Genomic DNA, 72,089 nt, shown 5'->3' with positions numbered 1-72,089 from the left:
AGAGCCACTGACAGAGGCTGAGTCTTCAGCCCAACTGGGAACAGTCAACCCGGTGGGGGGAGAAAGCAGAGAAAGCACGGTCGGGAGCAGAGTCAGCCCGACCGTGAACAGAGAAGCGGAGATAAACCGAATTCCGCCCGGGGCTTTAAAAAAGGGCACACAGCACCGGAAGCGAGGAAAAAGACGGAAGTTAACTTGCGGCTAAAAACTTGAACAGTATAATCTAAGAGACTGTCTTAAAAACTGTTGCGATTGCATGCAGGACTGATTATCTACAGCACCCGATTGGCAGCCAGTTTTTCACCTGCTAAAAGACTAAACTGTTAAATACCTTAAAACCTACAACATCCAAATGCCTTCAAAGTAATGGCTGAAGCAATAAATCAAGGGAAACTGTCAATTAATTGCTGAATCTGCCAAAATAAAAGGAGAAAAAAAAATGGAAAATAAGTGGTTTGGTCATTGAGTGAAATCCAGTTCATCATCTCGGGGTGGATGAATCAGATCCCTTTGAAGCGGGGAATCTGCACAAAAACATTAGAAGACTTGACAGGCACAGAGCAGAGAAACTGGTGTAAATAGAAGCCTGAGGGGGGGGGGGGGGGGGGGAGATGGGCTTTTATTGCAATGATATTACTGACCTGTTAGCTTAACATCAGTTGAATGAATCACTGGATCACTATGTAGGAAGCTTGCAGGATTGCCTAAATGGGTGTCAAATCCATGTTGGCATAAGGTCACCATCTTGAAGTCATGACCCTTATGAATTCCTATCAGATAATCAACTGAGCAGGAGGAAGAAGATGTATAGGAATGGCACCCCTTTTAGGACTAGTAAAAAACAATACGCTTGGACAAATCAATAGCAGGCAAGGTAAATGCAATGCGAGCATTTATTTCGAGAGGACTAGAATATAAAAACAGGAATCTACTGCAAAGGCTTTATAAGTTACTGGTCAGACCACATTTATTGCGGAGTATTGTGATTATTTTGGGCCCCATAACTGAGGAAGGATTTGTTGGCATTGGAGAGGGAAGAGTTTTACAAAAATAATTCCAGGAATGATTGGGTTAACATATGATGAGCGTTTGACGGCATGGGCCTGTACTCGCTGGAGTTTAGAAGGATGTGGAGGGGACCTCATTGAAACTTACCGAATAGTGAAAGGCTTGGATAGAGTGTGTGGGTGGAGAAGATGTTTCCACTGGTGGGAGAGTCTAGGATCAGGGAGGGGCCTTAGCCTCAGAATAAACAAAAGTGCCTTTAGAAAGGAGTTGAGGAGGAATTTATTTTGTCAGAGGGTGGTGAATCTATGGAATTCATTGCCACAAGGCTGTGGAGACCATGTCAATGGATATTTTTAAGGCAGATATTGACAGATTCTTGATTAGTAAGGATGTCAGGGGTTATGGGGAGATGGCAGGTGAATGGGGTTGAGAGGGAAAGATAGATCTGCCACAATTGAATGGTGGAGTAGACTTGATGGGCCGAATGGACTAATTCTGCTCCTGTCACTTATGAATTTATGAAGCCAGGCAACATCAGTGGATGGAAAGCGACAGATGATGTTTTGGGTCGGGTATCTTTCTTCAGACTGTCTCTTTTATGATCAGGCTGCCCATGAGTGATACACCTGGTTCCTTTCAAGATAAAAGCCATCACCAAAAAAAACCCATATTGAATCGGTGATAATTCAAACCGCTCCACACACGTAACTGACTCTGTGGGCAAAGAGAAAACAGTAAGTGTAGTGAGCCAACTTTCTATCACACTCATCTGTTTCTGTACACTTCTGAATTATTCATAACATCTTAGTTTGATCAGCTTGGTCTATTTCCACTGTAATTTTTTTAAATCTCAGTAAATGCTTTGCAATATTGTCAATTGCAAAAAGAAAAATCCTTTCATGAACTTAAATTCCTTATGCCCAGAATTATCTTTGCTGCTTGCCTCCATATCTACCAAGGCCGCAATATTGTTACTTTAGGCACTTGGAGTGTGTTTGTTACTGGAGATGGGGTCTTGCTGACATACCAAACTTTAGCTGCACAATAGGGCTTCAAAACAGGAAAGATAGACGATACATAAGTAATCTTATCGGCACACCCATAGTATCATCCTGCCTGGAAGAAAAACCTCATTGAGACCACAGCAATCTCAAACAGGAAATATGTTTGCTTGAAATTTATAAATTAATATAGAAAGTACAAAAAATGTGGTGGTGGGTGGTGGGAGGTCCACATGCTGGGTTGTACTGTTTTTACAGCAATGGAATAAGTTTTATACTTTTGGTCTGGATTGACTGCCTAACTGTCTCCTTTTGTGTTTCAAGAACACCTACTCTGGGAGACGGCAGATGCAGACGATATCTTCTAAGTGAGTGCCAATTTCCATTCAGTGTACAGAACCACAGACAATAACACAAGAATAATAAATGAGCTTCCCAGGGTGGGTACCCACTGATCTGATGCTTAAGAATTGTCCTACTTTTATTAGACTTCTAAACAAACCCCCACAACATTCATAAGAACCCCTCATCAACCCTATCTACACTTGATGTTACCTCAAGAGAGAAGCCAACATAACCAAGGACTATTTTCACCCTGGAAGTATATCACCTGTTATACTTGTGTATGGCTTGCTTGTATTCATATACAGGCATTCCCTGACTTGCATAATAGGTGCCTTTCATAAACTCGATCATACGTAAGCAATTCATTAACCCTACTGCTTTATTTCCAAGTTGTGTGTCTCGGTAGCCGTTGTATGCGGCAGCTGTTCTCATGGATGCTCCCACATGGTTCCTCATCATGGAGCTCATGTGGTTTCCACATCATAGAGCTCTCATGTGGTCTCCACGTCGGAGCTCCCGCACGGTCTCCATGGTCTGTCGACAATGTCCAGCTGAACTTGCCAGAGTAATTGTCTTAACTCATTATGAAACAGTCTGTGGCAGTATAAATTCACATTTGACACTTTGCACTTAGTTTTGTAAATTTAGGCTTTGCTACAGCTCTTGGACAGTTGACTGCAGCTATACCTGTCACCTGCGGGGACAAAATTCTCTGGCATTGTTGGCTATTTTTATCAGCAAACTAATTGTTTAGCTAGGTTTGCATAGCAGGATTTGCACGCTCCACAGCATTAAATGAATTTATTTATCAGCAGGTTCACACATAGAGATAAAACATGGTCTACAATGGCCCATAAAGTGCATTAATGTTTAAATTTAGGATTTAATCAAGAATAAATTGCTTTCTTTATATATAATAACGTTTCAGCTGGCTTCTACTTTCTCATTGCAAACACAACGTAAGATTTGATAATTTTTGTTTCTTTATCCATACAGTGTCTGCTGCACATTATAGTACAGACACAATCCAAATAGTAAATTTGTGCTATTATTTGTTTCGAACTTGCGTAACCCCTGACTTGTGCAAGGGTTCACAAGATGTTACCCTTATTGAATTTGTGGAGCGTCTGAATAGTACAATCTGATGTGCCAGCACACAAACAAACACTTTTCAATGTTCCTTTGAACATGTGATAATAATAAACAATACAAACCAGACTTTAGTGCAATTACAATAGACATTTTTTAGATTTAGCATTCATTTCAAACCAACCATGTACTTTACTAAATTTCTAGAGTGTACATTTCATGTTTCTTTGGAATTATTCCGATATAAATAAACAAACCTATTCCTCTTAACCTGATCAATGTGTATTGATTGGGTGGGAAACCGAGTGTAATAGAAGGAGAAAATAATATATATATATACTAGAATTCATCTGGGAAAGATATCCAGCATGATATTTATTATTTAATATTAGAGGCAATTCTTATCAATATGCTCACCATTTGTACACAGTAGTGAATGAGATGGGTAATACTGTGATATAGCCAATATTATCAAATGGGAGCATAATGAGCGTAACATTTTCCTTTAGTCTGCATGCGTGATGAAAGCTAATGTTATCACCAATGTCTCGTCAAGTCACCAACAAGCCTTTCTGTAGTTTAACAATACTGTGTGTAAGAACAAGGGAGTGGACGGGGAGGGAGGGAAGAACAAAGAAGGACCCGGCATGGGGGGGGAGACCACCTGCCGTGAGGGAGGGGAGAACAAAGGAGGACCCTGTGTGGGCGAGGGGGAGGATATGAGGAGGGGGAGCAGAACAAAGGAGGACTTGGGGCGAGATACTTGGTAACTTTGTCGGCGCCATATCTGTTGAGACATTTTGCATACTTGGGTATTTCAAAATTTCACTGTGACTCATCAGATGTGACAATAAAGCATTCATTCATTCATTCATTCATTCATTCATTATCTCTTGGCCAAGTTAACTGGGAATCAGCAGAAATGCCTAATATTTTGAGGAAACACTTTTAATACTCTGGGAGTATGAAGAAGGGTCTCGATCCAAAATGTCACCCATTCCATCTCTCCAGAGAATGCTGCCTGTCCCACTGAGTTACTCCAGCATTCTGTGTCTATCTTTAGTACTTTTGGAGTTGCTGGAAATTATCTAGTTTATATTGTTCTTATATAATGAACACACTCATTTTTTTTCCTCAATCTTGTCAATCTTGTTTTAAAATGGCAGGCACAACAGAATATATTGCTGATGCAGCATCATAGATTCTGTAGAATATAACGTTCATGTAATGGGAAATAGAGGCTTTGTGCGTATTGCAGCTGTAACTTGACGGTTTGGTAGACAGAAACTCAACCACAAATGCAAGGCTGTGTCAACTCCTTAAGATGGTTATCTAAGACACGAGATGAAAGAAAGGTTCAAAAACTTTGTTAATGTCATTAAAAAGAAGTGATCTAAAGGTAGAGTTCAAATGAGAATGAGATGAAAGTGCGGCATTGGCAAAGGCTGGAAGGATTGGTAGCAGTAGATTAGGCATCTGTCAGATAGCCTGTCTGATGTACCTATCAATACTTCCTCCTCCTCACTCTTCCTTCAACCACTCCTCACACTGCCTTGTGAGAAATGACTCGGCCGTGCTGGGACTTAAGGCAAGTAGCAATGATGCTGGAGCCCTGAGGTGTGACCCAGCAGCCCTTCCTCTCAGTTATTCTGATGGAATGGCTAATTACTGTAGTTTTACTTTCTGACTGCTTGAAAAGCATTTGACAACGTTCCACAAATGGGCTGTAGAAATCCAATCCTAGAGATGGGACTCGACCGGCGTCGGGCAGAGCCATTGTGGTAGGTGACTCCATTGCCCGAGGAACAGACAGGGGATTCTGTGGCGGCAGACGAGATGCGAGGATGGTCTGTTGCCTCCCTGGTGCCAGGGTTCAAGATGTCACGAGCCGAATTCAGAACATTCTCGAGTGGGAAGGTGAACAGCCGGCAGTAGTTGTGCACGTGGGCACAAATGACATCGGGAAGAAGCGGAAGGAGGTTCTCCAACGTGAGTTCGGAGAGTTAGGAAGAAGACTGAAAAGCAGGACTTCTAGGGTGGTTATCTCTGGATTGCTTCCAGTACCTCGTGCTAGTGAGGACAGGACCAGGGAGATAGTGGATCTGAATGTGTGGCTGAGGGGCTGGTGCAGGGAGCAAGGATTTAGAGTTGTAGACCACTGGGATCTCTTCTGGGATAGGGGTGACCTGTACAAAAGGGATGGGTTACTCCTTAACTGGAGGAGGACCAACGTTCTGGCAGGCAGGTTTGCTTGTGCTACACGTGTGGGTTTAAACTAAATAGTGGGGGGGAGAAAATGACAAATTGGGGGTGTAAAGATGGCGTTGAAGGGGAAGTGAGTACAGGAAAAATTACAAAAGATTCTCGAATTAATGGGAAGGAAAGTTTGAGAAGGGATAAAAGAGTAAGGTCAGGGCCAATTGCGAGCGGTGCGAGGGGGGAGGTGAATATGGAGGTCAGAGTGTTGTATATGAATGTGCGAAGTATAGGAAATAAAGTGGGTGAGCTTGCGGCTCAGTTAGAAATTGGCAAGTATGATGTTGTGGGAATTACAGAGACATGGGTGCAAGAGGACCAGGGCTGGGAACTGAATATTCAAGGGTATACCTCCTATCGAAAAGACAGAGGTGGGCAGAGGGAGTGGGGTAGCTCTGTTGGTGAGGAATGAAATTCAGTCCCTTGTAAGGGGTGATATTGAAACATGTGGAGTCAGTATGGATAGAACTAAGGAATTGTAAGGGTAAACATACCTTAATGGGACTTATCTACAGGCCCCCAAACAGAAGCCTGGATATAAGGTGCAAGTTGAATCAGGAGTTAAAATTGGCATGTAGTTAATACAGAAGGTGCAGGATCAAAGAGGAAGAAAGATTCCAAGGGGAGTAAGGAGCGACCGTGGCTCACAAGGGACGTCGGGACAGTATAAAAATAAAAGAGAAGAAGTACAATGTAGCAAAGAAGAGGATTGGGTAATGTTTAAAGAGCAACAGAAGTTAACTAAAAAGACAATATGGGGGAAAAAGATGAGGTACGAAGGTAAGCTAGCCAAGAATATAAAGGAGGATAGTAAAAGCTTCTTTAGGTATGTGAAGAGGAAAAAAAAGAGAGTTAAGACCAAAGTTGGACCCTTGAAGACTGGAAAAGGTGAATTTATTATGGGGAACAAGGAAATGGCAGATGAGTTGAACAGGTACTTTGGATCCGTCTTCACTAAGGAGGACACAAACAATCTTCCTGATATAGTAGTGGCCATCTGGGGTGACGGAGGAACTGAAAGAAATCAACATTAGGCAGGAAATGGTGTTGGGTAGACTGATGGGACTGAAGGCTGATAAATCCCCAGGGCCTGATGGTCTGCATTCCAGGGTACTTAAGGAAATGGGTCGAGAAATCGTCGATGCATTGATAGTCAAGATGGTGGCAGCAGCCTCTACAGTCCGTCTGTCTTTTTTTAAATTTTTGACCTATTGAGTGTATAGTTTGGATGTAGTTTATATATTGTTTTTAGCGGTGGATATGTGGGGGGGGCGGGAACATTTAAACCTCTTCCCTGTACAGGGGACCTGACTTTTTCCCTATCGGGTCTCCGTTGTCGTTGGGGCTTAGCACCGTGGAGTGGCCTCAAACCGGAACGACCTGGGGGCTCCAGTCGTGGAGCCTGCGGACTCACCATCGTGGAGCTGGCCGGCTTTGGAGCGTTGAGACCTGTGGTGGCGCGCGGCTGCGACCCGACTACGGAGCTTCGGAGGCGCCAGCCACGGGCCCGGTGGACGGTGACATCGGGAGCTCGCGGGCCCCTGGTGGGAGACCGCTTTTCGGAGCTCCCGCAATGGCAACATCTCCCGCCTGAATTGCGAGGTTGAAAACGACCTGGAGCGGGGCCTTACAATGCCCGGTTGTATGACTGCAAAAAACAAATTTCGTTTGAACTTCATTTGAGGTTCAAATGACAATAAACACTATTGTATTGTATTGTGATAATTTTCCAATGTTCTATAGATTCAGGATCAGTTCCTGTGTATTGGAGATTAGCTAATGTTATCCCACTTTTTAAGAAAGGCGGGAGAGAGAAAACAGGGAATTATAGACCAGTTAGCTTCACATCGGTGTTGGGGAAGATGCTGGAGCCAATTATAAAAGATAGCAGTAACAGGATCGGTCCGAGTCAGCATGGATTTGCGAAGGGGCAATCATGCTTGACTAATCTTCTGGAATTTTTTGAGGATGTAACTCGGAAAATGGACAAGAGAGAGCCAGTGGGTGTTGTGTACCTGGACTTTCAGAAAGCATTTGATAAGGTCCCACAAAGGAGATTAGTGTGCAAAATTAAGGCACATGGTATTGGGGGTAGAGTGCTGACATGGATAAAAAAAATGGTTGGCAGACAGGAAACAAAGAGTAGGGATTAACGGGTCCCTTTCAGAATGGCAGGCAGTAACTAGTGGGGTACCGCAAGGCTCGGTGCTGGGACCGCAGTTATTTACAATATAGTCAATGATTTCGATGAAGGGATTCAAAGTAACATTAGCAATTTGCAGATGACACAAAGCTGGGTAGCAGTGTGAACTGAGGAGGATGCTATGGGAATGCAGGGTGACTTGGACAGGTTGGGGGAGTGGGCAGATGCATGGCAGATGCAGTTTAATGTGGATAAATGTGAGGTTATCCACTTTGGTATCAAAAACAGGAAGGCAGATTACTATCTATATGGTGTCAAGTTGGGAAAAGGGGAAGTGCAACGGGATCTGGGGGGTCCTTGTTCATCAGTCTATGAAAGTAACATGTGGTACAGCAGGCAGTGAAGAAAGTGAATGGCATGTTGGCCTTTATAGCAAGAGGAGTTGAGTATAGGAGCAAAGAGGTATTTCTGCAGTTGTACAGGGCCCTAGTGAGACTACACCTGGAGTATTGTGTACAGATTCGATCCCCTAATTTGAGAAAGGACATTCTTGCTATTGAGGGAGTGCAGCGTAGGTTTACAATGTTAATTCCCGGGATGGCGGGACTGTCATATGCTGAGAGAATGGAGTGGCTGAGCGTGTACACTCTTGAGTTTAGAAGGATGAGAGTTAATCTTATTGAAACATATAAGATTGTTAAGGGTTTGGACATGCTAGAGGCAGGAAACATGTTCCCGATGTTGGGGGAGTCCAGAACCAGGGTCCACAGTTTAAGAATAAGGGGTAAGCCATTTAGAACAGAGACGAGGAAGTACTTTTTCTCACAGAGAGTTGTGAGTGTGGAATTCTCTGCCTCAGAGGGCAGTGGAGGCCGGTTCTCTGGATACCTTCAAGAGAGAGCTAGATAGGATTCTTAAAGATAGCGGAGTCAGGGGATATGTGGAGAAGGCAGGAACGGGGTACTGATTGGGGATGATCAGCCATGATCAAATTGAATGGTGCTGGCTTGAAGGGCCGAATGGCCTACTCCTACACCTATTGTCTATTGTTTATTGTCTATTGTTTAATCCTCATTGAATTGAAGGTTAGTTGTTGACCCATATGGAATTAGAGACAGATTAAGAAGAGTTGCATCTGCTTAAAATAGCAGGATGCAACTAACAGTGTCTCCATAGATCAAGTCTGGTCACAACTTTTCACAATATATAGAAGCAAATGGCAATGGAAATGAACTGCCTTATAATTAATCATCGAAGTTCAGCAGCCCAGCATTCCTTTGGTAAATATGCTGATGAAATGATTCACTGAGGTCTGATGGTAGTGGTGAAATGTGAATGGTGGTTGTTGGAGGTTGCAGAGTTCTGGTTGATGCGGTGCATGGAGTTGGCGGAGGTGACCGCGGGAGGCTATACAGCAGCCGGCCGGGTGAATGGATCAAGTACAGCCTGCTGCAGGTACATGGATCAGAGTGGATGGAACCACTGGCATCACACTGTGCCAGGCCGACCCCCGACTTCATCGATCCAATGCCGCCAGGAAACCGGGCGGAACAGTGAGAATATAGGAACTTACATATCAAGTTAAGCGAAAATCTGACTTTTCAAGGTTTAGACTGAGCCACTGGGACAAGTCCGTGACTATCAGTGCCTCCTCTTCAAGGCCAAGCATGAGATTGCTAGCATCTTCTCTTGATGCAAGAGTGAACTGTGGGGACTAGCCTGAGATCGCCACTCCTCCTCCATCAAGACTGACTTAGCTACCAGGATAACCTCAAGACAACTAGCCCCTTTTTCGAGGTCAAGTCAGATCCACTGGGACAAGCCTTAGATCTCCAGCGCCTCTTCATGTGCACACATGTGCACACACTAACAACAAGGGACTGCGCCCCCTGCGGATCCAGACCTTCTCATCTCTATTGTCATTCACTGTAAATAAACCACATGGCGTGAGAGCACCCTTCTGCAAGTGTGTCAGCATAGTCATTGTCAACCCAGCACCACCCACAAGGCCACATTATGCAACAAAATGATGATAGGTTAATTGAAAATCGCCAATCTTTGGCACTATTTAAGCACTGGATACAGGACCTCGGTAGGCAGATGGAGATGAGATACCAATCAGCCACTACCTGGTTGAGTAATGATGCAGGTTCAAGATGCTGCAAAGGATAAAAATATGCTCTTTTTAACTGTCTTCAGCTGAATTCTCGGGGTGGGAGATTGCAACCTCCACATGGTCCACCCTGTTTTGACGAATGCAACCAACCTGGCGAGCACAATCGAATAGAACAAGTTGTCCAACAACTTTAGGCTGTGCACGCCATACACAAGAAGAAGAACGGAATTCTTCCCAGAAAATATGCCAAGACCAGTAATGAGCAGCTGCAAAACCGTGGCTGTTACTTGGACATTTAGAAATGCAGTCAGTGAGAATTCAATAGACTGGCCACAGAAGCCATAACAATTCATGGAGATTTGAAAGATTGATTTTTAAAATGCACAAGTCAAGGATCACAGTTCCCTCCCAAGAAAAAACTGCATATCAAAAGTAACAAACAACTTAAATGCTAAGCATTTAAAAAAAAAATTAGTAAGCCCTTAAGAATTTGGGTATGGCAGCATTGTGATGAAGTTGCTGGATCCACACCATAACTCTAGACAATTGATCCAGAGACGTTAGTGCAGATCCCATGAGAAAAGTTGGGGAATTTAAAGTCAAGGAATTAATTAAACCTGGAGTTGCCAGGACAACAAACCACAAAGCTGATTGATTATTCTAAAGCCCGTTGCTAATGTTCTTCAGGAAAGCAAAGTAGCTCTTCATACGCAGCCGAGTCTGAATGTCCAGATCCTCCTACATGATTAAATCTTAACTGCCTCCTCACTTTAAGGAAGATTAGAGATGTAGGATTAATGCAAGATAGACACAAAATACTGGAGTAACTCAGGTAGCATCGCTGGAGAGGAGGAATGGGTGATGTTTCCATTCGTCACCCATTCCTTCTCTCCAGAGATGCTGCCTGTCCCGCTGAGTTACTCCAGCATTTTGTGTCTATCTTAGGTTTAAACCAGCATCTGCAGTTCCTACCTACACATTAGCATAAATGCAAGTATTGCCAATACCAAAGCGGAGATTGATAGGCTCTTGATTAGTAAAGGTATCGAAGGTTATGAAGAGAAGGCAGGAGATTGATCATCCAAGTTCAAATGGTGGTGTAGACTCGATGGGCTGAATGGCCTAATTCTGCTCCTCTGTCTTCTGGTCTTATAGTACCATGAACAGATAAATAAAACACCATGGAGAAAAAAGATTTGCATCTCAAATAAATTTAATGATGGAAAGTGTTAAGATTGTTGCATCAGCATTTTCACAACAGAGTATTTAATAAATAGGCTTTGTTTTATTTACATACATTTCTCACTTGGTACAATCTTCCAAGGTTTGATGAAATGCCAGGACTGGTGGGTTGTGAAAAGTCATTCGTATCTAATAACTTCCAAGCAGAGCAAAGTGCTTCATGTAAGACTCAGGGAACTGAAATGTGCGCCATTAGTCTTCAGATCCGTCCTTTTCCAAAAACAAGGATCTCTAGATCTGGACCTCTCACATTTTCATAAACTTGTGAACCAATTTCAATATGTACTTTTATTAAAGTGAACATGTTATTATCTGGTCATGGGATATCTCCTTATTAATCAAACTCACTGAATAGATTGCCGATGTCCATGAACAGATCATTCTGTTGCAGTGTCTAAAGTTTAATCATATTGTGACCCATGCCACAAATAATGTGTTGAAGTAATTATCACAATTAACATGTGCTTTTAAGAATGACTAGTTTAGTTTAGAGATACAGTGCGGAAACAGGCCCTTCGGCTCACCGAAGTCCGCACCGACCAACGATCCCCGCACATTAACCCTATCCTACACACACTAGGGACAATTTACATTTATACCAAGCCAATTAACCTACAAACCTGTGCATCTTTGGAAAGTGGGAGGAAACCAAAGATCTCGGAGAAAACCCACGCAGGTCATGGGGAGAATGTACAAACTCCATACAGACAGAACCCCTAGTCGGGATCGAACCCGGGTCTTTGACGCTATAAGGCAGCAATTCTACCGCTGCACCACCATGCCACCCAGTGCAATCAGAAGCATTTTTTATATATTTTTAATTTATAAATATTAATTAGCAATGCAATATAAGTTCTTGCTGTTGTACTATGAGACATTTCAATTACAACAGAACAGCAAAAGTGCAGTCACACAGTTGTTAACAGTGATGATGACTTTTTTCTGACATGGGTTCTCTGCAGGAACCCACAGTACCAGAGCGGCAGTTTAGAAAAGTGCAAGTTGTGCCCAACCTTTTGAGCATTGGCCAGTTCAAGGACTTTGTGTGCATGAATTTCCAATGTACGCTGATGGTGGCTGAGGGTCATGTCATATCTTTAGTTTAGTTTAGAGATACAGCGTGGAAACAGGTTCTTCAGCCCACCAAGACCACACCGACTAGTGATCCCCGCACACTAACACTATCCTACACACACTAGGGACAATTTTACATTTATGCCAAGCCAATTAACCTGCAAAAATGTACGTCTGGAATGTGGGTGGAAACCGAAGATCTCGGAGAAAACCTACACAGGTTATGGGGAGAACGTATAAACTCCAGACAGACAAGCAACCATAGTCACTGGCGCTGTAAGACAGTAGCTCTTAGGTCTATGTAGGTCTGTGCTGGGTAGGATGTACCCACCTGTCCTCAAGTATTTTTCCCAAGTATGTTTAGGAACAGCAAATGCTCAGGAAATTCCTTAGCGGGAGCTCCACACTGCTGCAGGATTTTGTATAAACAGTATTGGGTTTTTATTATTTTGCGAAGGGAATTGCTGCAATCCATGGAATATCCAGAACATTTCTTAATTAATTAAGTCTATTTTGTGGATGAGTACTTATATCATTATTTACTTCTTAATACATCTTGATACATTACGATGTATCTTTGTTATGATATTATTCCTATGCTTTCTCCTTGAAGCTTGAGGTGAAATGTAAACATGGCTTTGTTGGGCATGCCAATGAATACATTTTTATAGAAGAACTACAGCTATTCTCAGAAACAGGATCCAGGCCCACTATAAAATAGCCTAACTGCAAACTGCATTAAAAGACACAGCGTGCTGAAGTAACTAAAAAAAAACAACACAAAAGTGTTGTTTCGTAGAGTTACTCCAGCACTTAGTGGCCATTTTTGTAAACTGGCATCTACAGTTCCTTGTTTTTACGATAAACTGCATTAATTGACGATTCAATAACACGGTTATTTAGTCACATCCTTTTTTTAAAAAAAGTGTGAGCACCTGAGATATCAATGTTGAAATTCAGAGCACCATCTTACAGCTTACAAAGTGCATGTACATGCCCAGTATTACTCTATAAATCATCTGAATGTGCTATGGCATTGTAAAGTAACAAATATCCACTACAAACTAATAGGCTCTCAGATTAACAGAAGAATATTTTAAATATTTCAGAGTGCTACATAAAAATGCCATTCATGTTTGGAGGCACTAGAAATATGTACAGTGTTATCAATGGGGATTTTAATCCAGCACCCATTCTCTGAGATCATGACCAACACAAGCAAAGTTTAGAATACAATCAGCGCCAAAGAAGGGGAAGGTTGGTGGTGGTAGAGCTGGCACGTCTGGTTGTTGTTCCATCTGGCTGCGAGTGAATGATGTTTCAATCAGATCATCTTGAAGCTGTACTGAAGAATCCAGCATGAAATTCCTGTATCTTCTCAATTCTCCCTCATCCCTCCAGGATCACCACATTCGGATGGATGCTTCAACATGAAATACTAAATCGGTTTTTCGTTCCGCAAATGTTGCCTGATCTGTCGACTTATTCCAGTATTTTTTATTTCGGATTAAATGGCCTAGGTTTTTTTTTTTCACCCAGTGGTCATAGACCTACTTTTGGCCTAAGTTGTGATATTGAGTAAAAGAGAATATAAATGTAGGTACACAAAAATGCTGGAGAAACTCAGCGGGTGCAGCAGCATCTATGGAGCGAAGGAAATAGGTGACGTTTCGGGCCGAAACCCTTCTTCAGACGTAGGTGATGTGATTATGTAATGTGATGTCTAAGACCTCACAAAGCTAGGCAGTCAACAAAGCAAACGCTGAAATCAATGGTGATTTTCTCCACACCTGCAGTTTGCTATTCAGGGGCAAATATAATCGTTGCATAGTATGAATCATCAGAGGCAACAGAAGTTGTTAGATTCTGTCTGATATTTTTCCCAGGGACCTGTAGTACAGCATAGTCAATGGAGAACACCGTGGAGATACGATCATTTGGCTTCTGAAATAGAATTGAAAGAAATTGAATGTGAATAAGTATTGTGGTTAATGTGTGCATTGCATCAGAAGTTTGCAGTTCTATTTCAATTGTTTGCAAATACTGTTCGACTGAAAAGTGTTCTCTGACCGCCTCCGCTTAGTCTGTCTAGGCCTACGTGATCTTCTGGTTGCTAAACACTTTAACTCCCTCCTCCCATTCCCACACTGACCTTTCTGCTCTGGGCCTCCTCCACTGTCAGAGTGAGGCCCAGCGCAAATTGGAGGAACATCACCTCATATTTTGCTTGGGCAGCTTACAACCCAGCGGTATGAATATTGATTTCTCAAACTTCAAATAATCCTTGCTTTCCTTCTCTCTCCATCCCTCTTCCACCTGATTCATTTTACTAGTGGTACACCTTCCCTTCAGCCAACAATGAACCACTCTATATTTATTTCATCATCGCTTGCTTTGATCTATCATTTTCACTCCTTACATTCTCTTTGTACCCATCCATTTCTCCAATGTCAGGTCCTGAGTAGTCTCCTCACATCACTTATCTCTGCAAATAACTGATCAGTAATTGGCAAGAAAATGGGCTGGAAAGAACCAAGGTGATCCATGCATCTCCTGTGACTTTCTCACCCTTTATCTTACACAGAAGAACCAATGGTTCAAGAAGAGAACTGGTCACTGTTCCATAAAGATAGTTATGGATAGGCAATCAATGATGACCTTCCCAGTTACACTCACACCCTACAAAAACTAGCATGAATAAACTTGCACAGCTTTAATCCAAAATAAATGAAAACAATAGTTCAAAGCGTTCAGCTGGTCAGGAATAATTATCTTCTTTTTCTCCACATGTGATGGTTGGCTTGTTGAATATTTCCAGCATATTCTCCTTTCATGACTGCTTTATATTTGGATAAAGACCTGGGTAGAAAATGGTGCAGTGCAGAATCTGAACCTGCCCAACAAAATGTCGGCTTACTCTGACATTAATGTGTATGTTTCCAAGGTCGGCTGCAGTTATCAGGACCATTGCTGACCAGATTAAGGTGATTGACAGAAACATAAAGAGAGAAGCTTTCTAATTGCTGTGCCTGGAGGAATGTGAAAGTGAACATACAGGTGAATATACAGATGAATGTGTAGGTGAACGTACAGGTGAACATACAGGTGAACATACAGGCGAACATGCAGGAGAATGTGCAGGTAAATGCAGGTGAGCATTCAGGTAAACGTACAGGAGAACACACATGTGAACGTACAGGTGAATGTGCAGGTGAACGTACAGGTGAACGTACAGGTGAATGTCCAGGTGACATACAGGTGAATGTATAGATGGACGTACAGGTGAATGTCCAGATGAACGTACACGTGGATGTATAGCCTCTCCATTCATCTGTGCAACAATGGAAGTTGTGCAGCATGAAGCAAAGTGGAGGAGTAAAACACATCACTGCTGTTTTTCATGGAAAATCACTGGAGTTTGAGGAAGGAGATGTCTGTAGCAACATTGCCAACTCCCCTTGTCTGACAACCCAATTCTGTGAAATATATATCAGATCAGAGAAAATAAGAATGACACACAGTCGTTTTGCTACCTACAACTTCCTCTGTACAAAATACTTGAAATACTTAACATCACAGGTGATGAAGGTCATTCAGCTCCTTCTGATATTTTTTAATTAATTTTTCAGTTTCTGGGCATAGCTAGCAATGTCAGCATTGGTTGCCCGTGAGAATATAATGGTGGGCTGTCTTCCTGAACTGCTGAAGTTGTTTCAAATCAAGATTGTGTGCAGGTTCCCTCCCTCTCTCCCACTGACCTACACAATCAGCTGAGGTGTATTTACCTGACACTCGGCATCTGCTGTTGGGGGACTGGGATTAGGATCTGAAATGACAAAGAGAGATGTCAAAATTCTGATTTGAAAGCTGGGTATTGCACTAACCATCTCCAACCATTATCCAGTGGCAGAGCATTTGTAGAAATCTGTAAAAATGAAGCCATTAACGCATGTAAACTGACTTCTATCCCATCCAATTTCTGTCGGTTTAATAACTGGTGACCTTTAATGCCAACTCCTTATTCCTATATTTGCCACAGGTCAGTTTGTATATAACATTGCTGATCAGGCATTGGACATATTTTTGAACAAGTTATTTGCATAGTTTGCCGAGTATTGGTGAAACTGAACAAAGAAATGATGGGTTAGTGCTGAGGTCAGCTCCCCTGGCCTGTTAGAATGAATAATGTGAAGTGTTGTTACATCTTTAAATCAGGAAAAAGGCAGCTGAAGTGGAACTAACACACAAGTAGTTATTGAGGTTTATGAAGAACGAAATTACCTTTTTGTTATTGACTTACTACAAGCTAATATCTCATTTCAGAAAGAATCTAATCATTATTTACTCTCATTGTCTAAGGGATTCAGAATATATTAACCTAAAAATGATGCGGAGGCAATACATTTTTTCAGGTGCATGATACCAATGAGTGGTGCTATTTAGATTGTCTGTATATATTTAACGTGTTTACGCTGTGTATGAAAGCCTGATCAATGAGATAGTCATTTCAAACAGTTAATGACTGAGATACATTAACCACTGTCTATTTTTATATTTTTATCAGGCTAATTTTCTCAATCAACTAAAATATCAAATTTTGCTCCATTAGTTCAGTACTTGTGCAGAAACTGGTTTTGTGAATGACAATTAATTGATCGGATGTGGGTAAGACAGTCCAGGCCAGCATTCACTGTCCATCCCTTTATGCCCATCAAACTGTGTCTTCTCAGACTATTTCAGAGGGGTGTTCAGTCTCAGTTGCAATGCTGGGGGTTTTGACCATGTACAGAACAGACCAGGAGAGATAAAAACCAGTTAAACAGATGCGCCTTTGTTGCAATCCAGTACCTTTTGTTCTATAATTATCATATTCATAAGTTTACGTTATAGGAACAGAATTAGGTCATAAGGTCATAAGTGATACGAGTAGAATTAGACCATTTGGCCCAACAAGTTTACTCCGCCATTCAATCATGGTTGATCTATCTTTTCCTCTCCACCCCAATCTCCTGCCTTCTCCCCATAAACCCTTCACCCTTACTGATCAAGGATTTGTCAATGTCTGCCTTAAAAATCCATCTATCCAGTTCCCCCATTATCAATTCATTTGTGTTCGTCATCCAGAAACCTGGTTTCAGTAACAAAGTTACTGTATACAAATCATCAAATTCATTGATGTATTTTTGGGAAAGCACTTATCCTCTTTACTTATTCTCACCTTATTGTAACTCCATTCCCAAACTAGCGTGGGTGATTGCCTTCAGAAGTATCCCAGCAAGGCACTTGTTATAGTGGTATCTGTTTACAGCATGTGGGATTGACTAATAAACACTGACTTTGCCATCAATGCATGGATAATGGTGAACAATGGAACTGCATTCGGTCATAACAGCTTGGTTATTTTGTCACATAGAAAACATATCTCATTTCATTTTAATCTGACTACACTGAAATAATTTGATTCTGAGGAAATTATAGTTTCAGCTTCTTGCGGCTTTTAGTTTATCTTTAGCGATTTTATGGTTTAAAAAAAAATCCTTTTCTACATCTCTCCTGATGGAACGCTTCATTTTGTTCATGGTCGATGCCAATCTCATCTGATTGCAAGGTCAGCCCAGGCTAATTTTCATTCTCCTCACAAAGAAAAGTCTGCCTTCCTTCTTTCTTTCTTTGTTCCTTCTTTGGTTTTTACCTGCTGTGGTAGATCCATCAACAGTGGAAAGTACTGGGGCTGGATTATCTTACCATTTTCACATATGAATAGTTCTGGTCAAATGTGTTTAATTTGTGGTCTCTGCACAATTAATGCAAAATATTCAAGGGGAATTAAAAAAAATACATTCTAGGAAAGATTAATATTAATAGAAAATATTAAAGATTAATAAACATATTAATATGTAATTATTAATAATGAATGGATGGGCAATGTAATCAAGCCCTGTGTAGGTTTTTTAAAGAAATTATTCTACAATCTATAACACCAACACCACTGCCTGGTTCTTTATTTTTTAATGAAACATTGCTAAATAAACGATGCTAATAGTGCTAAAAATAATGATTACATTTGATGTGGACTGCATCAATTTATGTCAGGAATATAATCTGTAGGAAATTTATGAAGTAATAAATGACCAAAGAATGTGGGAAAAGTAATCTGCATTCCATTGTGCTTCACCGTTCGTACCATATAGCAATGGGAAATTACTTGTGCAGGTGAAATAAAGTAGGAAAGATGCATCTGTTTGGAAAGCTGAGCTCTGAATATTCTGAAGATAGACACAAAAAGCTGGAGTAACTCAGCGGGTCAGACAGCATGTGTGGAGAGAAGGAATGCGTGACGTTTCTGGTTGAGACCCTTCTTCAGACAGCATCCCACTTTCTATCACCCGCTGAGTTACTCCAACTTTTTGTGTCTATCTTCGGTTTAAACCAGCATCTGCAGTTCCTGCCAACACACTGAATATTCTGGTCAGGTAATAACAACAGATTTTTTAAGGCAATAAGATTATTTACTTGAGCTGTTGAATCATTTCACCAGAAGAATAAAAATCTTATGCGACTCACCTTGTTTTTTTGGTCGGTATCTGATTAAAATGAAAATTAATATACAGATGATGACAAAAGCAGCTATCACTGCTGCAACGATGATCTCAATTTTGCCTTTTTTTGATAACTCTGTGACATTTTTTGTACTGTTTATTTGTTCTGAAGCAGTCTGCTGTCCTTCTGCAAAAAAAATGAACAATATTTCATTTCATTTAATAACAACAGCATAAAATGTAATGAGTTGAATTTAGTTCATGTATTGTATTTAATTCAAAAGAAAATCCCAGTTAACATGTCCTATTCTATTGAAGCTGAGACTAGCACCTATTTATCTGGAATTAAGAATGATTCAATTGTATTCTTATTTATAATCTGCAGATTGAATATTCAATGAATGTCAAATTTAAATATTTTTGCCACAACTTGCAGCAGTAATCTTAACATGAGTATTGGTCACGAGTGAGTATTGTAATCACGAGTGAGTAGTGAAATGTGGTGGACACTGCCTGGTCCATCAGAGGAACTAACCTCCTGTGCAGATAAATGAGCAAGTGCACTGCAGGAATTAAATGTTGGTTTACTTATACTAATCCTTTCCTGATGAGCAAATTAGACTTGGTGACCCTGTAATCCTGCCGATAATGTTCAAAGGTTCAAAGGTTCTTTATTGGTCACATACACCAATTGGTGTAGTGAATTGCTTATTGCCAGATAAGTCTTATGTTAAGACTAAAATGGATTATGGAAAAAGGTGGTAAGAATGATAACTTTCCAAGACCGGTTATTTAAGAAAAAAATTTAAGAAAAAGATTCACACCCTGTCTGAAGAAGGGTTCCGACCAGAAATGTCACCTATTCCTTTTTTCCAAAGATGCTGCCTGACCCTCTAAGTTACTCCAGCTTTTTGTGTCTGTCATCTTATTTATACGCTGCTCGCTACAAAAACGTAATTTTAATGGCCAAAGTGAGTCTTTCCCTTTACTGATAAACTTCAAAGTGTTACAGTGTGGCTAATGGACAAAATCGTTACCCATGCTGGTAACCATAATAAATGTATGAAGGAAGTTATTCTTTGCTACTCATCAGACTGGTTATAAAGCAAAGAATAGATCAACAAAATAATACTGCACAAAATAAAATGCTGGATGAACTCAGTGGGAAAAAGAGCATCTATGGAGTTAAAGGGGTGGTTGGTGTGTCAGGCTGAGACTCTGAATTAGGACTCATAGAGGCACGCAGGTCGAAACAAATGATGGGTCAGGGGAGGGAAATTAGGTAGATGAAAGCAAATGGGGGGGGGGGAGTGGGAAGGATAGAAAAAGAGGTAGGTGATAAGTGGAAACGGGTAAATGAAGAATGGTGGGCAGATGGAACCAAGTGGGTGAGGTTGATGAATCTGGTTACTGAGAGGCGGGGTTGAAAATGAAGGAGGATGCTAAAATAGAGTGAAAACTATTACCCATTCTATCAAAAGCTGGAAAACAACTATAAAGGCTTTGGAAACAAATAAAGATCGGGGCAGCACGATGTCACAGCTGAAAGAGGTGTTGCCTCACAGCTCTCGTGCACTTAGTTTGACCCTGACCTCTGGTGTTGGCTTTGTGGAGTTTGCATGTTCTCCAACTGGCATATGACTTTCCCATGGTTCCTTCTACAATCCAAAAGATGTTGCAGGGCATGATAAATTGCCCCTGGTGTGTAGGTGAGTGAGTGGAGTTGAATAGGAATATTGGGCAAATAAAATGGGATTACTGTAGGATTACTGTAGGACTGATGATCAGTGCGGACACAGTCAGCTGAAGGGACTTCTCTGTGCTGTGTGACTCTAAGATTATAACCCCCTTCCTGTAAAGTAATGAGTGCATGTTTCAAAGGAAATGTATGTCACTTTGCATTTTGATAAAAACCTATAGCCTGCAGACAATATTATATCAATCTTCATTTGTTGTACTGCTTCCTGTCATACTATAGAGATACTTATCGAACAAGAAATCTTTAGCAAATATCGAAAATAAAAATCTAATGGCTTGGAAAGTCTAAATTTCCCCAGCGATTGAGCTGTGAAAACTATTACCTTTGCAAGAGTATCATGGTATCTGTTACTTGAATAAATTGTGGCTCCAGCATTAGTTTGCTCAGTCTAAGTCCTTCACTGTCAAGTATTTTTATTGTAAATAGTATTTACAATGACAAGGATATTTGGAATTTTGTGTTAGGTCATGATTTAGTTAAAATTCCACAACTGACAAGTCCTGGTTATATCAGGTATAAATGGAATTTTGGGCAAGTGGATATTATGTTGAGTGAAAATTTTTGAAATTCAATCGAAAACGTCTTCCTGTTATTTTACACAGTGTGTGGTTTGAAAAACCACGGAAACTGTTCTCTCCTTTAAAGGCTTAAGGCAACATTAGCTCATTGGACATTTATGTACTCATGCCCACATATGTGAACTAATGAATGGAATAGACATTGAGAGAGAATGAATCTAGAGGTTGTTTGTCAGTGTAGTTAAGTTATGGCTTATGACTCACAGGCAACATTTACAGATTTATAGAAGTACCTAATTATGAATAATAATGAGTAATAGCTTCAGTGAGTAAGGTTAATTTATTGTTTTTCCACCGGAGTTTTCATTTCAATTTTGCCATTTGCCTGTGTTAGTGCTCAAAATGATTGCTTTCTTGCTGTTCAAACATTTCCAAACTTTTATGCAATTTACGTTTACTCAAATGTTCTTAAACACAGGCAAACAATGCTGCTTACATTTTGGGAGGATTCACTCCATAGTGTATCGATGAATGTGATTAAAGCAAGAGGGGAGGCCTGTTAAGTTTAGATTCAAGATTCAAGATTCAAGAGAGTTTATTGTCATGTGTCCCTGATAGGACAATGAAATTCTTGCTTTGCTTCAGCACAACAGAACATAGTAGGCATGACTACAGAACAGATCAGTGTGACCATATACCATTATAAAAATATATACACACATGATATGAATAAATAAACTGATCAAGTGCAAACAAAAGATAATGGGCTATTAATGTTCAGAGTTTTGTCCGTGCCAAGTTTAGTAATTATAAACAAAGAATATATACCTGGCGACTTAGTCTGCCAAAAATATTGAATACCATGTTATTTATAAGCAACGAAAATACACCAAATGCTGGTGTAACTCAGTGGGTCAGGCAGCATCTCTGGAGAACATGGATAGGTGACGTTTCAGGTCGGGACCCTTCTTAATGCTCACTGAAGATGATCCCAGTTCATATAGCACTTTGTCTTTTTTGTAAACTGGCATCTGCAGTTCCTATTTTCTACATTCTTCTTATTTAAGTATATGATTATGCACGTTCTAGTTTTCCTATCAGAGTGATGCACTGATAGGAAAACTAGAAAATACATCATTTTGGCCAAGACTGGAATAAAGTAATGACTCCACCCTTTCATTTTCAAAATGCTATAGATTACTTTTATTATTACTACTACTACTACTACTATTACTACTACTACCACCACTACTAATATAAATTGTTACTTTTTCTTTAAGGAATAAGACTTAATTTAGGAATCACAATGTGTCCACTGAGGAGTGTGTGTGTGCTAAATATAACAATGAAATAATAACACAAAGTGCTGGAGTAACTCAACGGGTCAGCTAGCTTCTCTGTAGAACATGGATAGACAACATTTTGATTTGGGATTGTTCTTCAGATTTGTTGTAGTAGGAGGGAAAAAGCAGGAAAAGAGATGGGGGTGCTTCAGTGTGCCTGTGTTGAAGGTTATTTTGAAATGGCTCCAAAGGGAAAATTCTTCATATCAATTTCTATTGTTCCACTCGCAAGAAGACCACACCAGAAGCAAATTCAGTCTGTATTTTAATGAAGTTACTAAAAAACTCAGCCCAAGCAACTGAGGATAATATGTTTTGATTCACAAGGTATTACCTCAACAAACTCATTTAATTACCTATGCAAACCAACTTTCTCTTTAAACTGGAGGCAAGGCCAACCGAACCCTGAAAGCACAAAGAGACCTATTGTCCTGGTAATTAAATGCATTGGATTGCATGGGTGAAATTAGGGTATTTTAAAAATAGTTTTATAGAATGAGTCATTTGTTCATGGAAATGAAAATCTCAGAATAAATATTAGAATTTTGTTATGGTGGAAATATTAAAGAATAATTGAGAAACCCATATTTACTTCAAAAGGTTAAAGTGAACCTTTTGAATTGGTGCAAATAAAGATTTCCAACTCAGGATCTCATTGTGTGTGTGCGTGTGAATATTTGTATATACAGTGCATTGAGAAAGTATTCAGACTCCTTCACTTTTTCCACATTTTGTTACATTACAGCCTTATTCTAAAATTGGTTACAGTCATTTTTTTTATCATCAATCTACGCACAATACCTCATAATATAAAAGCGAAAACAGGTGTTTAGTAATTATTGCAAAATAATTAAAAATAAATAACTGAAATATCACATTTACGTAAGTATTCAGACCCTTTGCTGTGACTCTCAAAATTGAGCTTTGGTGCATCGTGTTTCCATTGATTATCCTTGAGATGTTTCTACAACTTGATAGGAGTCTACAAGTGGTAAATTAAATTGATTGTACATGATTTGGAAAGGCACACACCAGTCTATATAAGGTCCCACAGTTGACAGTGCATGTCAGAGCAAAAAACAAGCCATGAAGACGAAGGAATTGTCTGTAGACCTCCGAGACAGGATTGTGTTGAGACACAGATCTGGGGAAGGGTATAAAACATTTTTTGGAGCATTGCAGGTCCCGAAGAGCACAGTGGCCTCCGTCATTCTTAAATAAAACTTTGAAACCACCAGGACTCTTCATAGAGCCTGGCCAAACTGAGCAATCGGGGGAGAAGGGCCTTAGGATAGAGACTTACTAACATATTCAGGGAGGTGACCAAGAACCCGATGGTCACTCTGACAGAGCTCCAGAGTTCCTCTGTGGAGATGGGAGAAACTTCCAGAAGGACAACTATCTGCAGCACTCCACCAATCAGGCCTTTATTGTAGAGTGACCAGACAGAAGCCACTCCTCAGTTAAAGGCACATGACAGCCCGCTTGGAGTTTGCCAAAAGGCACCTAAACAAAATTCCCTGGCCTGATGAAACCAAGATTGAACTCTTTGGCCTGAATGCCAAGTGTCACGTCTGGAGGCAAACAGGCCTGGCCAATACCATATCTACGGTGAAGCATGGTGGTGGCAGCATCATGCTGTAGGGATGTTTTTCAGCGGTAGGAACTGGGAGACCAGTCAGGATCGAGGTAAAGATGAACGGAGCAAAGTATAGAGAGTTCCTTGATGAAAACCTGCTCCAGAACGTCCAGGACCTCGGACTGGGGCGGAGGTTCACCTTCCAACAGGGCAATGACCTAAAGCTCACGTCCAAGACAACGCAGGAGTGGCTTTGTGACAGGTCTGTGAATGTCCGTAAGTGGCCTGGCTAGTGCCCGGACTTGAACCCGATCGAACATCTCTGGAGGGACCTGAAAATAGCTGTGCATCAACACTCCCCATCCAACCTGACAGAGCTTGAGAGGATCTGCAGAGAAGAATGGGATAAATTACCCAAATACAGGTGTGCCAAGCTTGTAGTGTGATACCCAAGAAGACTTGAGGCTGTAATCACTCCCAAAGGTGCCTCAATAAAGTACTGAGTAAAGGGTCTGAATACTTATGTAAATGTGATATTTCAGTTATTTATTTTTAATTATTTTGCAAAAATTTCTAAACACCTGTTTTCACTTATTTTATTGTGGGCTATTGTGTGTAGATTGCTGATTAAAAAAAAAGAATTTAATCCATTTTAGAATAAGGCTGTAACGTAACAAAATGTGGAAAAAGTGAAGGGGTCTGAATACTTTCTGAATGCACTGTATATATATTGCACTCCCTGAAAGGCCTTCTACCCTCTCTGGACCTTTTTATTTCTAACTGCTGGCGTGACATCAACCGTCTCAACTTTTCCACTGCCCTTGCCTACTCTAACCTCACCCCCCTTTGAACGTACAGCCCTCCGCTCACTCTGCAGCAACCCCAACATTATCATCAAACCTGCCAACAAGGGAGGTGCCGTGGTAGTCTGGCGTGCTGACGTTTGCTGCACTGAGGCCAGGCGCCAGCTCTTGGACACACCCTCCTACCTATCCTTGGAGCATGATCCCAGAGATGAGCATCAGGCCATAATCTCACAGACCATCTCTGATTTTATCACTTCTAGGAGTCTAAAGACGGGTCTCGACCCAAACCTTCCCCCATTCCTTCTCTCCAGAGATGTGGCCTGTCCCGCTGAGTTACTCCAGCTTTTTGTATCTATCTTCATTTTAAACCAGCATTTGCAGTTCCTTCCTGGGGTGGGAGATTGCAACCTTCACGTGGTCCACCCTGTTTCGACTAATGCAATCAACCCGACGTGCACAAACAAATAGATCGAATAGAACAGGTTGACCTACAACTTTAGGCTGTGCACGCCATACGCAAGAAGAGGTTCCTTCCTACGCACACATATAATATATTATATATATATATATTTCTATATTACTAAAAGTCTGATCTTGACCGCTTTTGGCCCAATGTGCTGCGATTTCCGAGAGAACGCCGCCACCTACGGTTATCATTTTTGTCCACCTCGCTCAGAGCCCACGTCTGCCTTCCTGGACCAGAGGATTTTTCCCATCGATGAAAAATCAGAGACATATTTATGGGTTTTTTTTAAATCACCATTCTCTCTGCTGCCCCTGCTGGAGGGAGGGGGTGGGACTATAAAACCAGGAAGTGGTGTACCTCACTCAATCTCTGCAAGATGGAGGTCACGTCTCTCTAAGCTCTGAATAACACTGAACACATGTCTACTCAACTGTGAGTGCCCTTAATGTGGTTTGAAAATGAAAATATGGTTGGTTTGAAATAAAAAGGCACTGCCTGCAAATGGTTGTTTGGGGGGTTTGGGTTGAAGTAAAAAGACACTCTCTCTCTCCCCTCCTCTATCTCCCCACCTCTCCCCCCCTCTCTCTCCCCCCTCTCTCTCGCTCCTCCCCCTCCCCTCTCCCCCTCCCCCCTCTTTCCCCCCACTCCCCCCCCTCTCTCCCCATCCTCTCTTCCCCTCCTCTCCCCCCTCTCTCTCCTATTTTTCTCCCCTCCATCCCCTCCCCTACCCTCCCTCTCCTAAACCCCCCCTCCCCTCCACACCCCCTACCCCTTCCCTCCCCCTCCCTGCTCCCCCCCTCTCCCCCCCCTCACCTCACCCCCTCTCAGCACCTCCTCTCTCTCCCCCTCACTCAGCCCCCCCCTCTCTCCCCCCTCCTCTCCTCCCCCCCTCTCCTATCCCCCCCCCCTCTCCCTCCCTTCCCCCCTCCTCTCTTCCCCTCCTCTCCCCCCTCTCTCTCTCCCCTCTTTTTCTCCCCCTCCTCCCCTCCATCCCCTCCCCTACCCTCCCTCTCCTAACCCCCCCCCCCTCCCCTCCACACCCCCCATGATAATTTTATACCTTCCCCAAATAATAATCTTGATACATGGATTACAGGTTACCTTGCAGTTCATGGAGTAAAATCCAATGGACTGTTTCTTTCTCTTAATTCAATACTTAGTTATATAATGTGTCATAGTTAAAGTAACTGGACAGACAGAACTATGCAGACACACATTATTGACAACCCCACCAGCAGATCAGGATGTGTATCTGAGACATTCACCACAGCTATACAGTGAGCCATATATACCTTATGTGCCTAAATAAGTTCAAGTTTTAATACAATAAACGATTTATCATGCAATTATTTGGATGCTAGAAATGGTTGCAGACATACCTGTAAAGTTAACAGTGATCTTTGTTGTATTTGCTTTCTCGATGTTAACAAAATCTGCAACTGAAAGCAGTTCACAACCATACGTTCCAGAGTCATTCTTTTTCAGTTGCTGAATTGACATTATCGCTGTGTTCGTGTCAAGGTTCCATAACAATTGAATTTGGTCATTAGCAGATATGTTACTGGTCTTCAAACGGATTTCTCCAACCTTGATTTTATTCCCCGATGTATACTTGTACCACACCAGGCACATGTGATCAGTGAAGTTTACCTTTGATAGCACACAGTAGATGGTAGCTGATTCCCCATAGTTCTTCATTATGGTTGATGGGTACTGCAACAGAGTAAGAGATTCACCTACCAATAAAAACAACAGATAGTGGGATGAGGAAGATTATTGTCTTTTTACGGTTTATAAAATGTGGTCAGTTAGCAGTCAAGCCAAATGAATTCATTTCATGCCATTCAACCTTAAAGAATAAATTAATTATCAAAATGAACCAAAATTGTATGGGTGGTTACCAGTAACCATTCTCCATTCTCTGACATAAAGCAGGATGGTTCATGACTTCTGACATCAATTGATTACATTGATTTCTGCTGTAGTGTTCTTTTTCTAGAAATCGAATACAATAAAAGCCCTCAAGAAGATGTATATAGCTAGATATTCATATACTTATTAAACCTCTGATCTTGTTAGTGTGTATATGTGGTTGTCTTTACATCTTTGCAAAAACTATGCGGTAACGATTACATTTTTACGTATTCCAGTTGACATTTTTCCCGTCGAGGCCGGGATCACCTTATCTGAACATTTCATACTTTATTTCTCGACATTACTGATTAAAGTTTAAAAACATCAAAAGACTTTGAAATTAAAAGCACCAGCTTCAAATGATTACGTCACAATGGCTCAGCTAGCAGAGACCACCCTGAATGAAATTTTATCCTTATTTGACACGTTATTCGCAATTATAGCTTTAAAAATGCCAACTTTCACAAGATTTTTACATATTCTGATTCACATTTTCCCCTTCGTGGCCAAGAACACTTTCACTGAACATTTTATGCTTTATTTCTCGATTTATTACTGATTAATTACCTTGAATTTCAAACTGGCCAGCTTCAAATGATGACGTCACAGTGGCTCGACTATCAGAGGGATGGCGAATTGCTATTGCAACGCGCAGGGCAAGTGCAATTGGAATTTTTTTTAAAGATCGCTGCTGAGGAAGGCAAGGGGAGTGCTGGAATCTTACATTCGTGAACGGCTTGAGTTGGAGGACTTAAGTCGAGAAATAAAGCATAAAATGTTCAGTGAAAGTGATCTCGGCCGCAAGGGGAAAAATGTGAATCAGAATATGTAAATATCTTGTAAAAGTTGGCAGTTTTAAAGCTATAACCAGGTAGGAACAGGTGCGTTGGGGGAGCAGACCTAACGGGTCTGCAGTTGGTCTGGTAACAAATAAAACTGGGTATACAGGCCTCACTTTTTATGTATGGGTTACATTCTTGAAATGTGGCGCACAATTTGACAACACATAAATTAAACATATATGTGACTTTGTTGCCAGGTGTATATTTGAGTGCATTATTCCAAACATATTAAATCATGTAAATCATGCTTTGGAATTAAATGTACGTGCGTTATTACAAAAATGCATAAATCAAACATGTGTAAACTGTGAAGTGCATCTACTGGACATCTATACCAAAGTAGAAAGTTCTGAAAACACAGTTCAGGGAGCAACTGTGGAAAAATAAACCGAATTAGCATTTCAGATCAAAGAAATGAAGTTTGCTTTGAGTTGCAGACAAGGTGGGAAAGGAAAGCATAAAGACAAAATGAATATTTCTAATAGGGTGTGGCTAGAGTTGTTAGAGGCATCCAGGTAAATGAGGACAGCTAAAGAGAGGGACAGTGAAAAAGGGAACATTAAACTGATATTATGGCATTTGGAGAAGGAGAATGCAAGCAAGTCAATGAAAAGATGCAAAATGCAGAGCTGTAGGAAATGCAAAGATGATGCTAATGGAGATGGATAAATTAAGATAATCAACAGATGCCTATAGATAGACACAAACACTTGGAGTAACGCAGCGGGCCAGACAGCATATTTGGATAAAAGGAATAGGTGACGTTTCAGACTCTACCCGAAACGTCACCTATTCCTTTTCTCCAGAGATGCTGTCTGACCCGCTGAGTTACTCAAATTTTTTGTGTCTATCTTTGGTTTAAACCAACATCTGCAGTTCCTTCCTGCACGATAGATGCCTATAGCAGAACTGGATAATTTTTATAAAATTAGAAAAAATGAGTTACTTGGAGTTGTAGAAATCAGTGTTGGATCCAGATGGCTGCAAAGTGCCCAGACACAAGACGTGATATTGCTGGTCAAGCTGATGTTGGGCCTCATTATAACCATATGGGAGCCACAGACAGAAAGGTCAAAATTAGGTATCAGATGGAGAATTAAAGTCACTAGCAATAGGAAGATTACTCCAATACATTGGGACAGAATATGTTTGACCTTGAAGGATAACTGTGCTTCTATTTACACATATGCTGTGTGACTTGCTGAGTGTGTCCAGCACATTCTGTTTTTATTTAATAACCTTGTTTTATAACTACAATTAACTTATGCTCATTTATTTTCAAAATAGGTTTGTACTGTAAAATTGGCATGCATACATATTTCATACATACATATTTCAGCAAGTATATATGAACAATTTTGCTGAAATATGTGAGATTGAGTTAAGGAAATTTTCTTTAAAAGTACCCTTTAATGTTAAATAACATACTGTTTGTTGAACAAAGATTGAACCCAAGCAATACATGTCTGAATAGTCAAGTGATATGAGCTATGATTTCCTTTTGATACTTCATGATACAATTGTTAAATGACTACAATTAACAGGCAAATAAATCAATCACATTTCCACGATAGTGCTCCTGTTATTGCCATGTTATTTCCACGGTAGTACAGCATGTGAAAGCTGCCATCATATTACAAATAAAGAGTGGATGACAATGAAGATCAAACTGTTGCATATTTTTCTTTTCAAAATGTTGCTGGCATACTTTGATAAAATTGCATTAAAACAATGATGTTTCATCTTATGCAATGCACATTCTACTACATAGTGAATTACCACATGTTTAGGATTTGGCAGGAAAACATACAATATGCATATATAAGGTTTAAGGTATTAATCAAAATATTAAATGTAATCTGTGGAATGGTGAATGGTTATCAGGATTTCATTTATTGTTTATTAACGCAATAATTTGTGGAGAGATTTATCTACAACATTGTTAGCATGTTTCCACTAGTGGGAGAGTCTGGGTTTTAAAGGGGACAGCCTTAAAATAAAAGGACGTACCTTTAGAAAGGAGATGAGGATGAATTTATTTGGTCAGACGGTGGTGAATCTGTGGACTTCATTGCCACAGAGGGCTGTGGAGGCCAAACCATTGGGTATTTTAAAGCGGAGATTGATATATTCTAGATTAGTACAGGTGTCAAAGGATCTGGGGTTGAGAGGAAAAGATAGAACAGCCAAAATTTAATGGTGATGACCCGAATGGCCTAATTCTGCTCCTACGACTTATGAACATGAACTTATGAGAATTAAAATAGAGTTTAATAGAGTGGGCGGACTATTGTTAGAAAGGTTGGCATGCTCAATACACAAAGAATATTAACTACCCATATAAGATTTTATGATCAGGGAGGAAATCATGTACGAAAAAGAAAATGATTGTTAAGATAGTACTCTTCAATTAAAAAATTGTAACCTATTTAGCCGAACTTGAAAAGCAAATGTTTGTGGCCCTGGTTACCAGCTATGGCTAGGCTTTGAAGGAGTTGGTCATTGTCTTCAGAAAGCAGGGTAGAGTACACACCTCAGTCTGCATCATTGGTAAGGGAGGAAAGAAATATGATGAAGTTACATGCTTAAACATTGTGTCTAATGTTATGACATTCCAGAATGTGACAGATAAGATTTACGTCTATGATGTAATCGGGTTTCTTGCTTGTAACTAACGAATATCAGTGGAATGGCAAAACTAAATTCTCCCATTGAATTGATTGCCAGCAGTTGGCCTTCTTCAGATTAACCATTAAAAAAATGTAATCTGTATTAATATTAATTCTGTCGTCTGGAGAATACAAAGCATGTTCTAAAATAATTTAAGAAAGAACTGCAGATGCTGCAACAATCGAGGGTAGCCAAAAAATGCTGTTGAAACTCAGCAGGTCAGGCAGCATCTATGGAGAGAAGGAATAGGCAACATTCCTCAGTCTCGACCCGAAACGTTGCCTATTCCTTCTCATTCCTATGTTCTAAAAAATGTTTGATGGCTAACAATATGATAAACAATATGATTTTTTATAGCTTCTATATATAAGGAATAGTTTTTAATTAACAGCACAATTGTGCCCCCCTCAGATTAGAAACCAAACTATTCATTTAGGTCCAAAGAGACATAAAGTGCTGGACTAACTCAGCAGGTCAGGCAGCATCTTTGGAGAAACATGGATAGATGATGTTTCAGGTCAGGACCCTTCTTCAAACTGGAGAAGGGTTATGACCTGAAAAGCCACCTATCCATGTTGTCCGACCCGCTGAGTTACTCCAGCATTTTGTGTCTTGCTTTGTAAACCAGCATCTGCAGTTCCTTGTGTCTGCTATTCATTGGGGTGAGATGTTCCTTTAACACAGTCTTAATGATGAGCTTTAAGGCCAACCTTATCAGAGTATCCTCTTCAGAATCAGAATACCTTTACCAATAGTTCTCCTCAAGGTCTTTGAAATGGTCAACTTATTGCCATATTATTTTATATTATAGACTATTGTGTGGAGACTGCCTGCACTTGAGGCCCAAGTTTCTTACTGATGAGTGAGTGGGTGATTGGACACCCTTTATTTCACTGGTTCTCAGTTGTACGCACAATCCTACTGCTGTGTTCATGGAATAGACTTCAGCCCAGTCAATCAACTGTCTCAACAAAAAGGCACCATTTTCACTTACAGTCTTGGTGATGAGTTAAATAAAGAATATGATATAAATAAGCTCTTTAACCTGAAACATTAGCTCTGCTCTTTTCACAGATGCTTTTTGATGCTGAGTGTTTCCAGAATGTTCTGTTTTTGTGATGCGGATGAGTGTAACCTGATTTTGGAATATCAGCATCAAAGCATATGGTGCGAAATCAGTTGGAAACCTGACATTTGATCAATTACTCCCATGAGCTGGGAGATAGAGATTATCTCTGCATAATTAGAAAATACTTCTTCCAGTATAAAGAAAATAATCAGAATCAGGTCAGACAACATCTCAAATATCTGAACAATATATGTTATACACTTTAGAAAACATAGAAAATAGGTGCAGGAGTAGGCCATTCGGCCCTTCGAGCCTGCACTTGAGCCTTTACAGGCACAAGTAAGAATAAGGTGATGCAGATGAGAACCCAGTAAAATATGTTGATGTTCTGGGGCAAATGGATAATGATCATGGTCTTGGAGCTATGCCTATTTTCATCTGAAGTTTTACTGTCAAAATACTGTTGAGAATATTACCATTACTGTTATTTAAGTTTAAGTGACTGCAGCCTCATTGGTGAGTAGGTAAGTGAATACATATCAATCTGTAATAAGATAGATACAAAATGCTGCAGTAACTCAGCAGGACAGGCAGCATCTCTGGAGAGAAGAAATAGGTGATGTTTTGGGTCGAGACCCTTCTTCACACCTCTACCGCACTGAGGCCAGGCGCCAGCTCTTGGACACCTCCTCCTACCTATCCTTGGAGCATGATCCCACAGGTGAGCATCAGTCCATAATCTCACAGACCATTTATGATTTTATCACTTCTGGGAGTCTAAAGTAGGGTCTCGACCCAAAACGTCCCCCATTCCTTCTCTCCAGAAATGCTGCCTGTCCTGCTGAGTTACTCCAGCATTTTGTGTCTATCTTCGGTGTAAACCAGAATCTGCAGTTCCTTCCTACTCAATCTGTAATAAGGCTAATACCGTGCAACAATTCCCATTCACCACTGCCAAGCTAGCTGGCACTGAGAATTAATTGTCGAAAGTGCAGAGTCCCATTTCTGACCATAGATATTTAACACATAATTTAAAACATTTGTTATTTTTTCTATCCGTTAACATTTTTTTTCTCTTTTAATTAGTCTTTTTTACCTTGCCTTATTTTGTACATCTTTCAGTGTTGAATACACCACTCTAATTTTCATTTCATTCTTTGATACTTCTACATTTATTTTCTAATTCTTAAAATTAAATCAATCGGATTGTATTGTTGCCCTCATTTTCATACACTTGCAAAGAGCTCAAATCTGCACACTGTACCACAAAAAGTTGCAAAAACCATTTCCTGCAAATGTGGGTCAGCCAATACTGTATATGTAAGTAAAAAAATGCAAGAATGTAATTTATAAACTTCCTAGGAAATTAACAGCATCTCCTTTGAACGATATCATTATCCAGGATTAAGAGGTTTAAACATACCCTCAAGAAAAAGCATTCATAAAATTTATTGCAGTAATTTTATGTTTTACATTACAATAATTAATTCTCGTAAAGTGGTGCAATACAACTCTAATGGCTTTTTCCTATTCATTAGTATTGAGAAAACCAACTCATTCAAATAAATGAACTATTTACATGGAAAAGATTGAAGTTAAATAATTGCAATATTGAAGTGCATTAAAATAGGAGTACTTTCTTTCTTCTGTCTTTCCAGAGGAAAGGCTTGGTTAAACCAATTTTTTTTAAACAAAATAATCTGATATACCTACCCTTTGGCAACATGAAATATAAAAGAAAGTTGTGCCAATGTAGGAAGCATTAGCATATCTTTCTTTTACATTTCATGTTACCAAAGGGTGGGCATATCAGCTTCTTTGTGGAATTGGCATCATGTTTCAAAACAATCCGAGCTTCCTTTACGCTGGGGATGGACACAACATCCTGGAGCAACACAGCATATCAGGCAGCATCTCTTGAGAGAAGGAATGGAGAGATGCATTTCTCCCAAGATGCTGCCTGACCCGCTGTGTTACTCCAGCAGTTTGACAATAGACAATAGGCGCAGGAATAAGCCATTTGGCCCTTTGAGCCAGCACCGCCATTCAATGCGATCATGGCTGATCATCCCCAATCAGTACCCCGTTCCTGCCTTCTCCCCATATCCCCTGACTCTGCTATTTTTAAGAGCCCTATCTAGCTCTCTCTTGAAAGCATCCAGAGAACCTGCCTCCACCGCCCTTTGAGGTAGAGAATTCCACAGACTCACCAGTCTCTGTGAGAAAAAGTGTTTCCTCGTCTCCGTTCTAAATGGCTTACTCCTTATTCTTAAACTGTGGCCCCTGGTTCTGGACTCCCCCAACATCGGGAACATGTTTCCTGCCTCTAGTGTGTCCAAGCCCTTAACAATCTTTGTGTCTATCTTCAGTGTAAACCAGCATCTGCAATTCCTTCCTACACATCCCTTCATGCTGGATTTTAGTTATAAAATGATTTGGTGAATTTTTAATGGGAATGTGTGCCTGAGATAAAGTTTAGACTGTTGTTTCTGTGATGTACGCCTGTCTAATATTATTTGGATTTGACATTGTACAGAAAGAGAGAACTTGAAATGATCCATTATCTTCTTGCATTCCCACAGTACAAAAGCACTTCACAACCAGAGACATTATACTAAAGTGCAGCTGATGGGTTGTCAATATATGCAATGTCAAAATTTGTTTATATATTTGATTTGTCTTCTGCAAACTAATATCGAGTCAATTTAAACATATTGAATAGTGTCAAGAAATCAAATCCAGCTTGCTAATGCTGTTTGCAGTCAGCGAGATGGTCTCTGCCTCCAAAATTTGTTCCATTCTCTTACATGCTGAGTACCACGTTTAACTGTACTAAATGAGGATGAATAACAACATTGGAAGTTATACTATGAATTAATCATAAGTAGTATTTCCATTGTTGTCTCAATTCAACCTGGCCTCTCCTCAACTCCATTCTTCTCTTTGTGTTGCAACCTTTAAACACCCACACAAGGGCTTTTCCTTGGTTTGTGCACATTAATCAAATCAAAAACTTACCCAAAATCTCATCTCCACTACTAAAGCAGTATATTATATCAGGCAGTAACTCTGAAATTTGATTCCAGTGAAGTCGACGGAACTGAATTTCTAATAGACAAAACTGACGGACATAGAGTCAGGGTACAGGGAAAGAGATTTTGAATGAATGTGAGGGCGATCATCTTCACCCCCAAGTGTGCTTAGTACCTGGAATATAATGCTTGAGAAAGTGGCGGGAGTAAACTTGCTGGCAGAAGGATCTTGACATGCACTTGAATTGCTTGGATATAGAATATTACTGGCCATATGCTGGAAAATGATGTTACTAAAGATGTGCCCACAAGTTGGCATGAAAATGATGGGCCAAATGGCCTGTTTCCATGAATCTAACTGAATCCTTCTGGCACCAGATAGAGCATTTAGCATTGTTCTGTGGGATTTGGTCACATTTCTTAAGCCCCTGTCCCACTTACATGTCCTTGGCATGCTAATTACGTGACCTGGTGGTCGTGTTGAGCCGCGATGGTCCCGCGAAGGTTTCATGCACACACACAGCCGTCTGGAGTGCGTGACGTCATTTGAAGATGGACACAAAATGCTGGAGTAACTCAGCGGGACCGCAGCATCTCTGGAGAGAAGGAATGCGTGACGTTTCGTGTCGAGACTTCTTCAGTCTGAAAGAAGGGTCTTGACCCTAAACATCACCCATTGCTTCTCTCCAGAGATGCCGCCGGTCCCGCTGAGTTACTCCAGCATTTTGTGTCTATCTTCAATTTTTTTGGTCCCACTCTGGGAATAGAAGTGGGGGCGGATCCGCACCACAACGGGCGTGAGCCCCAGGCCGAGTTCAGCGATCATTTGCCTGCTTCTGCTGCTGTTGGAGGTGAGACGTTGCATCACGCCAGGGTCTTGGGCCTGTCCCACTTTGGCCGTCAGTTACGCGACAGGCAGTTGGCGTGAAGATTTTGTTCACTACAAAAATTTCGGAGCCTTGCGCGATGTCGCTCACAACTCCATACCCCTCCGCGCTTCTCAGTGGGACTGGCCCCACGCGGCCACACGATGCCCGTGCGCCTCAACGCGACAACGAGGTGCGTAATTTGCGTGCCAAGGACACGTAAGTGGGACAGGCCCTTTACTCTTTCACATAAGGGTGTGTGCAGAGGATTGAAATGCAATCACTATTCCTGGGACGCGTTAAATACACATACTGGATGCTTTCACAAGCATCCAGTATGTGTATTCAACTGGTTTACATAAGGGGCTCCTCTATGGAAAAAAAGTATATACTCCCTCACCCCAACCCAAATTCAAACGTTGCAATGTGACAGCTAACACAAGTCAAGGAAATATCGTGACAGAAATATTCAACCCAACTATATCACGGAAAGAGGAAGCACTCATAATGTTTGGCATCCTGTTTCATAAGTGGCAGCAATCTAAAAGTCTTTTTTGTAACTACTAAATTCATGCATATCAAATGAATGCTCATTTACGTTAAATTAGTATTGAAAGTCTGAGTTCTTTCTTACATTTATTTTTCAGTCTTTAACTTTGATTGAATCAGTACTACATCCCAACTAATTTCTATGTGAGACCCCTTTGTTACTTTTATGCAGTCATAAATCTTATATTAATGATATTGTCTTATGACATTGAAGGGGGACATTTTGTTCATTAAGTCTAAGCCGGCTCTCACTGCTCTTCCATTTATCCCATTCCCCCACAACATACATACATACATCAGTAACATCAGATTTGCATATGTATTAAAAAGTCCACAAAATAAAACTCGCACTTACCCTGAGCATTTTGCCATAGTGACAAAGAGAGGACCAGAAAGATTTGATGAGTAAACAGTATTGTGGCCATCTCTTTCATAGTTCCAAGCAACCAGACCCATGGACAAGAGGAGCTGTCTGAACACTGCACTCCTAAGCGCTTAGGATGCCTGTAAGCAAGATTTCTCCACAAGTGAATAACAATGACACCTTGGTTGCAAATATGTAACACCGCCCACTCAAGCCAAACCTCTTTGATGAACCCTCTTTGATTTGCAGGTCTCACATTCATTTTTTTCTAACATTCATTTTTTTACACTGCACAGATAGATGAGGGCGGCCCCTGGCATGGCGTGATCTCCCCAACAGGAAGGGTACCCATTACGATATTTGTTGACAGCAAACCCCATGACTGTTGATTCCCGAAACTGGTAGCAGGCTTCTCGCACTGCCCACCTGTGCACTGTCCCCGAATGTTCCTATTACAAAAACCAAAAGCTCAAACAAAAAAATTGACACGTGCAAATTGGGAGAACCCTTTGAGGGAGCATCTCTTTCATTGGTGAATGCTAAGCAATCAACTATGTGCATGGCCAGTATTATTTAAGACTCCCAATTAACCAACTATGACAAGGCAATAAGATCTAAACACTGCTACTATTAATCTACAGTCTAAACTAAAATAGTTGGATGAACAAAGAAGATTTCTCCAATGGTGAGTTTTTTTGGCAATAATAAACACACTGTTTGGGAAGTTCACTTCAAATGGGAGGCAATGTGGCAGTTTATTCACTCTGTTCGATGTTTTGAAATCAGCCATTTTATTCTGTACTATGTATATTACTGTAGAATTACTAAAACAATCCCATTTTTGTAATTTCACAATCGCATATAACTAAACCACCACTTCCCATCAGCATCCTATTGTGAATGTGCCCATTCAGGCATGGTCATGGCACCTTATTACTGAAAGCTTTTGGCTGGGCATCTCAAGCCATTCAAGGATAGATGCGGACTATAGGCTGACAGCAGGTCATGAAAGTCTAGTTGTGGTCTTCATCTGAGTCGTATGGAGCTGTAACATGCAGGGACATGCTTCCATAATGACCCCACGTCAGATTCCCTTTGCCTCCATGGTAGACTGCTGCCTGCTAGTTGCTGGTACTTGTTGTTGTGGTGCGGGGACAGGCCTTTGGGATTGTATTGGGGATTGTTAAGTACAATGATGCGTTAGAAACATAGAAACATAAAAAATAGGTGCAGGAGTAGGCCACTCGGCCCTTCGAGTTAGCACCGACATTCAATATGATCACGGCTGATCATCCAAAATCAGTACCCCGTTCCTGCTTTCTCCCTATATCCCTTGATTCCGTTAACCCTAAGAGCTATATCTAACTCTCTCTTGTATACATCCAGTGAATTGGCCTCCACTGCCTCCTGTGGCAGAGAATTCCACAGATTCACAACTTTCTGGGTGAAAAGGTTTTTCTTCATCTCAGCCCTAAATGGACTACACCTTATTCTTAAACTGCATCTAGCCTGTACAATCCCTTAAGAATTTTATATGTTTCTATAATATCCCCTCTTATCCTTCTAAATTCCAGTTTAAGCCCAGTCGATCCATTCTTTCCTCATCCCGCAAACCCGGGAATTAACCTGGTGAACCTACGCTGCACTCTCTCAATAGCAAGAATTACCTTCCTCAAATTAGGAGACCAAAACTGCACACAGTACTCCAGGTATGACATTCTGCTCATTATTATCAATAGCATAATCACCCTTATCTTCTCCACCCACACTTTCACTGTCCTGCTCCACCACAAACTCCTTCACCCACTGTCCTTGGGTCCTGCTGGGGTCCAAACATAGTGGTGAGGGGGAAACTGTCCTCTCTTCACATCCATTAGATCCAAAGGTGAATGAGTTGTGCAGTCAGGCTGTATCCTAGCTCCCATGATAGTGGTGCAGCAGTACTTTCTGTTAAACGTGTTCGCCTTAGTGTCTGAATACAAAAAAAAACGTGCTTTTGTCACCTTGACACAACTGTCACAGTATATCCCCTCCACTCGATGATGTTGAGAAATCATCTAAGTGCTGGAGAGGTCTCATCCTTTTCAATGAAGTGCTAATAGCAGTCAATGCTAGATGACACCAGAAACAATATTCTGTAGTCTGCCAGCATTGGGCTCCATCCAGAGTCAGTGAGTTTCCTGGGGTCAGAAAGCTCCTGTCACATCTCATTAACACGGATGTTGAATTCTTTGGGTGAACCACAGTACTCACTGATCATGATTCAATTACAATTAGATTAGAATTAGATCCTTTATTTGTCATTCAGACCTTACGGTCTGAACGAAATGTCGTTACAATGATAGAAGCTCTACATACATGGACCAGAACTGGATAGAGAATCTCATGATTATAGTATTTTAATGGCCTTTTTTTAATGATGAATGGGTAAGGAATTAAAAAAAATCAAATTGAATGAGCTGCATTTTGATAATGAATGAACGAATGAATAAGTTTATTGGCCAAGTATGTACACATACAAGGAATTTGACTTGGTGCTCCTGTAAATAGATCGTTCTAAGCTTCCCCCATCTAGTTTCAGTCAATAAGATACTGAGTCAAGCACTTGCGCATCTAAACTTTATTTTGGAAAAACACAATAACAGTGCCCCTCTACTATACCTAACCACTGCGGGTTCGATCCTTGTATCTACTTGGCCAAACCCTCTTAGCCTTGTGCAAGCAGAGACACTCCAAAAGGTCACGCAGTCCCAAGCGTTCTCCCAGAAGATCGACAACAGACCTTGTGGGCAAAGATCTTAGAGCAAGATAGGCCACTCCTGCGAAATACAATGGGCTGACGTGTAGTACGCTACGGAGGGGATCCTGGGCATTTTTCCCCGCCCATTTTAGTAACCGGAGCCTACCTGACCCGACCCGACTCGCAGTGTAATCAATGTTGCGGGGCGACAGTTTGTGTGTGTGATATAGGGTTAGATTCATAATTCTGTCAGTTCATACTTCTTGCCAAGAATAAAATTTGACTCTGGTAATTGTCTTTTTTAATGTTTTTTAAATCATTTATTTTTAAATGAGTTGATTTTGTAGTAACCGGAACCGGAACCGGAACCGACCCGACCCGACTCGCAGGGTAATTGACATTGTGGGGGAAGTTTTTGTGTGTGATATAGGGTTAGATTCATAATTCTATTAGTTCATAATTCTGTTAATTCATGTTAAAGAATAAAATGTTTATAAACACACATACATGAATGTGATATAAATGTATATAATCATATAACATACACAATTATATTTCTTCTGATCCAATGATGAACTTTATTTCAGACTAGACAAGGGACATTAAATAAGAAACATTGTAAACCTCCCCGCAATTTCACACACACTAGGCCTCATCCCACCCCTCAACTCTCCCCCCCCCCTTCCCCCCCACTGCACTCCCTCGCCTGCCCCCACACTACAATGTCTCCCCCCCTCCTATGCCCCTCTCCCCGCTGCCCTGGGCCGCTCACTCCCTCTCCCGCTGCCCCGGGCCGCTCACTCCCTCTCCACGGGCCGCTCACTCCCTCTCCCCGGGCCGCGCACCCCCTCTCCCCACTGCCCCGGGCCGCTCACTCCCTCTCCCCGCTGCCCCGGGCCGCTCACTCCCTCTCCCCGCTGCCCCGGGCCGCTCACTCCCTCTCCCCGCTGCCCCGGGCCGCGCACTCCCTCTCCCCGCTGCCCCGGGCCGCTCACTCCCTCTCCCCGCTGCCCCGGGCCGTGCACTCCCTCTCCCCAGGCCGCGCACTCCCTCTCCCCGCTGCCCCGGGCCGCGCACTCCCTCTCCCCGCTGCCCCAGGCCCCACACTCCCTCTCCCCGCTGCGGAAACAAAGTTCCGATCTTTGGCCGGAAGCAAGATGGTGGAACAAGATGGCGGAGCAAGATGGCGGGGACTGGTCGCTAAAATGGGTCCTATAATCACCCATGAATCCGCCCATGAGCGTACTAGACGTTTGCGTGAGAGTAACCCATCTTGCTCTGCTCTAAGATCTTTGCTTGTGGGAGCTACCTTTTATAGGTCGCCAAACCCTGAGGGGCGAACCATACGGGAGTGGTCTCTTTACAGTCCAATAACAAATATCGATTAACACAGTACATGGTAGACATTTCCCTAACCCAATAATATAGTAACTAATACAATGTACCTGGCGAAGTTTCTAGATGCAAGTTAACAGAGATGAATTATGCAACATGGGCCTAGATGTTCAAGAAACCCAGACAAGGCTCAACACTTAACCCAATCAAAGCTTTGCAACAATATTTACAATGGCTCCCCCAACATGGCCGCCACAACGCACCCGACTCATCTCGCCACCCCACCGCTATGGCCGACCCGCGCCGCCCCGCCGACTATCCACCCACCGGGACCTCCCACGCATCACCCGCGGACTCCGACTCAACTGCCACGGGACTCCGACCATCGGGTCCGGTGACCCGCCCCACTGGACTCCGACCATCGGAGTCACTCCATACCCCTCCAGCAACCCACAGCCGTCGCCTTACCTGGAGCCTGGACTCTGCTCTGGGCCTGGAGCCTCCACGCTGCTCACTCCCACTCTCCTGGGCTTAACTCCACTGGGTCCTAGTGCCCGTCTGCCCAGCCTTGCTAACCTCAGTGGCTGCTCCACTGACTCTCCCCCATCCCCCTCAGCAGAGGTCTTACCTTTGTCCCCCTCCGTCCCCATCTCAATGAGTTCCGCGCCCACCATGACTTGGAGCACTTCTACCGTCGCCTCCGCCTCACAGCGCACTTCCATGGGAAGGAGTCCTCGCCCCCCAATGATGACCCTTTTTCCCGTCTCCAACGCATCCCCTCCTCGTGGAACCCCTCTCGTAACGTCCCGGCTCTGGAACTCTTTATCCAGAACTCCCGCCGCGACGTCAACCGCCTCAACTTCTCCACTCCCCTGTCTCACTCCAATCTCTCCCCCCCCTGAACGCACTGCCATTGAATCACTCCGCAAAAACCCAGATTGGGTTATCAAACCAGCCGACAAGGGAGGTGCCGTGGTAGTCTGGCGCATCGATCTCTACAAAGCTGAGGCCACGCGCCAACTCTCGGACACCTCCTCCTACTTACCCTTGGACCATGACCCCACTGACGAGCACCAGGCCACCATATCTAGCACCATCACCGACTTCATCAATTCCCACGCCCTGCCCGACCAAGCTTCCAACCTCATCGTTCCCCAGCCCCGCACGGCCCGTTTTTACCTTCTCCGCAAAATCCACAAACCCGGCTCTCCCGGCAGACCCATTGTCTCTGCTTGTTCGTGCCCCACCGAATCATCTCCACATACCTTGACTCCATACTATCCCCCTTGGTCAAATCCCTTCCCACCTATGTCCTAGACACCTCAGATTCAGATTCAATTTTAATTGTCATTGTCAGTGTACAGTACAGAGACGCTCAGACACTCTCCGCCGCCTCCGCGCATTCCACTCTCTATGCCCTCACCCCCTCATCTTCACCATGGATGTCCAGTCACTCTACACCTCCATCCCCCACCAGGATGGCCTCAAAGCCCTCCGGTTCTTCCTCGACCAGAGGAGCAACCTATACCCATCCACTGACACCCTCCTCCGCCTAGCGGAGTTGGTCCTCACCCTCAACAACTTTACGTTTGACTCCTCCCATTTCCTCCAAACACAAGGCGTAGCTATGGGCACACGCATGGGCCCCAGCTACGCCTGCCTCTTTGTCGGGTACGTTGAACAATCCTTGTTCAATACGTACCAGGGCCCCATCCCCGACCTCTACCTCCGTTACATTGACGACTGCTTTGGGGCCACCTCCTGCACCCACACACAACTGACTGACTTCATCCACTTCACCACCAACTTCCATCCGGCACTCCAATACACCTGGACCATTTCCGACACTTCCCTACCATTCCTTGACCTCACCATCTACATCGCAGGGGACAGACTTCTGACCGACATACTCTACAAACCAACTGACTCACATGGCTATCTGGACTACACGTCTTCCCACCCTGCCCCCTGTAAAGACTCCATCCCCTACTCCCAATTCCTTCGCATACGCCGTATCTGCTCCCAGGATGAGACGTTCCACACCAGGGCATCGGAAATGTCCTTGTTCTTCAGGGAACGGGGATTCCCCGCCGCCACCATAGATGAGGCTCGCACCAGGGTCTCATCCATACCCCGCAACACTGCTCTCTCTCCCCATCCCCTCACTCGCAACAAGGGCAGAGTCCACCTAGTCCTCACCTTTCACCCCACCAGCCGGTAAATACAACAAATAATCCTCCGCCATTTCCGCCACCTCCAACGTGACCCCACCACTCGCCACATCTTCCCATCTCCCCCTATGTCTGCCTTCCGCAAAGACCGCTCCCTCCGCAACTCCCTTGTCAATTCTTCCCTTCCCTCCCGTACCACCCCCCACTTTCCGTTGCAACCGCAAGAAATGCAACACCTGTCCCTTCACCTCCCCCCTCGACTCCATTCAAGGATCCAAGCAGTCGTTCCAGGTGCGACAAAGGTTCACCTGTATCTCCTCCAACCTCATCTACTGCATCCGCTGCTCTAGATGTCAGCTGATTTACATCGGGGAGACTAAGCGGAGGTTGGGCGATCGTTTCGCCGAACACCTCCGCTCAGTCCGCAATAACCTACCTGAACTCCCGGTGGCTCAGCATTTCAACTCCCCCTCCCATTCCCAATCCGACCTCTCTGTCCTGGGTCTCCTCCATTGCCAGAGTGAGCAACACCGGAAATTGGAGGAACAGCACCTCATATTCCGCCTGGGTTGCTTGCGTCCGGATGGCATGAACGTTGAATTCTCCCAGTTTTGCTAGCCCTTGCTGTCTCCTCCCCTTCCTTAACCCTCGAGCTGTCCTCCCTCCCCCCCGAGCTGTCTCCTCCCATCCCCCGCCCTCGGGCTCCTCCTCCTCCCTTTTTCCTTCCTTCTCCCCCCCACCCCCCATCAGTCTGAAGAAGGGTTTCGGCCCGAAACGTCGCCTATTTCCTTCGCTCCATAGATGCTGCTGCACCCGCTGAGTTTCTCCAGCATTTTTGTGTACCTTTACAATGTGTATGTCTGGTTTGCATTCACCCAATCCCGTTTCATGAAATTAACACCTAATTGTAAGAATCTGCAGGTCCCATTCTTATTCTGCAACTCTTATCTAGGCTCCAGACGAGCTGGCACCATTCTGCAGATTGTCCCATTTCTGCAAAAGGCACATTTGAATTGACCAAATGGCCTAGCAGCCCAGAGGGCTTTATTCAATTTTAGTGTCCGCGCATCTCCAATTTGGCCAAAATTAACATTCCACTCGCAAGTAACAACACGACATACAGTCACAATTAAGAATGACGCATAAAACATTAAACATTAATAATAAAACATTACAGTTTAAACATGATTTAAATAAAATACCAGAGCAAAATGAGACATTTGGTTATTGAGTAGAGCTACTACTTGTGGAAAAAAACTATTTTTATGTCTGGCTGTGGCAGCTTTGACAGTCCGGAGTTGCCTTCAGAGGGAAGTGCTTCAAAGAGTTTGTGGCCAGGGTGAGAGGGGTCCGAGATGATCTTGCCCACTCGCTTCCTGGCCCTTGCAGTGTAGAGTTCGTCAATGGTGGGAAGGTTGCAGCCAACAACCTTCTCAGCTGATTGAACGATTCGCTGCAGCCTCCGGATGTCGTGCTTGGTGGCCGAGCCAAACCAGACCATGATGGAGAAGGTGAGGACAGACTCTACGATGGTATAGAATTGGACCATCATTGCCTGTATCAGATTGTGTTTTTTCAGCTGCTGCAGGAAGTACATCCTCTGTTGTGCCTTTTTGTGGAGTCGATGGTAGCCCCCCATTTCAGGTCCTTGGAGATGATGGTTCCAAGGAACTTAAAAGACTCCACAGATGTTACTGTGGTATTGTTGATGGTGTGTGGAGAGGGGGGAGGAGGAGCTCTCCTAAAATCTACTATCAATTCCACTGTCTTAAGAGCATTGAGCTCCAGATTGTTACGAAGGCACCAGGACGCCAGCTGTGTCACTTCCTGTCTGTAGGCAGATTCGTCCCCATCCTGGATCAGTCCAATCAGGGTTGTGTCGTCCGCAAACTTGAGAAGCTTGACAGAGGAGTCTGTGGGGGTGGAATAATTGGTGTAGAGAGAGTAAAGGAGAGGGGAGAGTATGCAGCCTTGCGGTGTTCCTATGCCGAGGGTCTGCGGGCCCGAGATGTGCTTTCCCAGCCTTAATCAAATCAAATCAACATTCACAATGTGAACTTATTCATAGATATTTAACAGCAACTTATGGGTAACATAATGCACACTACTACTTTTATCAGAGAATCATCAGATTATGCCTGCGTGTCCTTCCGAGAAAGGTAATATTCTGGAGCTACGCCAGTAAAGGGATTCCTGAGATTTATGCAAAATTGGTCCATAATCCTCAATGTTATTCAGTGGCAGTTTGTCAGCCTGTCAAAGATTAAGTTGAATCTGCTATCTCACCATGAGTGGCCTTGGTGTGAATTAGGGGAGAAGGGTGAGGTGTACACAGCCAGTTGTGCGGAGTACTCCAGCATATCTTCAAACTGAACCTGAGCCTGGAGAGGGTTCCTGTGATGTGGAAGACACCCTGCCTGGTTCCTGTATCAAAGAGGATGCGTCCCAGCTCCTCCAATGACTACAGACTGGTGTCGCTGACCTCACACATCATGAAGTTCCTGGAGTGGCTGGTGTTCACTCACCTGCGACCCCTGGTTAAACCCTACCTGGATCCCCTGCAGTTCGCTTTCCAAACAAAGATAGAGGTTGAGGAAGCCATCTTCCACCTGCTCCATCATTCCTGTCCATACCTGGATAAGCTTCTCCAGTGCTTTTAACACAATCCAGCCTACACTGCTAGGGAGCAAACTGACGAAGACACAATTCTGTTCACCATCTACTCCTCGGACTTCAGATATAACTCGGAGCCCTATCACCTGCAGAAGTTTTCAGATGACTCTGCAAATGTGGGCTGCATCACTGAGGAGAGGGAATCTGAATACAGAGGTGTAGTCAACTACTTTGTTGAGTGGTGTAGGCTGAATCACCTGCAGCTCAATACCGACAAGACTAAGGAGTTAGTGGTGGACTTTAGCAGGATAGGAACACACCCCTGTCCCCTTTCTTCATCAATGGTGTAGATGTGCAGTTCACTAGGGAGTGCAAATACCTTGGAGTTTACCTGGACAGTAAACTGGACTGGTCCAGGAACTCTGAGACCCTGTACAAGAATGGACAGTCGGCTGTACCATTTGAGAAGGCTCCGCTCCTCCAACGTCAGCAGTAAGATGGTGCAGATGATCTACCAATCGGTGGTAGCCAATGCCATCTTGTTCGCAGTCATGTGCTGGGGCAGCAGGCCGAAGGCTGCAGACGCCAGTAGGATTAACAAACTCGTCAAGAAGGCTGGCTCCGTCCTGGGAGCAGGGTTGGATTCATGGGAGGTGGTCTTGGAGGGGAGGATTCTCCTGAAACTGCAGAGCATCTTGGACAATACAGCTCACCCCCTCCGTGCACACTGGTCAACCTCAGTAGCACCTTCAGCAATGGACTGGTTCCACCACGATGCAGTACAGAATGCCACAGGAGATACTTCTTCCCTGTGGCTATGAACTGTACAACTCCTCCCCCTTCCGTCGTGGGGTAAACTGATAGTTTACAAGCTAAGCAAGGGGGTTGAAGGTTGCTGAGGTAGACAGGAATGTGAAGTTAAGCTCACATTCAGATCAGCCGTGCAATGGCCTACTACTTCTTCCATTTCCTCTCAATGCATGAGATGGGGGTGGTTGGATGAAGGAGGATGTCATGACTGACTGGATGTCAGTAGTTGCTTTCCAGCCAAACCTGCAACTGGGAAAGACGTTACAGCTTTACAAAATTCACTTGCTGTCTCCACATAAAGGTAGTTAGGTTTTTATGTGTAGCAAGGAACTGCAGATGCTGGTTTAAACCGAAGATAGACACAAAAAGCTGGAGTAACTCAGCGGGCCGGACAACATCTCTGGAGAAAAAGAATATGTTTCGGGTCGAGACCCTTCTTCAGACTGAAGACCCAAAACGTCACCTATTCCTTTTTTCTAGCGTTGCTGTCTGACCCGCTGAGTTACTCCAGCTTTTTGAGTTCAGGTTAGGTTTTTATGTTAGGTTAAAGTTTAGGTTTTAAAGTTAGGAATAAAAACACCTTCACAACAGTTTTCCTGTTCAGTACCCAACCATTTCTGAGGAAAGGTGTAAAGCAGAGTTTAATTCTCTTATTAATGTTTTGGGAAACCCTACATCTGAATAATGCAACCTTCCTGATTCTTTTATTATTATTTGAAGTTATTTTACGATCCTATGATTTTTTGTATCCCTTACATTTTCTGTGAAATGAAACCTTTTTGACTGTTTATTGCATCAGGTCGGCACGGAACAATGGGTCTTGGAATAGACACAAAGAACTGAAGTAACTCAGTGGGACAGGCAGCATCTCTGAAGAGAAGGAATGGATGATGTTTCGGGTCCAGATGGTCTCGACCCAAAATGTCACCCATTCCTTCTCTCCAGAGATGCTGCCTGTCCCGCTGAGTTACTCCAGCTTTTTGTGTCTATCTACAGTTTAAACCAGCATCTGCAGTTGCTTCTTACACATGTATCTTAGGACCTGTTTCTATGCTGTATCTCTAAGCTAAACCACATTGCGGAGATATTGAGATATTGCTAGTTATCGAGGACAATATCTAACCCATCATCTTTCTGTTCTCAGATGAGCAACTATAATCTTGTTGAATGACATTTTGCTGAAGGGACAAAATGGCCTACTCCCACTTCTATTTCTTCCTCTCTTATGTTTCTGTTCCTTTTACGTTTAACAGGCTCCTCTTTGCAATGTTTGGTATTGCGATTTGGATGCTGCAGTTCCAGGAGCATTGCTACAAATCTATATTGTTAAAAACCTCACATGAAATGTATTTTCTGAAAAGTTGAGTTGTGTTACCTATCTATAGCCATACCGCACTTATTCTACTATGATCTCAGTCAGTTTTGTTGCATTTTTGGTCTTGATGTCTGCCATTTTGCTTACGAAAAGATTGACCCTCATGACCAGAGCTTTTGAGTAAATGGTGATCAAGTCCAAATAAAAATGTGGCAATGTGACAAGGTGGTCATTTTATAACTTCTTTGTACCCTTGACTAGCTGGTTGAATGGATGTATTTAAACAAAGGGATTCATTTGTGGATGTACAAGGGACTGCCGATCCTGGAATCTTGATCAAAACATACAGTGCTGGAGGAACTCACTGGGTCAGGCAGTATCTGTGAGGGGTAATGGAGAGACATTTTAAATTGGGACTCATCTATGGAAGATATAAAAACGTGATGTTTCAGGTCAGGACCTTTTTACACCTGGAGAAAGACCATGACCGAAAACATTGCCTGTCCAGTCCATTCCCAAACGCTGCCGGACCCTCTGACTTCCTCCAGTACTTTGTGTTCTTACGTTTGTGCAATTGAACATCTGCTTCAACTCAGATGGACTGGATAATTGTTTCTTACATTTCATTGAATATGTAAAGTGCCGTGAGATTGAATACAATATAACCTTCTCAGAGTGCATGTGACCTGGGTGAGGAATCGGGGCTTATGTCGGTCATTCTCTGCAATCTGACATAGTTTAGAGATACAGTGTGGAAATAGGCCCCACAACCCACAGGTGCATGCCGACCATTGATCACACGTTCACATTAGTTCTGTTCTCCCATTTTCCTTTCCACTCCCGAGACATTTTGGACAATTTTACAGAGGTCAATTAACCTACAAACCTGCATGTCTTTGGGTTGTGGGAGGAAATTGGAGCATCCAGAGGAAACCCAAGCAGTCACAGGGAGAATGTGCGATTCCTGCATCGACAGTACCCAAGATCAAGTTCAAACCCGGGTCTCTGGCACTGTGAGGGACTTGCTCTACCAGTTGCAGCTCTGGATGGTTAGCTAGTTGGTTCAGTTTCTCCTCTGAATTTTAGCATCTCTGAGTACCTCCTTCGTTCCTGAATTGTGTTTTGATGTGTTTTGAAATCCCTAGTAGCTGGTTTGAACCTTCTACAACAAAGCACTTAATGATCAAGTAAGTTATGTCATGGAGACACCAGTATATTTTTCTGATAGCCACTATAGACACTGTTAAATCAATCTAGGCCATGTATTGTTGGCCAGATTGCCTTGACTCAATGTTTTTCAAAATCCTTCCACGTGATCCTGAACACATTGGCAGCCCACACGGTCTTTTGCTTTATATGCACTAGACTTGTGCAGCGCATAACAAGCCCTGAACTCAAAAAGATATGTCCTTCACGCATGAGGATGTTGAGGTGGAGTAGATTGTCAATGAAAATATATTTTCAACTCGCTACAAAACATCAAACTATCTTCATTGAGTACTCAGCTGCTACATTCCCACTTGACTGAAATCAACAGTATGGTTCTGTACTGGTTGGTAGTTCAATTTGGTTTAGTTTAGAGACACAGCATGGAAATTGGCCCTTCAGACCATCAATTCCACACTGACCATCGATCACCTGTTCGTACATGTTCTATGTTATCCCACTTTTTAATCCACTCTGTACTTACCTGGCTCAATTTTACAGAGGCCAATTAATCTACAAACACACATGTCTTTAGGATGTAGGAGGAAACCAGAGCACCAGGTGGAAACCCATGTGGTCACAGTGAGAACATGCAAACTCCACACAGACTGTACCCAAGGTCAGGATCGATGGCGGTCTCGAGCACTTTGAGGTGGCAGCTCTACCAGCTGTGCCACTGTGCTGCTTGAAAATAATACCCAGTCAGCAAATCCAGGTGGGAGTGGCGGAACATTTCATTCGCAAGATGAGAAGATGGTGTGACACTGTATCGGGCTTACAAAGAGTGTGATGACCATCTCTGTTTACAAGCATGCTAAATAGGTCCTTGCACTTCCACTCAAGCTAGTTAAACATAGAACATTAAAAAACTACATTGCAGGCACCTAATATTCTCTGTGTAAAATACTTTCCCTGCACATCTCAATTTAAAGCTATGCCTTGTGGTATTTGACATTAACTCATTGCCCCAGTCAACATAAAGCTCGGCCTCCAATGATCCAGCAGACACAATCCACGCTTGTCCAACCTCTCCTTATAGCCATTGCCCTCTAATCTAGACATTATCCCAGTGAACCTCTTCCACACCATCTCTCCAGACTTCTATATCCTTCCTGTAATGAGGCAACCAGAACTGCACACAATACTCCAAATGCGGCCAAAACTAAGATTTACAAAACTGCAACCTTTACTTCCTGACTTTTCTACATAATGCCCTGACTGATGAAAGCAAGCACACCATATTATTTCTTTACCACTCTATTGGTGTTGCTACGTTCAGGGAGCTATGGACTTGGACCCCAAGATCTCTCTGCATATCAATGCTCTTAGTGGTTCTGCTATTAAGTGTGTAGTTTGCCCTTACAATTGACTTACTAAAGGGCTCATCCCACCAGCATGCGACTGCATGCGGCGAACGTGACCAAATGTGGTGGCTTGAGGCGTACGGCCTCGCGGGGCTGGTCGCACTTCCAACCGCGGAGCCGTCTGGAGCCGGTCCCGACTTCATACTCACCAATCAGCTGGGCAGGAGGCGGGCCGACTGAATTTGGACGTCGCACGGCGTCGGGCGGTTACGTCATCACGCAACGGCACGCCGGGCAGTGACGTCATCGGCAACGCCACACGCTAGGCGTACGCCATCAAGACGCTGTGTACAGTGCCCAGACGCTACGTACGGCGTCAAGGCGCTGCGTACAGCGTCGAGACGCTGTGTACGCCCGTCAAGGCGCTGCTTATGGCCTTAATGCGGCTGCGGTTTTTTGGACAGTCAGATTTTCGGAGCCCCGCGCGATGACCGGACCAGCCCCGCACAACTCCATACGGCTCCGGCGATCGAAGTGGGACTGGCCCCGCGAGGCCATACGGCTCAAGCGACCACGTTAGGTCGCGCTCGCCGCATACAGTCACATTCTGGTGGGACAGGCCCTTAAGTCTAACACTTCACACTTGCCCAGATTAAACACCAGCAGCCATTTCTCCACCCATACCTGAATGATCTATATCCTGATGCATCCTTTGACAGCTTTCTTCATTGTCTTCAACACCACTGATTTTTATGTGGCCTACAAACTTACTAACCATTATCTTCATTTTCATCCAAGTCATTTATATATTTCTTAAACACCAGAGGCCCCAGCACCAATCCCTGCGTAACACTACTGTGTGATCCCAGCCACTATAACACCTTTCATTTCCTGCCCACTACCCTCTATGGGAAAGCCAGTTCTGAATCCAAACTATGAGGTATTTGATGGCTTCCAAGATGGTGCTCAACACAGGCAACTATTTGCATGCTCGCCACAGAAGCAGATCTACAAACTCATATTTCAATCGCTCCACACTCTTAAATCAATGCATTGTAAATGGATTGATTGTAATCATGTATTGTCTTGCTGCTGACTGGCCAGCATACAAAAAAAAACTTTTCACTGTACCTTGGTACACATGACAATAAACTAAACCGAACTGTTGAATAACAGAAATAGGATTGCAAATTAAAATGTCTGTTAATTACAAAGGGCATATGTAATATAAAATTAATAGTACAAAGTATGTGTAATTAACACCCAATGAAAATGCCTACAAGATCGAAGTCATTTATTCACTAGATTTCATTATATTTTTATAGTGTAAATGGACATTATATTCCTGTGCATTGAACTGTTAAAGCACGTGGCGGCTTCCAGCTCACCTAATAAACCATTTTGCTTTCTTTGTAAAGGATGAATATGTTCTCTTTTCAGTGGGGTTTCAGTTATTGTAAGAGGGTCAAAACAGAAATGAAACGGAAGGCAGAGGTGCAGATGGAAACATTTGAACCGTGCACTTATTCCGTGCACTTACAGATGATTATTACAGAAAGTACCGTCAAAGTCAAGATTCAAGTACCTCTACCCCTATCATCTGTAATCAATTGCAAATATGTTAGATGATTAGCATGGGAAGTATTGGTTAAATTTAATGTTATACTGAGATCAGTGTGATGAGCTGTCGTAATCACTTTTTAAAAATCGTGTGGGTCTACACCAAAATAAATTCAGACTGAAAAAAACAATCGGTAGTATAACGCCCACGGTATTGTTCATAGCAGTTTTAACAGTAACTGGTACATTGGAAAATTATTCACTATCTTGTATGTTCTCTATTGTATTGCTGTATGGGATTGCCTGGTGACTACTATGGGTGGGAGGGGAAAGCTTTTAGTATAATAATTCCAGTATAAACTAGTCTTTATACAATTCTATTAAATGGATGTTATTGGTAATGGTTTATAATTGGGATTGATTTTCTGTATCTTATGTTGGTTTGTTCGATGCTCAACATGAAATACTGCTTGATGTGACCGTGTGATTAGTGCAAAGTAAAGCTCTCTTTTTGTAATTCACCAAAATGCACCTTACAAAGAGCGCCCATTATTATATATATTATTCTGTATATTCTGTACTTCACATCTAGTATGCTTGTGATCCAAGTCAGTACATGTTTCTCTATTTCAGTTTACACCAAACAATTCTCATCTTTACATTAAATATAAAAGGAACCAATCTCAAAATGCCACAAGTGTACTATGCTTATGATTATGATTCATTCAAATCAAGGATGAAATGAAAGATTCCTTCTCTTTGACCATACTTTGTTGCTATATTACTTTGTTGCGATGTCAAAGATCCCTTGTTTTAATATTTATGTGTCTTTGCATTCACGTTCTTCACCTCCCTGTCCACCTGTCACCACCTTCATGGAAATTGGAACGTAGAACAGTGCAGCACTTTGGTCCACAATGTGTGTGGCAAGCAAAATGCCAAATTAAACTAATCTCCTGTGGCTGCATATGAGCTATATTCCCCCATGCCCACATGCCCATCGAAAAGCCTCTTAAATGCCACTATTGTTCCAGCCACCATCACCATCCTGAGTATCGCATCCCCGGTACCCAACACTCTCTGTGCTAATAACAGAAGTCTATCCTAATTATTGTACTGACAGCCCCTACATATATTTTAGAAAGAAACTTGTTGAGCCTGATGAAACCCAGCAGTAAAAATATTTTTTTAATTTTGGATTTGTTGAAGAATCATTTTAATTTAAAGCCAAGCAAGTTTGTGCAAAGGTTTAAGTTTAATTCCCGGTTAAGACAGCCTAATGAAACGGTGGCTGAGTATGAACTGAGGACGTTATGTCAAGACCAATACAATTTCACAGACGCTAAGGAATAGGTTAGTAATTGTGTGTGTGTGTGTGTGTGTGTGTATATAATCATTACACTTGCTGTTAACAATCCAACACATTTTTTCTAGGTTTCCTTCACGGTGATGTTTTATTTTCCGAGAAATCATATTAAACAATCTCACATTATGTCTAATGGTAACGTTCTGAAGAAATATCCAAGCACAACTGAAATTTTGAGTGATGTAAGTGGAATCAACAATAAGCAGATTCAACCTGAGTTGAATCTAATCTAATCTAAAAATTGACCAGGTAGTGAATCAGACCAATCCCGAAACATCGGCAATTCATTTCCTCAACAGATGCCGCCTGACACATTGAGTTTCTCCAATACGTTATGATTTTCTAAAAAATGTAACTGGATGAGAAGCGTCTATTATACCAGTGTTAAAACATGACGGTTTCTTGAGAATTTCTGGAGATTACAAACTGACTGTTAATTGAGTCATGTTCCTGGAATAGTGTTATTTTTCTCCCTTACAAGACGTATTTGTCTGAAGGGGATGACATTTGTTTACGAGGCAGTGTTAAAGGATGAGAATACATTTTTGACAAGTGCTGATTCACAAATGCCGCATTGCCTTTTGCCGTTTTTTTTCCACCCGCTAAGTTTCAGAGAACAATGTTAGGGTGTTGTTGCAGGACATTCCAAGGGTGACTGTTTACCCACTTCCACTGCAGAAGCCTTGAGATCCTTCACCTGTGGAATGTGGAAAAAGCATTGAGCAGTCACGAAAAGTCATGGTCTAAAATCAATAAATTGTGGTTATTAAAAAAAACTTATTTCAGTGAATGGTATAATCCTTTGTCACTTTTTAGTTTCTCTAAGTGCAACTAAATTGAAATAACAGCAAAATCATGGGTGATGCAATAAAGATGTGCACTTATTCTTTAAGCTATTGGGTGAAGCTGTTCCATGGTTTGACATCTACTTCACCTGATATTAAGGATGTGAGTTCCCAGCCACTTGTATAGGACGGGTTTGGAGGGATATGGGCCAAATGCGGCAGGTGGGGCTAGTGTAACTGGGACATGTTAGCCGGTGTGGGCAAGTTGTACTGAAGGGCCTGTTTCCACACTGTATGACTGTTTGACTATATGACTATGAATTGATAGATAGGGAGATGGGGAGATCCTCTTTTTGAAGGATGTATCTCATGGCAGGGAAGTCTTGAACTGTCTTGTGAACATAGGTCGAATGACCAACACCCACTTCAATTGGTTCCAAGTTGCTAATGTTACTTCTATTAAGGGACCCTGGGTCAAACAGTCATGGAGTCATACAACACAGAGACAAGCCTGGGGCCCACAATGTCTATACTGACCATCAAGCACCCATCTATACTCCAGGACCTAACCTGCAGCTTACTAGCCTAGATAATATTTAAAAGTTTTGAGAATTCTTCTCTCCACCAGTACTTCAGGCAGTTTGTTCCAGATTCCAACCAACCTTTGGGTGAAATAAAAAATCTTCCTCAGATCCACTTGGTGGGCGTTAGCAGAATTTGTTATTCCTGCTTTTATCCAGTCACGTTGTCCAACCTTTTTTCCCATCCATTTTATTCAGCATTGTCGCACGCTGGGTGGAACAAAATAACCCAAGAGCCAAAGCCACTAGCCCTTATACATGCTTTGAAAGCTGCGTGCATTTTTTGCTTTTCAGTGAGAATAAAAAATATTCTTCTGAGCTAGATTTCAAAATGTATTGGTTTAAAGCAAAAAAATCCTGCTGAAGATGTTCAAGGTTTGTTTTCGGTAGTTGTTGCTAAACGGAGCCTGCCATGCGATCCAGTTGAGGATAGATGTAACACAAATGGTATTTGCAATGGATTCAGTGTAAAATAAAGGGGAAAAAAATCACATTAGTAAAAGAGAGTTGAATTCATGGATGGGCAAATTATTGAATAAAACAGAACAGAACAACAGAACAAAAAAAATAAGATGGCTCAGATTCAGTGAAATAGTTTTCTTTAGACGTGATCTGAAACATCACTCATTCCTTCACTCCAAAGATGCTGCCTGTCCCTCTAATTTACTCCAGCATTTTGTGTCTATCTTCGGTGTAAACCAGCATCTGCAGTTCCTTCCTACTAATTAAAGGCATATTTTTTCGTAAAGGGAAAGGAAACGGGTTGAAACGGTCAACCTAGCCATATGCATTAAATATTTAAGTGCTTTTAAAATTATCCTGAATCATTCGATGTGGTTAAAAATAACTATCTGACTGTCTGATGAAGCATTTTTTCTAGAAATCCAGAGCGTATTTGGTGTGTGGCACTAAATCAAAGGGATTATAAATAGACTTTTTCCTTTTCTTGATATTGTGTACAATGCTTTCAAATTCATCAGTAAAAATGAAATAGTTCATTACTATGGGGAATCCCCAGATACGAGGAAAATCTGATGGGATTCTGACTCATGTATACACATATCAACTGCATGATGGCACTGGTCTATCTGACTCATCCACAGTGTGTAGGAAGGAAGTGCAGATGCTAGTTGAAACCAAAGATAGATAAAAAATGCTGTAGTAACTCAGCGGGGCAGGCAGCATCTTTGGAGGGAAGGAACGGGTGATGTTTTGAGTCGAGACCTTATGAACATCACCCATTCCTTCTCTCCAGAGATGCTGCCTGTCCCGCTGAGTTACTCCAGCATTTTGTGTCTATCTTTGACTCATCCTCAGCTTTGAAGTTGAGCCCCTGACCAACAGAGATCTTTTATGGAAACAGAATGGGCCTTTTGCTCAATAATCACATGAATAAGTTTCTTAATACCACCTGCTGGTTTAATTTACAATATTCCCGATCACATATTTGTATATTCCTGTTTTAACTTGAAAGCTCTTGTGTCCTTGGAGTAATGAAAAACAAATGTCATGCTTTTAAATTTGATCAAATGTATCTGATAAAATAAACACAATTTCAAAACATCACTCCAAAAGTTGAGTTGTGCTTGGATATTTTTCCTGAAAGTTACTGTTAGACATAATGTGAGATTGTTTAACATGATTTCTCAGAAAATAAAATTTCATCGTAAAGGAAACCAATGTATTGGAAATGGTTTGACATGTCTTGCAGAACGAGATGTTAAAAAGTCAATCTATATCTTTGCATCACAACAAGCGAACACCTTGTTTTATGTGTGTATGTGTGTGTATATGTGTTTGTGTGTGTCTGTGTGTCTGTGTCTGTGTCACCGTGTCTGTGTGTGTGAAACGGCTAAATGTGGCAGTACCTGCAGGAATTAGCACTTTTTGAAAATGGTTGAAAAATACTCTTCAGTCAAAAGGTTATATCAATCGGCTTTTTGTGATTATACTATCATTACAATCGCACCTTAAATTGATGCCATGACCAGCAAGAGCTGTAGTCTAGTCATGGCAGATAGCAGCACAAAATAACTAGGGAAATTATGTGGCTTTCTCATCCCCTGCTACCCTCTCATTTTTGTTCCACTTATACGAGAACATTTCTTTATCATTCACGTTTGCCTATTGACACAGTGAAAGTCTTGTTGCCACTCCAAGCAATTTCTAGTTGATTTTTACAAAAAATATATACAGTACATAACAAACACAGATAGAAATATATATGTATATATATGCTAATATATATTTCAAAACATCGCTCAAAAGTTCAGTTGTGCTTGGATACTTCTTCAGAAAGTTACCGTTAGACATAATGTGAGATTTTACTTCGGAGTCACGTGAGTGACTACGTGAAGACCCAGCCAGCACGCATGCGCGACATAGCGTCTCACGCAGTGCAACAGCGACGGACGGGAGTACGAGCTCTCCCGCAACAAGTTTAAAAACGGGACCTCCAGGTAAGTAAACTTACTCTGAGGTCGTGTTTTTCGAACCTATGTTCTGTTTTACTTCAACAGGAACATGATCAAGGGAAAACAACCAAGGAAGGTCGTATCCCGTCCGACTGCAATGGACCAGGAGGGTTCCAGCAGTGGGGGGCGACCTGCGGCACCTGGACCGCACACACTGCGGTCCTCAGTCACCGACAACATTTCTGAGCCAAGCCCAGCGCCGCTAGCACAGCTCGAACAACCGCAGCGGGCTGGAGGCAAGGCAAAACGGAAGTCGGACCGGCCGGTTTACTCGGACGAGTCAGGCGCGGAAGACTTACCGCCCGAAAGTGGCAAAGGTGGCCGTTTGAGCCGTATGGAAAAGCTCATGGAGCAAATGCTCCAGCGAGACTTGCTCCGGGAGATGGGGCAAGCTCGCCAAGGGAGCACAAGCACTCCCGCTCCAGTGCACTATCAAGCACTGGCCATCGCACTATCAAGCACTGGCCATCGCATCTCCCTCAGCAGAGGGGAGCGTTGGCGACCAGGACTGGGCTGGTCAAGAACAGGGGTCACTGGCTGAAGAAACCGGGAGTATGCTTGGGGTACAGGATCAGGAAGAGCTGCTGAGAGTGGTGAACCGCTACGCGGCAACACCGCGAGCGGGACGGCCGTTACAGCCTAAACTGGCGGTCAGTATTGACTACCTGTCCTTTAAACCACTCCAAGAACAGGTAGTCAATGAAGCGTTGGACCTTTACACGCCTCCCGAAAATTGCATTTGGCTCAATGTGCCTTCCGTTAATAGTCAAATCAAAACTTAAATTGCAAAAGATATTGAAGCTCCTGACGTCGGCTATCACTTCGTATGCTCGTTCCGTGGACGGGGTTGACATGACAACAAACCAACAAGACACCCTGGCTCTACTGTGCAACACACAGTATGAGATTAACAACCTCCGGAAGGAGGCCATAAGACCTGCCCTCAACCCAAAATTCCTAGGACTTTGTAGAACGCCGACCTCAGAACCACAGATCCTGCTATTTGGCAAAGACTTACCAAAGCAAGTCAAAGATCTGGACGAAGAATCCAAGACATTTGGCCACATGAGGGCATGACCCGGAACGAGCAAAACCACGCTACCCAGACGGCAGTACCCCTACGCATCCACCAGTAGGCGCCTACTTCATGGTACTGGTGAAAGCTCAGGGCCCGCATACCACCCCCGGAAGTCTTTTTTAGGACAGGGCCCAGAGCGGGCCCCATGGAAAATGCGCCACCCCCCAACAGCACCACCCCGACAGACAAGGGACCAGAAACCGAAGAAATTAACACACCACCAATAACAATGGAGGTAGGTGGGTCTGGTTCCTACCAGTACATAAAAGGTGGGGGGATTGTGCTAACAGGGGGGAGACTACACCTGTTTTTGGAAGCATGGAGAACTATCACACTTGATAATTATATACTAAAAAGTATTCAAGGATATAAAATTGAATTAATTCAAGAAAACATGCCACCAGTCAGCATGCACCCCAAAGGGGTTTACCCTCTAAAAGAAAAATGTGAGGGACAAGCAGAACTGGTGAGGTTACATACAAAGGGAATCATAGAGAAATCTAAACATGAACCTTTGGAATTCGTATCAAATATATTTACCAAAACCAAAAAAGATCGTGGATGTCGCATCATCATTGACTTAACCACATTGAATATTTTCGTTAGGTATATACACTTTAAAATGGAAACATTTGTGACTGCCAAACAATTGATTTCCAAAGAATACTTTATGGCAAGCATCGACTTAAAAGAGGCATACTATTCAGTACCCATTCATAAGGATCATCGTAGATACCTAAAATTTACCTGGATGGGGCAACAATGGCAGAACAAATCATTGCCAAATGGTCTAACATCAGCCCCAAGACTGTTTACCCAGATATTAAAACCAGCCCTGGCAATATTAAGAAAACAAAAACATATTGTCATGGCATATCTTGATGATATTTTGATAATAGGCAAAACCATGGAATTAGCTAATTCAGCAGTATTAGCTACTAAACATTTATTTGAAACCTTGGGCTTTGTCATACATCCAGATAAATCTAAGTTGACGCCATCCACAACTATGGACTATCTGGGATTCACAATTAACTCAGTCCACATGTCTGTAACGTTGCCAAAAGAAAAATCAGCAGAATTGGCACAAACCTGTAATAAATTAATGGTTAACAATCAACCAACCATTCGACAAGTGGCAAGAGTAATTGAGAAATTGGTAGCAGCATTTCCAGCTACCCAGTTTGGACCTTTGCATTATCAAAACTTACAAAGAGCAAAGATGCAAGCGTTAAAACAACATACAGGTCACTTTGACCGAACCATGAAATTGCCTATCGAAGCAATATCAGTTACAATGGTGGAAAGAGAACATTTGGCATAGTTCCAGTCCCATCATTATCAATAACCCAACAGTAGCAATACAAACAGATGCCAGTGCTCAAGTCAAGTCAAGTCAAGTCATGTTTATTTGTCACATACACATACGAGATGTGCAGTGAAATGAAAGTGGCAATGGAAAAGGCTGGGGAGCAACTAATACCATATCCAGTACAGGTGGTAGATGGACTAATCTAGAATCATCACTACTACAGACACTGGGCATAAACTATTTGGCAATGTTGGGTGCTTTAATGGGTTAAAAGCATATTGTTCAAATATGCACCATTTGCATGTTCGTTTATAGATTGACAATACCACAGTGGTGGCCTATATTAACCATATGGGCGGGATAAAATCGATATCATGTGATAATTTGGTCAACACAATCTGGCAATGGTGTGTCGACAAACATATATGGCTATCAGCAACTTACCCACCAGGTAAGCTAAATACAGTGGCAGACACCAGGTCACGCAAGTTCAATGATACACCGAATGGATGTTAAACCACAAAGTATTTGCTGAAATTACAAAGCAATATGGAACACCAGATATCGATCTCTTTGCATCCCGACTGAATCACCAGGTACCGATGAATGTCGCTTGGGAACCAGACCCTGAGGCAGCGGCGATGGATGCATTCTTGCTGAACTGGGTGAACTATTTTTTCTATGCATTTCCCCCCTTCTGCCTCATCAGTCGGGTACTACGCAAAATACAGATGGACTCTGCTTCAGGCATTTTGGTAGTACCCGACTGGCCTACACAGCCATGGATCCCAGTGGTCCTTGACAGGGTCATTGAACCACCCATGACCATTCCCAGCGGACCAGATCTACTGATCCACCCTGTATCAGGCGAAAGTCACCCATGCCATGACAGAATAAACCTACTGGGTTGCAGATTCTAAAAAGACCTTTTGCTGGACCTGGGATTGTCAAATAGGACCATGGACACGATGACAGCATCTCACCGACTTTCCACCAAGAAACAATGTCTCTCCAGTATAAGAAAATGGGAAACATACTGCTCGAGAACAGGGACAACATACAGATCAACCACCATAACAAATGTACTGGAGTTCCTGACCAGCCTTCACCATGATGAAGGTCTGAGCTATAGCACTATCAATTGTGCTAGAAGTGCACTGTCAGCTTATCTAAGGCAGGCACCAGGACAACAGGCCATAGGGTCTCATCCGCTGGTGGCCAAATTAATGAGAGGGATCTTCAATTCAAACCCCCCTAGACCTAGGTATACCAAGATCTGGGATGTCAGCGTTGTCCTGACATACCTAAGGGGATGGCCACCAGCCAGATCCCTCACTCTGGAACAGCTAACCCTGAAAACGGCCATGCTGATGGCGTTAGTCTCAGCACAAAGGGTCCAGTCCCATTACCTACTCAGACTGGACAATATGGTCATAACACCAGACCAAATAACATTCACCATTCAGGAGCTGGTAAAACAGAGCAGACCAGGAACTTCAGGACTCATTATGGAATTCCGGGCGTACCCACCTGACCCCCGTTTATGTGTCATGACTCACCTACTACTATATATCAACACAACCAAATATTCCCGAGGGAGAGAAAAAGCACTATGGGTCAGCCACAAAAAGCCACATGGTTGGGTGTCGAATCAAACCATCTCTAGATGGCTCAAACAGGTATTGGGAGCTGCTGGAGTGGATACTGATATTTACACTTCTCACTCCACCCGGGCAGCATCCACGTCGGCGGCTAACAGAATGGACGTGCCATTGGACCACATCCTGGCAACAGCGGGGTGGTCCATGGAAAGAACTTTTCAAACATTCTACAACAAGCCATTAGTAAAACCTGTTTCATTTGCAGAGAGAATTTTAGACTCTGCAAATATATAATTTAAGCCCAGGGGAGCATTATTTTCTTTGTTATTGTTTTCAAATAAATACCATTATTGTTTTATAAACAGATTCATGTTTGATTACGATAACATACTTCCTCCCTTGGATGACTTCGGCAGTGAGTGAAGCATGGACTGTTACACGGTTTGAAATCACAGAGCTTTAAAATCTTCAAGTAGTCACTCACGTGACTCCGAAGTAAAATAGTAAGATTAAACGAGAACTTACCAGTTTGAAGTTCGATCTTTATTTATGAGGATTTACGATGAGGGATTACGTGCCCTCCGCTCCCACCCTCAATTATAGAGATCAACATGGTATCTTAGTTCTCCTTATCTTTACTATGTTTATTTCAATTATTGTGTTGTTTCTGTGATTCCACACCGCTGCTTTGAAGTATGTCGCGCATGCGTGCTGGCGGGGTCTTCACGTAATCCCTCATCGTAACTCCTCATAAAATAAAGATCAAACTTCAAACTGGTAAGTTCTCGTTTAATCTTACTATTGTTTAATATGATTTCTCGGAAAATAAAACATCATCGTGAAGGAAACCTAGAAAAAATGTATTGGATTTTAAACAGCAAGTGTAAGGGTTACACACACACACACACACACACACACACACACACACACACACACACACACACACACACACACACACACACACACACACACACACACGCACATATATGCATTTTTTCTAGCATACATATTAACAGGGTTTAAGGATTTGCATTAACGGCCTCTGGAAGGATCAAAAATGAAGGGGGAAACATTAATTGATAATTTCAGTTGTCCAAAGTATCACAGACTCAAGCAACAACTGTCTATATCAGCTACTTCTCAATGTGCCTTTACTATGGAGCGATGGGTCACCTCATCCCCTCGCTCTCTGAATAATTTATTTCACTGCACCATTCAATATCCTGAATGGAATGAGTGAATGGCTGCAGTGTATAGTTTCTAGACCCCCAAGCAGCTTGGATTCCGAAAAAAGTATTCAAATTTATTGTATCTAAATGTGGGTGAAAGTCCCGTTCCTTCTGCACAATGCTGGTTACTGTGGTCAATTTTATTCGATCATGGAGATTATGTAATTGTATAGTGACGTGAACCACAGGGTTGACACAGCAACATGTTGGTGACATTTACATGATTCTGCATCAGCAGAACAAAATGTCAAGTCTAAGTTAAAAGGCTACACGTACTGTAGATGCAAAAAGGCCAATAGTGCAAGTATGGGGTTAAGGTACTGCTTGTGTTGGAGGTTGTTCCTCGGGATGCACCGACAACTCAATGGAATAATTCTAATTTTAAAATGAGAATTTTAAAACCAACACAGCAACCATGTGCTTCATCTTTTCAATGGTAGAGAAACCGAATCTTTCACCTCATGCATTCCTTCTGAACTTAGTAGAGGCAATTTTAGACACCCTTGCTTGTGAGTTTTACACCTATCTATGCTGTTTGGAAAAACCCTTTCAAAACAAATTTCAAGATTGTGCTTGGTTTGCTAAATTTCCAGCAATCACTTACATCGAGAATGAAAGTGAAGTAAAGACTGATCCTTGGGCTACATTATTTCCACCACGACATTTCAAGCCCCCAGGCAGTGACCCAAATTATTATTTTTTGGTCCAGCTAACAGCTTTTGGACCACTCTGCATCTTTTTTTTCTAATAAGATACCCGAGAGTTTCTGCATCGGGCACGTACTTACTGAATATCAGAATACCTCATGTTTATTACATTCCCTTCAGACCATGCCATTAGGTTAGATCCCATTTTCAAAAAATGTATTAAACTCAAAACACAACTTGCCTTTCGCAAATTTTCATTTATTTCAAAACACTTATTCATTTTGTCTCAAATTGTGCAAAGTCTCTAATGAATTTGTGGCATAGATTTGGAACTGGATTGCACCCAGAGAATCGCTCCTCAATGGTGCTGCCAGGGCTAACTGAAACAGAACCATTTTCAATCGTTTATTTCTTTCATTACTTGGTCTGTAATTAATACTGGGGTGGGAGATTGCAACCTTCACGTGGTCCACACTGTTTTGACTAATGCAATCAACCCGACGTGCACAAACAAGATCAAATAGAACAAGTTGACCTACAACTTTAGGCTGTGCCCTCCATACGCAAGAAGAAGAATTAATACTTACAGAAATGGTTGATGTTCTGTAACTGAAACTGGCTGCTTGTAAATGTATCTGTAATTACGGGAATACTTAACTAAAACTAACTGGTCGGTAGGAACAGGCAGACATTACTAGAACCTGTTAGAATCCTATTAGCTGAGTGGCGATAATCTTTTGGCCCTTCAGCAATCTACCACAATGGTGACTGAACACAGAGGTAGGATGAATGAGTAAAGAGCGCTTTTAGAGCTGATAGACACAGATTGCATCAGAGTGCCTGAATTAAAAGGGAAAAAGATTTAGCTAGTCTAATTGCAGGCCAGACTGAAAACCTTTTGTTGTTGACAGCTGGTGCACACTATCAACCTTTACTTTGCCCATCTTTCACACTGGCACAGTGGTGAGAGGTGCGGTATTACAGTGCCAAAGACCCGGGTTCGATCCTGACGTTGGGTGCTGTTTGTATGGAATATGTACGTTCTCCTTGTGATCACGTGTTTTTTCTCCGGGCGCTCAGGTTTCCTTGTACATTTCAAAGACTTGTAGGTTTCTAGGTTAAATGACTTCTGTAAATTGTCCCTGGTGTGAAGGATAGACTGAGTGTATGGATGATCGCTGGTTGGCATGGACTCATAGAAACATAGACACATAGAAAATAGGTGCAGGAGTAGGCCATTCGGCCCTTCGAGCCTGCACCGCCATTCAATATGATCATGGCTGATCATCCAACTCAGTATCCTGTACCTGCCTTCTCTCCATACCCCCTGATCCCTTTAGCCACAAGGGCCACATCTAACTCCCTCTTAAATATAGCCAATGAACTGGCCTCAACTACCTTCTGTGGCAGAGAATTCCAGAGATTCACCACTCTCTGTGTGAAAAATGTTTTTCTCATCTCGGTCCTGAGGGATTTCCCCTTTATCCTTAAACTGTGACCCCTTGTTCTGGACTTCCCCAACATCAGGAACAATCTTCCTGCATCTAGCCTGTCCAACCCCTTAAGAATTTTGTAAGTTTCTATAAGATCCCCCCTCAATCTTTTAAATTCTAGCGAGTACAAGCCGAGTCTATCCAGTCTTTCTTCATATGAAAGTCCTGACTCGGTGGGCAGTAGGGGCCTGTTTCCACCCTGTATTTCTAAAACTAAAACTTTTACTGCAAATATAAAATTCTGTGTAAACTGGTGCAATTTTTTCCACAAAGAATAATTTGTTTTATTCTAGCATTTCCTGGGGACATCCAGAGTTTAGCAGGTTGCAGGAAGTGGTAAGCAAATACGAAGCAAAAATAAATTGATGATCGTAAACAGGTATTGCCAAGGTCCCACATGGAAAATAATAAGCCACAATGTAGTCAATAAACAGCTTGCTGCCATTTCCGATAAAAAGCATTTTCATATCTCAGATTGTGAGCATAGCAGAGAACATACTCTTGGTTTATTTGAATTATCTCATGATTACACTTGCTAAAATCAGACTGATTATATATGAAGTACACATAACACACCCATGCAGGTATGGTTCATCTATTTCCATGCGTTCTGGTTGGTACGGAACTTTCTTAAGTTTGGAAGATTTGGGCCTAGTCTTTTTCAAAAGGCACATTGTTTTAATTTCAAGGAATGCTGTCTAGAGAATGGAATAATTCTCTGTTCAGAGAAAATATTGGATTAGAAGGGAACTGAGAAAAAGTATTTTCACTCAAAGCATGATTGCAACCTGGAACGCACTGCTTGAGAAGGTGTAGGAGGCAAATACTCTCGCACTATTTTAGAAGCATCTTAAATAAAGCACTTGAACCAGCAGAGCAGAGTAAACTATAGAAAAGAGTTGATGAATGGGATTAGGATAGCGAGGGACTTGATAATCAGGATGGACATGTGTGATTAAGGACCTGTTTCTGCCCTGTGTGACTCATGATGACATGACTATCTTGTGCCAGTGCAAAGATGAGGCAAAAATCCATTCTACACTGTCTCAATTGGCTAATACCCCTTGTAAATAGAGAGATGGGAGTAGACTATTAAGCCCCCCAAGACTGTTCTGGCATTGAATTTGATCATGGTTGTTCAGTGGCAAAATGCTTTATATTTGTCTTTGCCACGTTTTCCCTCAAACATTTGGTTCACAAATGTCTACCAGTTTCAGGTTCAGAGTGACCAATAGACCGAGCATCAATGTTTAAGAAGGAACTGCAGATGCTGGAAAATCGAAGGTAGACAAAAATGCTGGAGAAATTCAGCGGGTGAGGCAGCATCTATGGAGCGAAGGAAATAGGCGATGTTTCGGGTTTCCTATTTGCTCCATAGATGCTGCCTCACCCGTTGAGTTTCTCCAGCGTTTTTGTCTACCCTAGACTGAGCATCAACCATTTATGGAAGAGAGTTCCAATCTTCTTTCACCCTCTGTATGTAGAATTATTTACAAACTACTTTCACACAATTATAAATAGACACAACATGGAAACAAGCCCTTCGGCCCACCAAGTCTGTACGCATCAACTACCCACTTACATTTTACATTAATTCCATTTTTAGTTTTCTCACATCCACTTCAACTGCTCCCACATTCTTTCACCCACCCATACATGAGGGACATTTTATAGTGGCCAAATAACCTACAAAGCCACATGTCATTTGGATGTGGGCGAAAATTAGATAATTTTGGGGGAAACCCATGTACTCACAGCGAAAGCATGTAAACTCAGATCAGAATTGAACCCAAGCCTCTGCAGCTGTGAAGCTCAATTAGCTGCATTACTGTGCCAATCACCCCTTGCTCCCTATTTTCAGACTGCCTGTCCTTCACTGAGCAAAGAGCTAACAATGGCCTGTTTCCATTATGATCGTTACTTTTTTGCATATCTTTCATTCATTGTTCTTTATCTCTCTACATCACTGTCTATATCCCTCGTTTCCATTTCCCCAGACAAGTCTGAAGAAGGGTCTTGACCCAAAATGTCATCCATTCCTTCTCTCCTGTCCCGCTGAGTTACGCCAGCATTTTGTATATATCTTCGGTTTAAACCAGCAACTGCAGTTCCTTCCTACACTAGTTGTAAATTCCCTCATTTATCAAAATAGCATCACAAAGTACTGCAGGTGCTGGAAATCTGAAATAAAAGCAGAAGATATTGTAATTGCTTAGCAGCAGCTCCAGCAGCATCTGCATTATTGTCTCTTTCTGTACGGATGCTCTCCGCAGTTGCCTACTTTATATTTCCAAGCGGTTTTATTCCAGTGGAAATAGTTTATCTCTATCCACCTTATCTGTTTCCCTAAATATCTTGGACTGGATTTCAATGAGATCTGCTAATGGCTTTGTTTAAATTGTTCACACTCAGTTGAACAGCTGTAGACTTGGACTTCCGTGTGTGAGTTTTCAAGGGCTTACTGAGACAGCATCTAACTCTGGACATTGTCACTCTGCATGGAGTCTGATAGCAGGGCCCAGTCTTGATAGAATTTCCCGTCATCAGGCGAGAAAATTGCCAATCAGATCCGTACAGAGTCCTTTGGCGGAGAGCAGCAGGCAAATTGCCAGCAGATATTAAACAGCAAAATTGAAACTTTCCTGTTACTATGGGAGTCATGGAACCATTAAGTCATGCAGTCATATATCCCAGACACAGACCCTTCAGCCCACTGTATCCATGCTAGCCATCAATCAGCGCTAATTCAATTTCCTAACACTTAGCCTGTAGCTTTGTGTGGATGGTGTTTCAAGTATTCCTCTAGGCATTTACTTAATTACGTGTGAATACCTGCCTCCAGCAGCCTATCAGACAGTGAATTCCAGATTTCAAACATGCATTAGGTAGAAAAACCCATCCTCAATCCCCTTTAAAATCTCATACCTTTTACATTGAATCTAAACTCTAAAGTCTAAATTTCAGACGAAAGACTTCTCCAACAAAACTAGCAAAGGCTCAAACCCCAAAAGTTTCACATTGAGGAAGGGGAAGTGGAGAGGGTAGGATCGAACAAGAACAAAGAACTGTGACAGTGTGGTCTGGAGAGATTCAGTAAAGACAGGAATGAAAGTGCAAGAGAAAAGGGCCCCATAACAAAATAAATACAGAAACAATGAGATGATCCAGAGGAAATGTAAATGGCAATAGTGGAATGAAAGCCTCAGCTATTGAGTGTAAAATGGGGGCACTGGAAATGATTTGAAATTGGTAAACTCAGTGTGGAGTTTTGTGTCTTTGTCTTGTGTTGATTTTTTACTGGGCATTTGTGTGTATGAATACACATTCTTCTATTCTACCCAAAAGCTTCTATTTCCCCCTTCAGTTCCTCTTCCTACATACTTATCCAAAATCATATTGCGTTTCTGCTTTTACTAATTCCAACAAACGCTTGTTGACCTGAAAATCGAATCGTATTTCTCTCTACGTGGCATGCAGAGAAATATCACTCAGTTTTTTCAGGGTTTTTTTTTACTGGGTATTTGTGTGTATGAATGCACAATTAAGAATAACATTTAAGGATTTGGAGCATTGTGAACAGTTTAGGTCCCCATATCCGAGGAAGGATTTGCTGGCATTGGAGAGGGTCCAGAGGAGGTTTACGAGAATGATCCCAGGAAAGATTGGATAAAAATGCTGAGCATTTGAAGGCACTGGACCTGAACTCGCTGGAGTTTATAAGAATGAGGACTTGGACTCACTGGCCAAGTCACTGGATGGATTTAAGAGAGAGTTAGATAGAGCTCTAGGGGCTGGTGGAATCAAGGGATATGGGGAGAAGGCAGGCACGGGTTATTAATTGGGGACGATCAGCCATGATCACAATGAATGGCGATGCTGGCTCGAAGGGCCAAATGGCCTCCTTCTGCACCTATTTTCTATGTTTCTATGTTTCTATGGACTCGCTGGAGTTTAGAAGAATGAGGACCTGGTCTCGCTGGAGTTTAGAAGAATAAACTTACTGAATAGTTTAATAGGCCTGGATAGAGTGAATGAAATGAGGATGTTTCCATAAGTGGGAGAGTTTAGGACCAGAGGCCATAACTTTAGAATAAAATGAATTACCTTTAGAAAGGAGATGACAAGGAATTTATTTAGTCAGAGGGAGGGGGGGGGGGGGGGGGGGGGGGTGAATCTGTGGAATTCATTGCCACAGACGGCTGTGGAGGACAAATCAATAAATATTTTTGTTGGAGATTGACAGATTCTTGTAAGGGTGTTGGAGGTTATGAGCAGATGGCAGGAAAATGGGGTTAAGAGGAAAAGATAGATTAGCCATGATTGAATGGCAGCGTAGAGTTGATGGGCCAAATGGCCTAATTCCGTTCATTGAACTGATGACCTTTAAAAACCATATGTAAAAGGTTTGATGGACCTAGTGTTAAATAGATTGCTGTTATGCAGTCTGTTATGAATCCAACAATAAAAACGATTATGCAGAGGCATGCATAAATTGTTAAGTACCAGTAACAGCTCCACCTGCTCAGCTTCTTAATGGCAACACTGGTGGGAGGAGAGATAACCGCAATTTTTTTTAAGGTTTTCAACATTTGAACAATTTAAATGTGATGTGTTTTTAACTGAGTGTCGAAATGTGAAAACAGTTCTCAAGCCTTTAATGAAATCACAAATACATTTAGTTAAGACATACCAGAGGTGATTTTGTGTGTGGGAAGGAACTGCTGATGCTGGTTTACACTGAAGATAGACACAAAATGCTGGAGTAACTCAGCGGGACAGGCAGCATCTCTGGATAGATGGAATGAGTGACATTTCAGGTCGAGACCCTTCTTCAGATTTTGTGCTTATTGCTGCTTGAAAATGGAATTGCACTGGGTGGAAATTGTCTATTAGTGTTTGCAACTCTTTTATGCTTGTTTTGAATAATTATTTGATTTTCTACAGAGATAATAAATAAAACACCATCCATGAAGAAGTAGGGATATAGGTTCACAATGACATTGAATAATAATGTATTGCAAATAGTTAATCCTAGACCGTAATTATCACCGCAACTACCAGCTATGACCATAGTGATGTATGGGAGTGGGTGTGACATGGGTACGAGCTTAGTGAAAGCTATTTCCATTACTGTTCTCAGGTAAAGCTGCAAGAAGGCTTTTGAAGTCACTTTCATTACAGTAAATTGTGGGTGTTTGATCAGAAATGTTGTAGAATGCTTGCCATGGTGGGCTTTCTGTTAAAGCCGAGCTTCTGCCAATGCCTGTTAATTGATGGAGTTTCCTTTCCATGAACTCTCTGGAAAAAGGAGATTAAAGAAAACAAGGTGGAAGGGAGAAGAGGAGAGAATCTGTGGCTGGTTTGAGAGCAAATTGAAGTAGGGATTGTACAAATTTGTACAACTAGTTTGTACAAGTCTTTATTGGTTTCTCATGCAGGTCTCAGAGTAATCGTGCATTAAATTAACCTAGTGTTCTTTAGTTTTAGTTTAGAGATACAGCATGGAAACAGGCCCATCGGCCCACCTGGCCCGTGCTGACCAGCGATCCCCGCACATTAACATTATCCTACACCCATTAGGGACAATTTTTACATTTACCAAGCCAATTAACCTACGAACCTGTGCATCTTTGGAGTGTGGGAGGAAACCGATGATCTCAGAGAAAACCCACGCAGATCACGGGGAGTACGTACAAACTCCGTACAGACAGCACCTGTAGTCAGGATTGAACCCAGGTCTCCGGCACTGCAAGGCTGCAACTCTACCGCTGCGCCACCATGACCGCTCTTTCTCTTTCTGTGCCATAATGATTCCACAATTTTAATTCTACTTCAGCAACAGATCACTATTGATCACCTTTTGCAGTACTATGAACTTGTTTTCCAATTGTGCATCTTTTGTGTTTGATTTTTGCATTATCTTTTTCCTTTTTACTGTGTTGTAGAATTGATGTGTAATTTGCGTCTTTGTGTTTTGTTTGAGTCTATGTGCTTGAGATACTGCTGCTAGAAAAAAAATAATTGTACCGGCATTTCACTAGACTTGTGCACATGGCAATGAATTTAACTTGACATGACGATTCCTTTCCATAAAGAGTCTTTGCCACAGTGCTTTGTCACAGCCAACAGCTAGAATTATGGCAATCCTGTTCCTATGTCTCTATCCTTTCTGGGTTGCCACCGGGATTCTCAGTAACATCGGACAGTCTGCAGTCCACTACAACAACCACACAGCAACATTTTCCATAACATTTCTTTCCCTGGTAGTCTAAGCAGGATGAGAATTATTTATTTCCATTCGAGTCCTGTACATTCTGAGGTGGGTTACTGCAAGGTACACAAATATGCTGGAGAAACTCAGCGGGTGCAGCAGCATCTATGGAGCGAAGGAAATGGGTGACATTTCGGGCCGGAGCCCTTCTTCAGACTGATGGGGGGTGGGGGGGAGAAGGAAGGAAACAGGGAGGAGGAGGAGCCCGAGGGCGGGGGGATGGGAGGAGACAGCTCGAGGGTTAAGGAAGGGGAGGAGACAGGTTACTGCAAGACGTGCTCACCAGAGTGGGTGGGCCTGGGCTCCCATGCTGTGTTATCCTGGTCTCTATGTGCTCCCTCAATGAGACTTGAGTGCTCAGTACTTCCCAGATGCTCCTTTTCCAATTTAATTCACCGTGTGCCTGGGATTCCTATGTATCAATGACGCTTTCTTTCAAGGGAACTTTTAGAACCACCTGACAGCATTTTCTCTGTCCTGGTAATGTCTCACCAGGATGGAGCTCAGAGCAGAATGTTTGCTTCTGCATGTGTATGATAGGGAGGTGGGGGGGGGGGGGTGGGGGGGTCGGGGGGGGGGGGGGGGGGGGGTGATTATTACTGTCTGTAAGACCACTACAACATCAGAAAATAAGAAAGAGAGCAGGAGAGGTCCTTCATGCCTACTCATTGCCGAATCGGATATTTGACCTCAATGCCATTTTCCCGCACAGATCTCTAATCTCTTGAATCCCTTAACATCTCAAAATCTGACAATCGTACAATCATTATCTCCAACAGCAGGATCTTTTATTTTCTGCAGTAATCTTGCAGTAAATCTGCAGTAAACAAAGCCACGTTGACCTTTCCTGAATACTTTGGCTTTTTCTGAGTGCCTGTCTATAACCTTATTAACAGTAGTTTCCAGCATTTGCCCCAAAATAGATGTTAAGCTAACTGGTCCATGTTTCCTGCTTTCTGTCTCCTTCACCTATGAATAAAAAATATATGTTGGCTATTTTCCAATCTATTGGTATTGTCACTGAATAAATGTAATTTTGAGAAATTAATTATCTCAATGTTGTCATCCTAGAGCTCCAACAATTGTTCAGTACAACAATCCCAGTGATTGTATTTCCTCTCGTCATGTTTACATATTCCGTTTTGCTGCTGCCAGTAAGAATTTCATTGTTCAGTCTGGGACATATGACAATAAAACATTCTTGACTCTTGACTCTCTTGACTTTTCCTTCCAATTCCTAATTTATATCTCCTGCTGTGATATGAGTTGTAACGTATGCAGTGAAGCTAATACAAAATACATAATTCATCTGATATTTTGCTCTGGTATTTTATTTCATTCACATGTTTAAACTATAATGTTTTATTCTTAATGTTGTAATGTTTTATGTTTTAGTCTTAATTGTTACTGTATGTCGTGTTGTTACTTGCGGACGGAGCACCAAGGCAAATTACTTGTATGTGTACATACTTGACCAATAAACTTATTCATTCATTCATTCATCTGCAATCTCATTGTTTTACATTATTGATTCCTCAGACTTACTTTTTTGTAGAATCATGTGATATTGTCCATTTTGTCATTGTGAGAGAAGGGTTAATAGGGATG

At 42.3% G+C, this 72,089-nt stretch overlaps 1 protein-coding gene across 2 annotated transcripts; it reads right to left on the bottom strand.

The window, feature by feature from the left end:
• Nucleotides 1–13,098: 13,098 nt before the first annotated feature.
• On the bottom strand, nt 13,099–36,793 carry pdcd1 (programmed cell death 1). 2 transcript variants are annotated; one of them, XM_033032071.1, is made up of 5 exons: nt 36,582–36,793; nt 26,664–27,020; nt 18,839–19,000; nt 16,060–16,100; nt 13,099–14,218 (listed from the first exon to the last, which is right to left on the bottom strand). In XM_033032071.1, the coding sequence occupies exons 1-5, from the start codon at nt 36,658–36,660 to the stop codon at nt 14,075–14,077; spliced, it is 783 nt and encodes a 260-aa protein (XP_032887962.1). In that variant the 5' UTR covers nt 36,661–36,793; the 3' UTR covers nt 13,099–14,074. The 2 variants fall into 2 exon arrangements, with proteins under 2 accessions (XP_032887962.1, XP_032887961.1); XM_033032070.1 differs by lacking the exon at nt 18,839–19,000 and having other exon boundaries at nt 36,582–36,733.
• Nucleotides 36,794–72,089: the final 35,296 nt, after the last annotated feature.

The sequence above is a fragment of the Amblyraja radiata genome, chromosome 13, assembly GCF_010909765.2.
Source record: "Amblyraja radiata isolate CabotCenter1 chromosome 13, sAmbRad1.1.pri, whole genome shotgun sequence".
Classification (NCBI taxonomy): Eukaryota; Metazoa; Chordata; class Chondrichthyes; order Rajiformes; family Rajidae; genus Amblyraja; species Amblyraja radiata.
This window is presented reverse-complemented; position numbering and strand designations above follow the sequence as displayed.

Coding starts and splice junctions, on each gene's coding strand:
- pdcd1 (XM_033032071.1), bottom strand. CDS start 36,660: ATGAAAGAGATGGCCACAATACTGTTTACTCATCAAATCTTTCTGGTC. Junction 27,021..36,581: donor ACTATGGCAAAATGCTCAGG/GTAAGTGCGAGT, acceptor TTTTATTGGTAG/GTGAATCTCTTACTCTGTTG. Junction 16,101..18,838: donor ATACCGACCAAAAAAACAAG/GTGAGTCGCATA, acceptor TTGTCATTTCAG/ATCCTAATCCCAGTCCCCCA.